Source organism: Chionomys nivalis, chromosome 2 (genome assembly GCF_950005125.1).
Source record: "Chionomys nivalis chromosome 2, mChiNiv1.1, whole genome shotgun sequence".
NCBI classification, from domain to species: domain Eukaryota; kingdom Metazoa; phylum Chordata; class Mammalia; order Rodentia; family Cricetidae; genus Chionomys; species Chionomys nivalis.
The window spans coordinates 77,125,665-77,196,387 of record NC_080087.1 but is presented as its reverse complement, the minus strand read 5'-3'; the positions used below and the strand labels follow the sequence as shown (position 1 = coordinate 77,196,387).

Genomic DNA, 70,723 nt, shown 5'->3' with positions numbered 1-70,723 from the left:
TTCCACACATCAACTGTGGGCTTCTCGATGCACATGCACGCATGCAAACACGTATACCTACCACACACGAATACCTACCACACACGACACAGGAACACGTAACAAACTTGTTGTTAGTATCCTGGTCTGATAGGACCACTTCACAGAAAGATACTTGATTCAAACTGAAAACACAGGCGGGCATTTCCTGGCTTCCTCACTCCCCTCTACCTGAGCTCCAAGTCCTGACCTTGACTTAAAAGCTCCTTGGGCTCACCTTCTGTCTTACCCCTTGCACATTAACTTCCCAGTTGCTCAGGGGCAACAATTGCAGGCAGACTACACGCAAAGAAACCGCTGAACATCTCTCTGCTGCTGTGTGGACTCTGGTAGGGAAATGAACCTCTCTGAATCATATGACTACCTAGCTAAGGGGCCAGTGAGATGGCTCAGCGTATAAAGATGCCTACTCGGCAAACCTGACAACTTGACTTCGATCCGAGAACCCAAGGTAGAAAGAGACTTATGAAGAAAAAAAAAATCTCCACAGCAGCTCTTCAGGTATGACCTTGAGGAAGTCACCAGACTTCTCCAAGTCTTTGGCTTACAGCGGAGAAGTAGTAAGGGCCTCAAACTGTTGACCACAACATCACAAGCTAGTCTTGTACTCCAGAGACATCAGAGCAAGCAATTTGCCTGTACTGCCACACGAGGTTCTCACTGAAACCCTCGGAGGGAAAAACTTACTTTTCACCTGTGTTTGGCTGGAGCAGAAATGAACTCGGACGCCACCACCCAGCGACAACACTGTAATAACACTCAGCCTGGACTCTGCCTCTAGGCAAGTCCCGGTCCCGTCCCCCCCCCCCCCCCGCCCCGCCCCAATCTCTCTCTCCTCTTTATTTTCGGGGCTGGAAATGAACTCTTGAGCCCCATGCATGCTGGCCAAGTGCTCTACCAGCCCTCTTTCTGCTTTTGGTTTGGCACAAAGTCTCCTGAATCCCAGACTGCTACTGAACTCACACTAAAGACCAAGGCAGACACCGAGGTCCCTGATCCTCCTGCCTCAGCATCTACCCGGGCTGGGAGAAGAGACCAGCCCCACCTACTGAAATCCTGCCTGGCTACTGCTGACTTTCCAGCTAAGGACCCCAACTGGGCCTCCTAGGGCTGCTTCCACACCTACCCCTGACAGTTACCAAGTGGCTGCCCAACCACCAAAAAATCCATTTCCTTTACTAAATCATTATTATTTTTAGAGAAACGGAGTCTCACAGGGCTGAGGTTTGCATTTTATCAATGTACCCAAAGATAACCTTGGTCTTCTAGCACAAACTTCAAGGTATTGGGATTACAGTCATGTGCCACCACACAGATCTATGAAGTGCTGGGGGATCCGACCCAGCGCTAGGAAAGCACTCTACCAGTTGGGCATCCCCAAACGGACCTTGCTTGCCCTTCTTTTGAACCAGGTCTGCTGTAGTACATGCTAGCCTTAAACTCATTTTTCTTCTGCCTTCACTTTCCAATGACTAGAATTACAGGCCCATTGCCACCACGTCTAAATCATATCCTTTCTCTGACCTTAACACCCCAGCTCTAAACAACACCCACCTCCCACCGTTTTTAGGAGACTGTGATGAACACGCCTGAAGGATCCGGGCGTGAACTGCGTACAGTAGGCTTTAGAAGTGTTTGCAGTTGTTACAGGAGTGGCTTTGGGACTCACCTGCCCGTCGATCCTGCCTGCGATCCTCGGACAAAACATAGCGTTGCGTACCAGCGGTCGGAGCTTGTGGCCGTGAAGAGGCGGCTGTCGGGGTCTCCTCAGCCCCAGCTCCAGCTCCGGGCCCCGCCACACCCGGCCCCAGGATGGCGAAAATAGTCTCCTCCTCCGCGGAGAAGGAGTCCTCGGCGGCGGGCCCCGCGCCCTGCGTGGAGTGCGGCACTCGGGCGAGCTTCTCCTTGGTGCGGCGCTTGAAATCGTTCCAACGCTTCTGAACCTCCTGGCCCGTGCGCTTCCAGCTGGTGATGCCGTTGATCTTGCTGGCGATGCTGTCCCACACTCGCCGCCGCTCGGCCACGCTCACCCGACGGCTCTGCGCACCGTAGAGCTGAGGGTAGTGGGCGCGCACCTCCCGGATCAGGATCTGGTTCTCCTCGAAAGAGAACCGCGGTTTGCGGAGCCGGGTGGTTTCCTCCGCTTCGCCCGGCGCCGCCGCCGCGGTCGCCGAGGCCATGGCGCCCCCAGACGCCACCGATCGGCTGCTTGGCGCATGGGGGGCGCCGGCTCTGCGGGCAAAGGGTGAACAGCGCTGGCGGGGGCTCGGTGTCCCCGTGTCGCCCCGACACGGGCTTCTCCGGTCCCCTGTGCAAAAGTGGTGGTGGGAGCGGCGAGCTGCTGAGTGCAATCAGAGATGCTTACTCGTAGTTGACACCCGCCCAGTGCCCATCTTGTGCTTCATGCGGCCGCCGAATGCCTCGCGGAGGAGTTGATGGATATCGGGGGACAGTCTGGAAGGATGGAGGGAAATGAGCAAAAGTGGAAAGGAGAAAGGTGTCGCTGCAGGAGTTAGAGGAGAACGGGGGCTCAGGGGAATAGGAAAGGGAAAGAGAATCGGGGATGCCCCGGGGGTCGAACACCCATAAGGCTTTGAAGTGATGCCAACCGAGCAATGCAGTAGACAGGGGGCATCCAGATCAGAAGGGAGCGCTTGGGGGCTCTCAGGGCACAGTGTCTGTTTTTATGGTCCCTGAGAGATGTCCTGGAGTAAAGGTGAGATGAGAGCCTCTGGATAAGACGATAAAATATTAAGGCTGAGGGTCTGCAGGAATTGTGTGGGGGTGCTGGGATTGCCTGGAATAAAGGGGAGCTCCGGAAATAACGGGGGTCCTAGATAAGAGGAGAGACCCCCGAAGCTCTTCGAGACTCCAGGAAGAGTGATGGAGCGCAGAGGATGGGGACCCAGTTGGGTCGTGGGTCACTCACCCGCGCCGCCGCAGCCCCAGCCTGCCGGTGGGTCAGGGCTTCGGCTTCTGCAGCCTCTTCCCTCCCCTCCCCACCTCTCCCTCCCCCTCTGGGCCCCGCCCCCAGTAGCATCGAGAGTCGAGGCGCATGCGCGCTGGACGAACGCTGTCTCCAGACACCCTGATAGCCGGGGCTGCGTTCTCTGCACCTTGCCTCTCTGCATGGCGCAAGCGCAGAGCTGCTCATCGCTTTGCTTCACCAGAAGGACCCGGCTGCGCAGCCGTACACTTAGCATTGCGCTAGGTTCCCTAGGCGTCTTATGCCCAAATGCGCATGTGCAAACCTACAGCGCGCTTGCGTTTCGCGGGCACCTTGCCCGCCGTGGTACCCGGGACCCAATGCGGGTGTAGCTAAGGAAGAAGAGATGCTGGAGAGAGTGCTACGACAGAGAGGAGTTTCCTCTTTTTGGGTAGTCTCTTAGCCTACTTTCTCACTAAGCGAAAAGTCATTTTTGATAGAGATGGGGAGAGCGGTGGGTGGTGTGGAGTAGAGTTTAGTTTCCATGACAACTGCATGGGTGAGGACGGGGGCGTTAGGAAACCTTGCCCACGCCCAATCACGCCCCAGCGCAGGATCGCTTGGGAACTACCTCCTACGGATTGGGGCGGGACACCCTGGCGATATTTCCCGCCCATGCAGAGGCGGTAACCATAGCAACCTAGCAATCTTCCCCAATCACGCCTGGGAGGACCCCTGTTCGCGTTTTGACGTCACTGCTAGGAGAGGGAGTTCAAAGACTGGGGTTTCTTGGAGGGTGGGGAATAGGATCCTGGCCATGGCCTATTTTATTTATTTTTTTATTAATTTTTTTTTTTTTTTTTTTTGGTTTTTCGAGACAGGGTTTCTCTGTGGCTTTGGAACCTGTCCTGGGACTAGCTCTTGTAGATCAGGCTGGTCTCGAACTCACAGAGATTCACCTGCCTCTGCCTCCCAAGTGCTGGGATTAAAGGCGTGCGCCACCACCGCTCGGCTGCATGGCCCATTTTAATCGAAAGCACGAAGCAGAAATAAATCATCAGATGAATTTAATCTGTTAAATTAACAGGCTGATGATTGAGTTTAGCCTTGTGAAATTTTTTTCAGTGCCTGCAGTTGCAAGGTCATTGATTAAACGGTGCTTCTTCATTCATCCGGTTATTTGTGAGCGCCCACTAGTTCAAGGTCCTATCCTTACAAAAGGCAAAACTCCATTTCCTCTTTCTGCTCACTCCCAAAATTTGCTTTTGAGGGCATCTCATTAAGTATCCCAGGCTGGCATTGAACTTGCAACAATAATCTCGCTGCAGCCTCCAGAGTACACTTAAGAGGCAGGCCCACCACACTCAAGGAAAGGTGCCCTGTATTAAGAAGTGAGGCGGGGGAGGGGCTGGAGCTATGGCTCAGCTTAAGAGCTTTCCCTTAAGGACCTGAGTTTGGGTCTCCGCACCCATAACCATCCTTTGCTCTGGTACCAAGCAATCTGATGCCCTCTTCTGGTACCAGGCACACATGTGGTACGTAGACATACAAGCAGACAAAACACCCATACACATAAAAAGGGGGAAGATTTTAGTTTTAATTGTTTATAAATGCATGTGGGTGGGTGGTGGTGCCTTGTCTGCCAGAGAGGGTGAGAGATCTCCTGTAGCTGGATCCACCTGTTTCTGCCTCCTGAGTGCTGGGATTAAAGGTGTGGGTGCCACCACTCCTTGCTGCTGATATCTATTATATGTGTGTGTGATACTTTGGAGACAAATATTATATATATACACACACACATATATATACATACATACATATATATACAACATATATATACACGCACACGTTCTGAAGACAGCATTTCTTTGTTAAACAGCCTTGGCTGTCTTAGAACTCGCTTTGTAGTGTAGACCAGCTTGGCCTCAAACTCACAGAGATCCGCCTGCCTCTGCCTCCCGAGTGCTGGGATTAAAGGGGTGTTTAAGACTGTGTGCCTAGTTTATACTTTTTAAAAAAAGTTTTGTGATGGGGTTCGGGAGGCCAAAGTTTAAAGTCTATCAAAAGTCAGACCTGGCAGTTCCTAGTCTAATAAGGCAGAAGGCTATCAGAGATGTAGATCCCTAGGTTCAACCTCCAGCGAACAGGAAAGAGAAAAGGGAAGAAAGAAAAAGGCTTACCGGGCATGTGAGAGATGACCCAATGGGTGAAAGGTAGTTGCCACCAAGACTGAGACCTGAGTTCAGTCTCCAGGACCCACATGGTAGGAGAGAGTGGACTCCTTTGAATTATCACCTACCCCCTGGATGTTGTACCCCTGCCCCCACCCCCACCCGCTGCAGTTTCTTCTCTCTCTGAGACAGTGAGGACAGGGTTTCTCAACATAGCCCTGGAACTCACTCTGTAGAGCAGGCAGAGATCTGCCTGCCTCTGTCTCTGAGAGCTGGGATTAAAGTCATACACCATTACTGCCTGGCCTTTGCACACAGTTTTTTTTTGTTTTCTTTTTCCTTGAGGCAGGGTTTCTCTGTGTAGTCCTGGAACTCACAGAGATCTTTCTACCTCTGCCTTCTGAGTGCTGGGATTAAAGGCGTGCACCACCACCACCTGGCTCCACTTTTTTTTTTTTTTTTTTTTAAGAATTAAATAAAATCAAGTGTCTAGGTGGAGGCTGAGAAGTATTTGGGAACATGTCCCAGCCAGACAACCTGTGTTGGGAGGACATATGAGGAGGATCCCTTCCTACCTTCCTGTGGCTCCCAAGGTTGTAGGCAAATGTGGCCTCCCGTCTCCTCCTTCATCTCTCTACCCCAGCACCTAAAGGCACAGCCCACTAAGTTGAGCCAACCAAGTTCAAAGACCATAGACACCAGGGTCTCAAATCTAACTCTAAAACTCTTTATTCACTAGAATCCCACCCATATATCCTCATCCCATCTCCAAGCCCAACAACTTCTAAATAACTTAAAATCCTACTGGAGTTCTTTGTTGACTCTAAAATATTAAAATGTAAGCAGTTGCCACATTCCCATAGGTTCTTAGACTCTGGCTGTGGGACTCACATTGACTTAACACACTCAAGTAACAAAATTGGGGGTGGCAAAGAGATAAACCTCTCACTGGGGAGGGATCCATCCATGATTGGGGTTGGGGGCAGGAGAAAGTGAGATGGGACTGGTGATGAAGTCAGGGGAGCTGTGGGCTTCTGCTCACTTGAGGCAGCCTGTGAAGCCACAGGCCCTGCAGCCTTCCAAGAGGGTCCTGACTCTCCTCCAGGTCCTGCTGGATGGCATGTTCAAGGAACCTGAGGGCTGAACTCGAATGGTCCATGGAGAAACCCGAGTCTGGAGATGGTGAAGATAGATGGATGATTTCACAGTCAGTACCAATATCAAGTTCCTAGCAGTGAAGGTCCCAGCCAGTCTCTGGCACTGTCCCCGGGTTCTGAAGACTGGCCTGTCAGAGCACGATGGGGTACTGTAAGGTGGAGAGTCCAAGGGTTTCCCCCAAGGGATATTTACAGGGGATCTGAAAAGTCAACAAAGCTAGCTTAGTGTCATCAGCAGGCCATCAACATCCAGAAGAAGCCACCAGGATGCAGGGTCCATGGAGAACAGCTCTCACAGTGTCGGGAATCTCTGAGACAGGTGAACCCAGTTGCCAGCAACCCCCAATGTTTCAGGATCCTGAAGACACAGAGAACAGTGGGATCCAGGAACCCCTGTGGGGCTGGGTGAGCGGAGAAGAGGGTACTAGGGTGAGAGCCAGGAGGGTTTGGGGGTGTGGGTGATAGGCATCTCATGGGTATTACTTATCGCTTGACTTTGCGTCCAGCCGAGTTTCGTCCACCACGACGGTAGAGAGACTGCTGGTTGCTGTTGAGTGGACAGTACTTGAGCGTGTGAGCCTGGTCCCCGGTGGCCCCGCACAGAGGGCACACATAATGCCTCAGGATGGGACACACCACCACGCCTTCAGGTGTCTTCAGCTGGTGTGAGGCATAGACATGACGAGACTCTCCGTTGTGCTTGCAGAAGTTGCATAGGGCAGCAAGGCTCCCGGAGACCCCTGGCTCCTGCTCCCTCTTCTCCTGAAGCCCGGAGGCGAGCACCTCAGCCCCTTCATCCTCCTGTCTTTGCCTCCGGCCCTGGATTATAGTCAGTATCACCTGGCTCAGGTTAAAGTAGTCCCTCCACATGTCAAAGGGTGGTAGGTCCATGACACCTGGTGGCTGTGGGCACTGGGGAGGGACTGGGGGCCAGGGACTGTGAGGTCAGAGGGCAGGAGGAGCAGGCCTGTTTGTGGAGCAGAGAGGAGGCACACCCTTATAAATACTCCCCTAGAGCCCATTCTAAGCAAAGGTGGAGCTTAGATTTAAAGGGCCCACTTCCAGCCCAGGGTTTTTGGCTGACTCCAATCTCCCAGGGAGACTGAAAGCAGTTTATTTCCAGGTTGCCCCTCCTCCAAGGCATTCCGTGTTTTCTGGAAAGGAATTCCATGGGCCTCAGTTTCCTTCCTGTGCAGTTTAGGGCTTTGCTTATGTATGTTGCTCATTCTCGATTCCTTCTTCCCTCCTTCCTTCCCTTGGGATCATCCAGAACCTTATGATTTGACCCAACTTTTTTGTTTTGTTTTTCAAGATAAAATCTCAATCCCTGGCTGTCCTGGAACTTCCTATGTAGACCAGGCTGGCCTCAAACTCGCAGAATCTACCTCCCTGGGTGCTAGGATTAAAGGTGTGTATTGCCATGTCCAGCTTGATTTTTTATTACATTTATTTACTTAATAGTGGGGGGCATGCCACATCTTACATGTGGAGATTGGAGGAAAGCTTGCAGGAGGCAGCTCCTTCCCCCAAGTGGGGGACCAAACTCAGGTCATCAAGCCTGGTAATAGGCCAAGCTGAGCCACCTCACTGCCGCCAGGTGGGTTTTTGTTGATGTCTGGTATAGTTTGTTTGTTTTTGTTTTTGTTTTGAAACAGACTTACATCTTGTTACATAGTCTTTGACCTCACATCCTTCGATTCAAGGCCTGGGAGTGGGGCTCCTCAGTACCCTTCCCACACAGCTTCTTTTTTAAAAAAGATTTATTTTATAAATATACGAGTGTTCTATCTGCATGCCCACCTTTATCCCAGGAGAGGGCATCAAATCCCATTAGAGACAGCTGTGAGCCACCATGTGGTTGCTGGGAATTGAACTCAGGACCTCTGGAAGAGCAGCCAGTGTTCTTTACCATTGTGCCATCTCTCCAGCCCTACTACAGCTTTTGACTGTGTCCTGCTTCAGTCTCTGGAGTACTGAGAGGACAAACACAGAGGCCTGGGCAGTCAGCTCCGTGGTAGAGCACTTACCTATCGAGCATGCTTGAGTCCCCAGGTGGTTTGCCTTCTTTTGGGAGGTAGAAAAGTGAGGATCAGAAGTTTAAGAGAGATGGATCAGCAGTTAAGAGCACTGGCTGCTCTTCCAGAGGACCTGGGTTCAATTCCCAGCACCCACATGGCAGCTCACAACTGTCTGTTACTCCAGTTCCAGGGATCTGACACCTTCACAGTAATGCACATAAAATAAATTTAGAAAAGAAGATTTAAAAAAAAAGATTTCAAGACCAGTCTTAGGTATTTGTAGCCAGTTTGAGGCCAGCATCGCCTATTTAAGATTCTGCCTCAAATAATAGGGGCCAGAGACTGCTCAGCAGGTAAGAGTGCTTCATGCTCTTTCTTGCATATGATCCGAGTTTGGTTCCGAGCACCAAGGATCAGGCAGCACACAGTTACCTATAATTCCAGCTCCAGGGAAGTCTGATGCTGTTGACCTCTCTGGTACCTGTACTCATGTGCATATAGATATCCATAATTAAAAACAATGAAGGAGGCTGGAGAAATGGCTGAGCTCTTGAGAGCACTTACTGTTTTTTACCAAGAACCTGAGTTCGGCTCCCAGCACCTACACTGGGCAGTTCACAGCCTGTAACTCCCATTCCAGAGGATCTGATGCCCTCTTCTGGCCTCTCTGGGCACCCGCATATATGTGGTATACAAAAATCAAGGAGGCACACACACCCATGCAGACATACATTTAAAAAAATTAGAGGGGCTAGAGAGATGGCTCAGTGGTTGATAGCACTGGTTATTCTTCCAGAGGACCCAGGTTCAATTCCTAGCACCCACATGGCAGCTCATAACTGTCTGTGAACTCCAGTTCTGGGGGATCTGACACCCTCACACAGACATAAAATACATGTAGGCAAAACACCATTGTACGTAAAATAAATTATTTAAAACAAAATTGGAAATTGTAAAGATAAATCTAAAAAAAATTTAAAAACCACAGCAACACTCTAGGATGTATTCCTAGAATTCTCTTTTAAAATTGTTTTTTGTTTTTTGAGATGTAGCCTGGGTTGGCCTGGAACTCCCACCTCGCTTCTTAGCTGTTGAGTGACAGGCATGAGTCACTGGGCTCATGGACCTAGTATTATTTTCCTTTTAGCAATTGTGTGTTGTATATGTATGTTGTATATGTGTGTTTTGTATATGTGTTGTTTGTGTTTCATATGTTTTTGTATTGTATATGTGTGTTGTGTTGTGTGTATGTGATGTATGTTGTGTGTGATGTGTGTGTTATGTTTGTGACGTGTGTTGTATGTGTTTTGTATGTGTGTTATATGTTGTATTGTGATGTGTCTTCTATACATGTGCGTGCATACATGTGTTGTATATGTGATGTGTATTGTATACATGTGTGTTGTATGTGTGTGCTGTATATTTGTGTATGTTGTATGTGTGTGTATTGTGATGTGTATGTGTTTGTATGTCCTATGTGTTTCTGTATATTGTATATGCATGTATTATGTGTTGTATATGCATGTGTGTTATATATGTGTGCTGTATATATGTGGATGCTTGCACTGCAGCACACAGAGGTCAGAGGATAGCTTTTAGAAGTCAAGTCTCTCCTTCTACCATGTGGGTCCTGAGGATTGGACTCAGGTTCTCAGGCTTGGAGTTAAAGCTCCTTTCTCCCCTAGATGGTCTTGCCTGTTCAGCCTTAATCCTCTCAGTAGCCCCAATGAGAGGCAGATACTGCAACACAGCTACCAAATGGTCTGGTTCAATCCTCACAACTCCATAGGGGAGCACAGCTATGACCCTGTATTACAGACTGGTAACTGAGGTTCAGAGAGGGAAATTCGTCAGTTTAGGGTCACACAGCAAGGAAAAGCTGGATCCAAACAAGTGCTGACCAGTACTTAGGGTGCCTGGTGCTTTAAAAGCATGAATCTTTGAAGACCATTGTCAGGCAAGGAAGTGAGGACTCTGTTCCTTCCCTGTCACAGAGGATGTGAGTCTCGAGTCAAGAAGGAACACACCCAAGGTCACAAATTGGGAAGATAGCAGAGTTGGGACTGATAGATACGTGTGTGTGTGTGTGTGTGTGTGTGTGTATGTGTGTGATTTTTTTGTTTCTGCCCTCTCCTACCTCCAGGTAAGGACCAAACCCAGGACCTTGAGCTCGCTAGGCAACAACTCTACCTCTGAGCTAAAACCAACCCTCAGTGTGTTTATTTTTGAGGCAAGATCTTATGTGGCAAGGCTGGTACTGAACTCTGTGTAGCTGAGAATGACCTCGAATTTCTGATCCTCTTGCCTGTACTCACCAAGTACTGGAGTGACAGGTGTGTACCCCACTATGCCTGGTGTTTGTAATGCTTGATACACAATCCACTGTAAGCCAGGCACGGTGGCGCGCGCCTTTAATCCCAGCACTCAGGAGGCAGAGGCCGGCAGATCTCTGTGAGTTCGAGGCCAGCCTGGTCTACAGAGATGGTTCCAGGTTAGCTGGAGATGCACAGAGAAACCTTGTCTCAGAAAACTAAAACAAAAGCAACAGCAACAACATGGCCCTCCATTGTAGGGCCAGGTCGTGGGTTAAGGTGCTGGCCAACAAGCTTGAGGACCTGAGTTCAATCCTCAAGACCCCCTTTCCAAGTTTTCCTCTGACCTCCACATATGCATGCCTTTGCAGATTCACAGACATAAATACACATATTGAAACAAATTCGAAAGTCTCATTGTAGTTAGGCAGGGTGGGTGACATGTTCACAAGCCTAGATCTCAGAAGGATCTTGGTTTTGATGCTTGGGCAACAATTAAGACTCACAGAAAGTAAAAAATACCATTGTGGTCCCATCGTACAGATGAGCAGAAAAAGGCTCCAGAGAGGCTGAGGAGTTGGGCAAAGCTAAATGGATAGCTGGGACCCACACCCAGAGTAATTTTCAGTCCCATGAACCTGCATATGGAACATAGTCAAGATAGATGAGCAACGAGGTGCTGTAATCCTAGCGAAGGCAGGAATATTGCTGCAAGTTCAAACCTACTCTGGGCTACAGAGTGAGGCAGCATCTCAAAACAAGGGAGCCAGAGGAACTGGGTGAGGCTTGCCTAGCGTAGTACACATTGAGGTACAGGAACTGCAATTAGGGATGTCTGAGTCACTGGCTATGCACACAGGATAATGCCACACATACTTCAACCAGGGACAACCTTCCAGGCAGAAGAGACACACTGGCTGCCATATGTATGGGAGAGCAAGGCTTCTAATGAGGGGCCCAGAACAGCTCTGGATGCTACTACATCAGAAGTGGAAGCATGCTGACTCAGGTCTGTAATTCCAGTGTCGGGGAGCCTGAGGCATGAGGGTCGTGAGTTCTAATCCATCTTGGACTACATAGGGAGACATAGATATGAGGGAGAGGCAAGTGGCTGAGTTTGAAGCCAGCTGGTCTGCAAGGCGTCAGGCAGTGTGTGTGTGTGTGTGTGTCTCGAAAAAAGGAAAACTGATCATAGTGATAATTTTTAGGGTGTATGTTGTTGGGGGCTTCTGAGCCCCCTGTGCATGGTAGAGCCCCAACTGCCTGGTCGTTGACCATGATCTCTTTAGTTGAGAGTCTGGTAACAGGGTAAGGAAAGGCAGGTTTGCAGAACCCAGTAGTAACTACTGCTGTTATCTGGCCACTTCACCCCAGGGCCTGTCCTGCCATCCTTATTTATTTTCCCAGTATTTCCCATATTGTTACTTAGCGACGGCTGCCTTTCCTCCTGGGCCTCTGGTTGTGGTTTATTTTTCGGATGTTTACAAGTGCCTCTTTAGGTAAGCCCAGTCTTGGGTGGGATGGGGGGGGGGAACGGAGGTGAAATTGACGAGAAACTGCCCAGCCTGGTGTTTACTATGTAGGGTTATGCTACCCACGCCTGGCCCTGCAGGGGTCCATTGTCCTGTTTACTTTTGCGTTTCCTCTTCACCCTGACCTCCCCACCCCAGGCTGAAAAACAGATCAAGGGGGTTTCAGACAGGTGGACCTGGTAAGTATTACAAACCTTCAAACAGGTCTGCCTAAGGAACTTTAAGGAGATTTATGCTCCACAGAACCACAACTAACGTTTTTTAGTTTATTTTAATCTTTTTCTTTTTTGTTAAACCTGGACCTCATTGTATAGCCCAGGTTGACCTTAATCGGCAATCCTTCTGCTTCAGTTTCTCAAGGTCTTAGACTACAGGTGTGCAACGCGATATCCAGCTATATACATATTTTGGATTTTCAAGATAGGGTTTCTCTGTATATCTCTGGCTGTCTTGGAACTCACTTTGTAGACCAGGCTGGCCTCAAACTCAAAGAGATCCATCTGCCTCTACCTCCCGTGAGTGCTGGGATTAAGGGTGTGTGCTGCCATGCTCAAGCTATATGGGTATTTTAAAAAATATTAAGGCCAGCGAGATGGCTTAGTGGCCATCAAGCCTGAGGACCTGAGTTCAATACCCAGGACCTTTATGGTGGTAGGAGAAAAACAACTTCCTAAAATTGTCCTCTGCCCTCTACAGTACAGTGGCGTGTGTCCCACTCCCAAGGAAATACATAAAGCAATGTGGTTTTAAGTTTTTGAAAAACTGTTGTTAAACCAGATTCAGTGACACAGATTAATAATTCCAGTACTGGGGTGGGAGAAGACAAGAGGATCAGAAGTTCAAGGCCATCCTCGGCTAATGAGCTCAAGGATGCTCTGAGTTACAGGCGATCCTATCTCAAATGGGCAAACAAGCTAACTAGGCTGAGGGTGTAGCTCCATTGGTAGAGTGACTGCCTCGGATGGGGAAAGACAAGCATGCTGACTGTGGCGGCCTGAGTAAGAATGGCCCCCAAGGGCTTATATATGTGAGCCGCCATGTGGGTGCTGGGAACTGGACTCAGGACCTCTGGAAGAGCTGCCAGTGCTCTTAACCTCTGAGCCATCTCTCCAGCCTGGGCTTACATATTTGAACCCGTAGTCATCAGGGAGTAGAACTCCCTTAGTCTGTTCTGTTGCTGTGCAGAGACACCATGACCAACACAACTCTTTACAGGCAGGGGTGGTTCTGGAGAAGTAGCTGAGAGCTGTAGTCTGATCTTCAAGCGGGGTGGGGGGAGACTGACATGACGGGGGGGGGGCATGGGCTTTTGAAACCTGACAGTCCACCCACTGTGACACGCCAACTAATCCTTCTAATTCTGTCAGAGTTCTGCTCCCTGGTGGCTAAGTATTCAAATACACGAGCCTGTAGGGGCCACTCTTCTTTTCTTCCCGAGATAAGGTTTCTCTATGTGTAGCTCTGGATGTCCTGGAATTCACTTTTGTAAACCTGGCTGTAAAGGTGTGTGCCACAGTCATCCGGTTTATGGGGGCCATTCTTTTTCCCCCCTTTGGGTTTTCTAGACAGGGTTTCTCTGTGTAGCAGTCCTAGCTGTCCTGGAATTAGCTCTTGTACACCAGGTTGGCCTCGAACTCATGAAGATCCACCTGCCTCTGCCTCCCGAGTGCTGGGGTTAAAGGCGTGTGCCACCACTGCCTGGTGGCCATTCTTATTTAAACCACCACAGTGGTTATCCTTGGTTACAGAGGGAACAAGGCCAGTTTGGGCTGTAAGAGCCTCAGTCTCTCTCCATCTCCCTCCCCCCTCCCTCTCCTTCCTCCTTCCCTCTCTCCCTGCATCTGTTTGTGTGTGTGTGGTGGTGGGGGGGGGCTTTTAACTGTGTTCCATCTCTTTAGCTTCTTCCCTTTTCTTTCTTGTGACCAGGTTATTTTGACTGGATGCTAGTTCACCTTCAGATTGTATGAGGGTTCCCCAGGTCTGACTGAATATAGAGATCAAGGTTGGTCTTGGCCACATTCTGGGGTTACAGTTCTACTTAGAGATGAATAAAACCTGTTTGATATTTTGTTTCATTTTGAGACGAGGTCTCACTTTATGGCCCAGGTAGCGTCACACTAGTGTCAATGCTCCTGCCTCTGCCTCCTAGTGCTCTCTCTGATCACAGCCATGCACCATCACGCCCTGCTCACAACAGGGAAATCAATTAGGGCTCTTTCTATGAGCACGTGGCGTTTTAACCATCTTATTTTATTCACCCTACTAGATCTCACTGAGCAGTGCAGGTTGGCCTCAGAATTGTTCTGATCTTCCTGTCTCAGCTTCCTGAGTACCGAAGTTACAGTCAGGTGGTATGGTGCCAATGCCTATCTTCCTCCTATCTTCTGGGCTCTCTATCCTTTGAAAACTTCACAGGCACTGGGTGGTAGTGGTGCATGCCTATATAGTTTAGAGGTGAACCAGCATCCAGTCTGAGTCCCAGTACCCAGGAGGCAGAGGCAGCCAGATCTCTTAGAGTTCAATGTCAACCTGATCTATGAAGCAAGTTCCAGGACAGCCAGAGCTGTTACACATAGAAACCCTGTCCAGAAAAACCAGAAAAAATGAAAATATAAGAAAATGCCTCCATAAAATCAGGCTGCAGGCAAGCCTGTAGGGCATTTTTAAATTAGTGATTGATGTGGGAGGGCCCAACCCATTGTGGGTGGGGCCATCGCTGGGCTGGTGGTCCTGGGTTCTATAAGAAAGCAGGCAGACACACCATGGGGAGCAAGCTAGTAAGCAGCACCCCTCCATGGTCTCCGCATCAGCTCCTGCCTCCGGTGGGGGGTGGGGTGGGGGTTTCCTGTCCTGCTTGAGTTCCCATCCTGACTTCCTTCAGTGATGAAGAGTGGAAGTGAAAGCCAAATAAACCCTTTCTCCCCAAGTTGCCTTTGGTCGTGACGTTTCATCACCCTAAGGTGATATTTCTACGAAAGTTAAAATGGGTTTGGTGGGTCAAGCCTGCAATTCTAGCCACACATACGAGCTCAGCAGAAGACTGCATGCTCACAGCCAGCTTCGCTACATGGTGAATTCCAAACCTAGCTGGGTTCCGTAAGCAGAACCCCTTCTCATCAAACTGAGATTAAGATGAGAAAAGTCTGGCATAGTGGTGCATACCTGTTATCCCAGCTCTTAGGAAATAGCTGAAGGAAGATCAGGAGTTCAAGGCCATCCTGTCACCTCACGTCAAGTTCATGGCTGTGCTGGGCTATGTGAGACCTTATCTGATGAATCAGAATAGACTGTAATACTATAACAGAGATCACGAATCATTAAAATACCGGGCTGTCGAGATGGCTCAGCAGGAAAAGGTGCTTGTTGCTAAGCCTGAAGATCTGAATTTCAATCCCTGGGACCCACGTGGTGGAGGGAAAGCCACAAATATGAAACACACACACATATTAACACATACATTTCTGTTATGCCATATTTACATCACACACACACACACACACACACACACACACACACACACACACTCTATAACGGTCTTGCTGTAACCCAGGCTGCTCCCCCGCCTCCTGCTCTGCAGCTCCCCAGCCTCCTGCCCCAGTCTGCTGCGTACTGGGATGACAGTTCGCCTGACCACTTAGGCACAGTTCCCACTAGTACTTATCTCTTATTTCAACTCAGGCCATGTCGCTTTCTCCCACCTCTGCCAGACTCTCCCAAACAAACCCCAGCCACACTGTCATTTCAACCATAAATACAGATGGTCCTGCACGGAAGGATGGTTTGACTCATGATATTTTGACTGTGCGATGGTGGGAAAGAAATACACACTCAGTTGGATCTGTTTCTCCCAGCTAGTGATAGGCAGGAAACTGTGAAGATGCTGGGCGGAGGAGGCGAGCCCATGCTGCAGGCCCTGGGACTTGGTTCTTTTCTTCCACCAGGTAAGTACCAGGGATGGAACTCAGGTCATCGGTATCGGTACCAGAAGCCTTTACCCACTCTGCCGTCTCTCTGGCTGAAAATTTATAAATTTAAAAGGACCAGAAAAGCAAAACCAAAATAAAACAGAACAGAAACCAGGCAAGATAGTTCAATGGGTAAAGCCACTCACTGCACAGCTCTGGGACCCTGAATGCAGTCGTTAGATGACAAAGGTAAGAGGAGGGGACCAGCTCCATGAGATTGTCCTTTAGCCTTCATACACTCTGGGATACACCACCTCCAGTAATAATAATAAATCAAACCAAGAGGTAAGGCGGGGTGTGCTGGCAGATGCCTTCATGTATGCACTTGGGGCAGGGGCAGGTAAGTGGGCACCTGGGAACTTGAGGCCTTCTTGGTTTACATATCAAGTTTCAAATAAGTAAGTAAGTAAATAAATAAAATAAATAGTGACCACCCAGATATCAGATTCTTCTGTTTTCCTGCCTTTCTTCTGGGTCACCATGCACAGCCCTGCCTAGTTGGTGTGTTGTTTCCATGTGGTAGGAGTGGGGCATTCATTCCCCCAGAATTTTCATGGAAAGCTATGGATACACAATCAAGAAGTATTCATGGACAGTATGCCAGGCCATTTCTGCTGCTATAACCAAACACCAGAGACTGACTAAATGATAAGAAACAAAAATTTATTTTTCACAGTGCTGGAGACCAGGATGTCCAAGTTCACTCTGGCAGCTTTCACGGCGAGGGCTCAGTCTCTGTTTCAGAGATGGAGCCTCTGGTGCTGTGTCCTCTCACAGTAGACGGCAGGATGGAAAACAGATACACATATCTCTAGGCATATTTATAGAACTGTCAGGGTAGCCCTCAGGGTGTCTTTTTAAAAATTTATTTTTTTTTATTTTATGTGCATTAGTGTTTTACCAGCATACATGTCTGTGTGAAGGTGTCAGATCTTGCAGTTACAGACAAGTGTGAGCTGCCATGTGGGGACTGGGAATTGAACTTGGGTCCTCTGGAAGAGCAGTCAGTGCTCTTAACCACTGAGCTGTCTCTCCCGTCCCCTCATAGTGTCTCTTAAAGGCCCCACCTCTGCATACTGTTGCATTGAGGATTAAATTCCAACATCAATTTTGGAGAGACACACTTAAACGATAATGGATAACCAAGTTCCGTTTGCTTGTGTTGGGGACTGCAACCCAGGACCTTCTCAATGCTACTCAGATTTGTTTTGTTTTGTTTTGTTTGGAGATAGAGTTGCACCTGAAACTTGCTATGCAGGCCAGGCTGGCCTGTAACTCAGAGATCCCTCTGCTTTTGCCTTCCTGAGGGCTGAGATTAAAAGGCTATGACAACACTGCAGGTTGGGCTAGGACTTTTGTAGACAAGTTCAGGAGAGATTCTGGATTGTCTTGGTTAATTCAGTGATCCCTGGTCTGGGGGGTATGGCCCAGTGGTAGAGCCCCTGCCTAGAATCCCCCAGTGAGGGGCTGTGGCCCTGGCTCGGATGTTGTGTGCTCCTCTAGCATATATTAAGCCCTAGGCTGTATTTCCAATACTAGAGCACAAAGAACTCAACAGAAAAGTAATCAACATGATAATAATTTGAGACCATGGAAAAATCCTGTTGAGGATACATTTGAACAATTTTGAAGTGCTAATGCTATTAGAAGGACAGATTGGCAAGCAGTGGTAGTGTGCACTTTTAATCCCAGCACTCGGGAGGCAGAGGCAGGCAGATCTCTGTGAGTTTGAGGCCAGCCTGGTCTACAAGAGCTAGTTCCAGGATAGGCTCCAAAGCTACAGAGAAAGCCTGTCTTGACAAACAAACAAACAACAACAACAAAAAGGCAGAGATTTTGTGTGCTTTTCACTGCCTTGGGCAGGAAGGAAAACGAGACCATAAAGTGAGCTAGCTTGCGTCTAGAGTGGCACCTGGTCACAGATTCCATGAACGGAAATAGAAATGAATGTGTGGGCAGAATTGAGCTCGAAGATGCTCATGTTGTCATGGGAGTGTGTGTAGGGTCAGGGAGTGCGGCTGGGGGGTGCGTGCTATGGTACAAGTGTCTGAGGATAGTGCCCCAGAGTAGGGAGTCAGCTCTCTCCCACTCTGTGGGGTCTGGGAATTGAACTCAGTTCATTCAAGCCTGTGATCAAGAGTCTTTACCCACTGAATTGGGAAGATTTTCAGTTTGAACCCTTCCTGGGCTATAGAATGAGGTTTTGCCTCAACAGTGTAAAACAAGGCCAGCGGCAAGGCTCAGAGGTAATAGCACTTCCTGTACACGCCTCACAACCTGGGTTTGATCGCTGGGACCAAAAAGGATGGAAGGAAAAAAACAATCTACAAAATTTCTCTGGACTTGCGTATGTGTGTGTGTGTGTGTGTGTGTGTGTGGCATATACACACTATAATAATAAATTAAAAAGAAGTCCCTGTGGTGGAATTACAGGCAGAATCTCTAGTAAATAAAAATTATCTGTGCGTGTGTGTATGTGTGTGTATGTATGCACAAATGCCACGGCTCGTGTGGATGTCAGAGAACAACTTGTTGGTTCTGTGGGTCCCAGAGACTGCACTCAGATCCTTAGGCTGGGTGGCAGGAGCCTCGACTCGGTGAGTCATCTAGCCAGTCCTCACAGCTGACACACATGACTACAAAGGATGAAAGCTTGTGTGGTTGGCCCCATATGGACATGTGTGAGAATGAGGTCTCCACAAGGTCAGGTTGCAGAGCCCGTGTATGATACAGGAATTTGCAGACCACTGTGGATAACTTGGAATTCACACAGAGGCAAGTGGAGGAACTGACGTGATGAGAAGCATTTTCCTCTTGTAGTAGATTGATATGTATTTCTCTCCTTAAAAAAATATTTATTTGACTGGGTGGTGGTGGTGCACTCCTTTAATCCTAGCACTCGGGAGACAAAGACAGGTGGATCTTGAGTTTGAGGTCAGCCTGGTCTACAGAGCGAGTTCCAGGATAGGCTTCAAAGCTACACAGAGAAACTGCGTCTCAAAAAACCTAAATAAATAAATAAAAAATAAAAATGTTTTATTCTATTCACATTTTTGTGTATGTATGCACATTTGTGTGTGCATGATGTGTGCATTGGAAAACTCAGAATTTGGGTTATGGGTGGCTGCAAGCTGCCCAAAATGGGTGCTGGAACCCAACTCAGGTCTTCTGCAAGAACATCTTTCCAACACCCCTCTTTCTTTTAAAGATCTATTCATCTCCATGCAATGTGTATGAATGTTTGCTTGCTTGTATGCATGTGTACCAAGCATATGCCCAGTACCTGAGGAGGCCAGAAGATGGCATCAGATGCCCTGGAAGTAGAGTTACAGAGGTTACCTGATATGGATGCTGGGAACCAACCTAGTCCTCCACAAAAGCAGCCAGTACACCTAACCATCTCTCTAGTGCCTCTCCTGTTTTTCTTTCTCTATTTGAGGCTGGAGTCTTATGTAGTATCATCTGGCCTTGAACTCTCACAGTTGAGGATGACCTTGAACCCCTGATCCTCCTGTTTCTGATTCCAGAGTTCTGGGGTCTCTTTAAAGAGAGAGAAAGTTTCTTTTCCTGTGTTTCTCTCACTATTTGGGGAGCCTATAGAGGACCCTAATAAAAACTGTATATAAACAAATGGACATTCGGATGAACTTAACAATCATGCTGAGGCTCTCTGGAGAGCCTCTGCCTTTCAGGTAAGTGAGTCACGCCTGGTAATAATAATTAGCACCTGGTTTGCGACAGGCTTGCTTCTGAATGCCTTACAAGCAAATACCTCGGGCCTTACAATCTGTGGTGGTTTAAAAGAAAATGGCCCCCAAAGGGAGTAGCACTATTGGGAGGCGTGGCTTTGTTGGAGGAAGTGTGTCACTGTGGAGGAAGGCTTTGAGGTCTTCTATGCTCAAGATACTTCCAGTGTGGACACAGTTCACCTCCTCTTGTCTGCAGATTCTCCAGCACCCTTTCTGCCTGCACGCTGTCAGGTCACCCGCCATGATGGTAATGGTCTGAACCTCTGAAATTATACGCCACTCCATTAAATGTTTTCCTTTATAAGAGTTGCCACAAGGGACTGGAGAGATGGCTCAGAGGTTAAGAGCACTGGCTGCTCTTCCAGGCATCCTGAGTTCAATTCCCAGCAATCACATGGTGGCTCACAACCACTAGAATGAGATCTGGTGCCCTCTTCTGGAGTGCAAGCATACATGCAAGCAGAACACTGTATACATAATAAATAAATCTTAAAAAAAAAAAAAAGAGTTGCCACGATTGGGGCTGGAGAGATGGCTCAGTGATTAGGAGCACTCAATGACTGCTCTTCCAGAGGACCCAGGTTCAGTTCCCAGCACCTATATGGCAGCTGGCAACTGTTACTCCAGTTCCAGGGGACCTGAAACCCATGACAAAACACTAATGCACATAAAATAAAATTGAAAAACACAGAAGAGTTGCTGTGGTTATAGTGTTTCTTCACAGCAATAGAAACTCCAACTAAGACACAATCCAACACAAATCATGAATGAGAGCCGGGGGAATTGTCTTCTCAGAGATCACACAGGAAGCCGGTGATGGAGGCACAGTTTCTGCTCTTAGGTATAATTCAGGCTTGCACCAAGTCAAGCCTGTCTTGGGAGCCAAGTCCTGCGTCCTCCCAGCTGCCACAGACTACTCAGGTTCTGATCCTGGTTGCACAGGATCCTACAGTAAGGGTAGGATCAGGTGAGACCCCATGATGTCTTGGTTGGATTCCCTCAGCTGGTAAGACAGGAGTCAGAAAATTGGGAATGGTTTCTTACACCTGTAATTATTATTATTTTTTTTGAGACAGGGTTTCTCAGTAGCTTTGGAGCCTGTCCTAGAACTTGCTCTGTAGACCAGGCTGTCCTCAAACTCCCAGAGATCCGCCTGCCTCTGCCTCCCGAGTGCTGGGATTAAAGGTGTGTGCCATCATCGCCTGGCTCTCTCTTCTGATGTTTAATTCTGAGACAAGTTTCCAGATAGTTGACCAGGCTGGCCTTGAATTCCCTCTAGAGTCCACATAAGACTGACTAGCTGGGATGAGAGGTTGGGACTCCAGACCCAGATACCCTAAGTTCTAAGCAGTCACTAAATTTTGGAGGAGTGGAGGTCTTGAAGACTTGTTCATAAAAGTCTTGGGGTACGGGTTGATGTTACACATTGTCCCAGGGCCTCCCGGCTCTCCTGGCTGGGAACTGGAGCAGTGAAGCAGAAGCCATGAAGGTAATGTCTCGCGACCACTGAAGACCTGGCCCCATTCTCAGCAATGTCTTTCTTTTTCAGTCAGCCCTCCCTTTCTGTATGAACCGTCATTCTTTGAAAAGCAATTAAAACGTGTTTTTACTCTATTATTTTGTGTGCATGGGTGTTCTACCTGCATGTATGTCTGCGCACATGTATGCGCTTGCGGAATTCAGTAGAAAGTATCAGATTTCCTGGGGCTGGAGTTACAGATGGTTGTGAGTCACCATGTGGGTGCTGGGAATCAAACCCAATTCTTCTGGAAGAGCAGCATTTTTAACGGCTGAGCCATCTCTGTAGCCCTGAACTGTCTTTCTTAAATAGCCCCCCATAAATAACCAACTATATTTACTCTCATGGGTGTGTGTGTGCACGTTCGCGCACATGTGCACTTGTGTGCACACACACCATGTTCCCTGTGTGGAGGTCAGTAAACAACTTTGGGGAGCTGGTTCTTACCTCGTGGTTTCCAGGACTCAAGCTCTGGCCATCATGGTTGGTGACAATTGCCTTTACCCACTTAGCCACCTTGGCAGGCCTTGTAGCGTCTCTTTTGATGGCATCTCTGGTGAGCCACATCCCTGGGGCAGAGTGCTTCTGGGGTGATGTGGGGATCCCCAGCCCTGGGTCTCCTGTGTACTGCTTTACTCTCAGGGTTTACCCAGCGCCTGGGCTCTCTCTCTCTCTGTTTATCTCTGGCTGTCCTGGAACTCACTCTGTAGATCAGGCTGGCCTTAGATCTGCCTGCCTCTGCCTCCCTGAGTGCTGGGATTAAAGGTGGCTGCAACTACCTGGCACTCGCCTGGGATCTCTAGTGAGAGACTGAAGGTTTGAGTTTCCAGCGGTTTGTGGAGTAGACTGTAAGGTTTGGGGAAGTCCTTGGCCGCAAGCTAGGTCTTGTGGGGCACACCTAGTGCTCCTATAATCCTAGCACTCAAGGGGCTGAGGCAGGAGGATTATGAGTCTGAGACCAGTGTGTGAGTTAGGCGACAGCACAAGGTGTCTCAAAAAAAAAAAAAAAAGTTAAGGCTGGGCAGTGGTGGCGCACGCCTTTATAGTTCCAGCACTAAGGAGGCAGAGGCAGATGGACTCCGTGAGTTCAAGGTTAGCCTGGTGTATATAATGAGTCAGGCTAGCCAGGGTTTTATAGTGATATCCTTTAAAAGAAGAAAGGAAAGAAAGAAAACAAAAGAGAGATGTCTCAACCATTAAGAAGTTTGGTTCTCAACGTCTATATGTGTCTTGCAACCATCTGTAATTCTAGTTCCAGGGGGTCCAATGACTTCTGACCTCTTTGGGCATCAGGCACACACATGGAGCGTAGACGTACATGAAGGCAGGCCACTTATACACAGAAATTGAAAATAAACAAAAAAAGAAAAACAGAAAGAAAACAATAAGTCAAGCATGGTGTGGTGCATGCTTTTAATCCCAGCTCTTGAGAGGCAGAGTTAGGTGGATCTCTGTGAGTTCAAGGCCAGCCTGGTCTACATATTGAGTTCTTTCTAGGCCAGCTGGGGCTACACTGTGAGACACCTTTTTTTTTTTTTTTTTTTTTTTTTGGAGAAAAAAATTTTTGAAATCCAGGCAAGCATGTTGATTTGCTCCTACTCTAGGGGGTTGAGGCAGGAGGATTTGCTGTGAGTTTGAGACCAGCTTGGGTTACAGAGTTCTAGGATAGCTTGGGCTACAGAGTAGAGTGAGATTCTAATTAAAAAACTCAAAGGAAGGAATAAGTATGAACTTTTTACACACATCTGTCCCTGTCCTACCTTAGTCCTAACTTCACCATTGTCTGTTAATTAATTTGTTGGGTTTTTTTTCTTTTTTCTTTTTGACACAGGATTTCACTATGCAACCTTGGCTGGCCTGGAACTCACTGTGGAAACCAAACTGACCTTGAACTCATAGAGATCTGCTGCCTCTGCCTCCCTAGCTCTGTTGTTGAAGGTGTGTGCCACCACACCAGGCTACTTCACACAGGAACATGTATCCTGCCTCCACAAGTCAACAGGTGAGCCCTCCCAGCCCACCTCTCCTAACCCCAGTCATAAACCACAGTCTCTTATCTGCTGGTCCTAACCTAGCTATTCCCTAAGCTGAAACCTTAACCCAGGCTCTGACCAGAGTCATCTCGACCTTGATCCCAGCCCTACTCTCAGTTCTGTCCCCAACCAAAATTCAGCCCTGATCTTGGCCGTAATCCCAGCCTCCATCTTGATTCTAAGGCTAGCTGTAGCCAGGGTCTTGACTCTATCTCCCATCTTTTCCCATGAATTTATTATTATTACAGAGTACATGGCGTGTGTGTGTGTGTGCACGTGCGCCACAGTGTACAGGTGCGCCACAGTGTACAGGTGGGGGTCAGAGGGCAGCTCTGTGGAGTCTGTCCTCGTCTTCTTCCTTTACAGGGGTGGGTTTGCAGAATCAGTACCATTAGGGGGAGAGCACCGTTACCCAGTCACCTTGATGGCCTTCCATGTCCCACGTTTACTGTACCTCCACTCTTTAGCCTAATCTTCCCTCCTTCTTCTTCCCTCCTTCCCTTCAGCCTTCGACAACCCCTTTCTTTCTTCCAAACAAAACTAACTGGGTCGTGAGCCTTGTGCCTATAACCCCAGGACCAGAGAGGCTTGAAACTGGGGTGGGGGTGGTGGAAAATTGGGGTGGTGGGGAATGGAGGGGTGGTTATCACCTCCCTTCCCTTCTTCCCTTGCACTCTCCTTTCTCCTTTTCTTTGGTGTTTCTTTTGTATCTGTGTATGTGTATATATGAGTATATATATTTGTATATCTGTGTATGTGTATATATGTGTGCAAGTGTTTAAGCACACCTGTGGTGGTCAGACACTCATGTCAAGTGTCTTTCTGGAGAGTTGGATGAAGCTGGGGTTCACCAATCTGAATACTCTAGCCAGACACTTTACCCCAGGAGTTCTGTCTCAACCTCTTAAGTGGAGGACCACAGACAGATGATTCTCCATTCCTGTCTGAATTTCACATGGGAATCTGGACTGAAGTCTTCACATTTGGTATTGTGGAGGCCACAAGAAGGTGTCAGAACTCCTGGATTTGGAGTTACAGATGGTTGTTAGCCACCATGTAGGTGTTGGGAGTGAGCCCAGGCCCTCTGCAAGAGCAGCAACTACTACTAACCATTGAGCTAGTCCATTTTCACACTTGGTCCTTAAGCCTTGTATCGACTGAGCCATCACTTCAACCACACCTCCTTCTTTTTTGAGACAGGGGCTTACTTTGTAGCCCAGGCTGGCCTTGAACTCACTGGGTAGCCTAGGTTGGTCTTGAGTTCAAGGCAGTCCTTCTGCCTTAGTGTCCCAAGGGTTAGAATTACAGGTGTGAGATGCTACACCCTGCTATTCTGTTGTGTTCCTTACTCTCTGTCTCTGTTGTTCACCAACTGTCTAAACAGGACTAGAATCCAGCAGGTGCTTACTAAATATTTTCAAATGCCTACATACTTTTTCAGAAGGATGAAGCTGTGTTTCCCTGCATGTTTAGGCTTAGTGGGGAAAGGGAACAGGGATGAGGTGTTCACACCTTCATTGGGCAGACTTATTGGTCCCTTACAGTTGGCTGACTGAGGGCCTGGCTCAGACACAAAGCTGTTCACTCCTTTGGTCACTGTATAATGGCTAGGAACTCACTGGGCTCTTCAGTTCCCCTTTTGGGACCCAGTCTTGAGCATCCCCCATGCAGAGGGAGTTCAACTGGGAAACCAAATATTGGTCTTCAGCCCGGGGCACCTCTTGCCAATTCTCTCCCACCTTTCCACTGCCTTCTTCTTTAGGGTTCTCAGATTGAGGGCCAGCTCAAATTGGCTGAAGGTAAAGAGGGAGACTCACTCATTAATGGAGCTGGAGCCAGGGCCTGCTGCAATGGCTGATGCCTGTTACTTCAGCCAGAAATAGAGACTGGAAGAACTCTGCAACTTCCAGACCAGCCTGGTCTACACAGAGAGCTCAAGGCCAACCTGGTCTACACAGAGAGCTCAAGGCCAGTCAGAGATTCAGAAAGAGAACCAAGACCCCATCTCAAAAAGAGCCCTGGTGCTAGAGAGATGGCTCAATAGTAAAAAGCACTTACTATTATTCCTCCAGACTACAGTTCGCCAGGCACCTGCACTCACATACACCTGCTCACACACAGTCGCCTAATTGGAAATGATACAATGTAAATCTTAAGTTATTAAAACCAAGCTTGGGGAAGGGGCTCAGGTCTGTAACTCCAGAGATGGAGGCTGAGACAGGAGGGTGGCTTGAGGCTAGCCTGGGCTATCAAGTGAGAAATATCTTTTTAAAAAAACACAAAATAAAAAGGAGAGGACATGAAGGTAGGAGGGATTTGTTGATGTGTGTTTTGGGAGAGGGAAGAACGAGGTGACAGGTGGGTATGATCAAGATACATTGAAATAAGTGTGTAATTGCCAATGAACAAATAAAATATGTTCTGGAAAAAACCTCAAAACAGATATTCACAGGAAGACTGAAAATGAAAAACAGGTGTAAATAGAAACACGTGCAATAATGTGGAGGAATTGAGGCTCTCAGTCTCTTACAGGGGCTGTGGCTTCCAGTGGCCTGTAGCTGCGGAGGCAAATAGCTAAAACTACATTTCCCAGGAAGCTGTGCGGTCGGAGTTTGGCCCCCACCAATCAGACGCCTTAGCGGGAATCTTAAATTTCTAACGGAGATGCAGCCTGGAGGTCGGCTCTAGCCAGTGTGGACCCTGTCACGTTGTCAGCCAGCACTTCCTGTTACTAGGAAGAGTAGAAGTTCACCTGGGAGGCCCCGGTCTGTCTGTCATTTTCTTCCCACCCCACTCGTGTCCCCTCCGCTCCCTCTCCAGGGTCTTACAGTGTTGCTCGGCATGTCCTGGAACTCACCTTACAGCCCAGGATGGCCTGGCACTATCAATCCCTGGTCTCAGCATCCCGGACTGATGAGATTGCTCATACCCTTGCCTCTCTGAATGGCGTGGCTCTCGTGTGTAACACGCCATGACTTTTGACCGTCACACAGTTACCTGCACAACCCTTCTGTGGCCATCTCAGTTCTCTTTTTTAGAGTGTTCTCCTCACAATTTTCCTTCATCTCTGCTCGGGAACATCACCTGCCTGTGCGGCCTCACTCCTACCAACTAATACCTCACCTTGGTCCTGACCTCATCTTTCCTTTTCCTCTCCTGGGCCAGAAAGATCAGAGTGTACCAAGGTTGGAACAGGAATTAACTCCACAGCTGTGTATCAGAACTGACTGCATGGTTACGACATTTAGTGCTCTCCCCATCCCCCTAGCCAAGGCTTTTGTAGACCAAGTTGGCCTTAGTTGAGGCTGTCCTTGAATTGAAAATCCTCTCTGCTTCACCTGGCAAATGCTGAGATTACAGCATTTATTCCTGCTTATATCTGTTTTTGTTTTGTGTTTGACAATGTAGCTGGGTCTGGCCTGGAACTCTCTACTAGGGTGGCCTCAAACACAGAGGTCCAACTGTGTGGGCCACTGAGCCCACCTCCTATGTCTGTTTTTGTTTTGTTTTGACAGGAATTCTTTGTGTGACCTTGGCCTAGAACTAGCTCCTTGGGCCAGACTGGCCTTGAACTCAGAGCTCCACTCGCCTCTGCCTTCCACGTGCTGGGATTAAAGGTGCACCACCACCACCACCTGGCTTCTTGAAGCTGCACTGGGGATTGAACCTGGGAACTGAAGCAAAATAGTTGAGGGCTCTACCACTGAGCCACACCCCCAGCCCCTCACTGGGGGATTCTAGGCAGGGGCTCTACCACTGAGCCACACCCCAGCCCCTCACTGGGGGATTCTAGGCAGGGGCTCTACCACTGAGCCACACCCCAGCCCCTCACTGGGGGATTCTAGGCAGGGGCTCTACCACTGAGCCACACCTCTAGCCCCTCATTGGAGGATTCTAGGCAGGGGCTCTAATACTGAGCCATACCCCCAGCCCCTCACTGAGGGATTCGAGGCAGGGGCTCTAACGCTGAGTTATATACTAGCCAAATTTATAACTTTGAAACAGGTTCTCACTAAGTTGCTCAAGCCATCCTCAAACTTGCTATGTAGCCCAGACAAGTCATGAATTTTCTCCCAACCTCCTCCCTCAGCCTCCCATCCCAGGTAGTTGAGATTATAGATCAGGACCACTGCACTCTGATAATAAATGTTTGAGGGATGAATGAATAAATGAATGAACCCTCCTCAAGCAGTTGATACTCATATTCAGGTCTGCCCTTCTCGTTAGTCCCATTGAGGTCTCTTGAAATTCCGGCCTCTCTTTCTGCCCATCCTCTCTTCTCCTGGCTTTTCTCTTTTATAGCTGGAGGGTTTTCCAGTGATCACCTCGTGTTACCCACAGTATTGTTAGATGCTGGTGAGTGAACTCACACACAGGTAGTATCCTTACACGATATCCCAGGAGGTAAGTAGAGCTGTGAAGAATGCTTTCCTCTTGTTGGAGACTGTGACCCAGAGAGGATGGGAGGTGTCCTGGGTCCCCCAGGATCAGAGCATGCACCCTACATAACCTCCCTCAATCTGTTTTGACTTCGCATCAGACTTCTCTGCTTGGTACAGCCTCTCCTGCCCAGATTCATGGTTATCTCAAACATGTAGGTCATTAGTGTTAAGCGTTTACCCAGAGGTTGCTTCTGATCCATTCAGGAGAGGCATCATAAGACAAGGAGCAGTGTGGGTTGGGAATGGGCTGTGGCTACCTAATACCCCTCAAGGCTAGCTTGTGATAGCAAAAGAAGCCCTCTTGGCTCTATTGTCTTCTTTTTTCCTTGGCTTTCTGAGACAGGGTCTTGCAACCTAACTCAGCCTGGCTGGGAACTCATTACACAGCTCAGGTTGGCCTCCAGCTCTCAGCAATACTCAAGCTGGCTTCCAGCTCTTGCCTCTCAACCCTCTGGCCTTATCCTCTCAGGGCTGGGATCACAAACATGTACCTCCATGCCTGGTGTCATCTTGGATTTTCTCAAGCCAGAGTTTCCCACACAAAACGCTGTTCAGGAATTGGGAACAGGTTCTGTGTTTGTCAGACTGACCTCCTGTGGCTGCTGACCTGAAGCCCCCAAATTTGTTTTTTGTGTGTTGTGTGCCAGACTTAGGCTAAGAAAGAATTTGGATTCCAGTAGAACACACACTCCCTGAAGGCAGACATGTTTGGGTCTGTTTAGTTCATTTTTTCTAACTCTGGCACTTAGAACAGTGCCTTACACATAGCAGGTGCTTAATAAACTCTTTAGAAAGTGAAGGATGTATTAAATTCAAGCATAAACCATGGATGTAGAAATAACATTTAAAAAATTTTCCATTCTACAGTTGGCAAGGTGGTGGCTCAGATGGGCAAAGTCTCAGGGATCTGAACTGGGGCCTCACAGGACTTCAAGCACCTGGCCCCGGGCTATTCTGGTGCTACTGGACTTGAGGAGCTGCTCCCTGTGTGGACATGGTGTCCAGGAGCTGTCTGTGGGTTCTGTGTATGTGTGGGTGGTGGTGACCCTGGTTCCGAGGACTGGACATTGAAACTGCAAGTTCAACCTTCAAACACTTCCTGTCTTTGGCCACACTTACCCTCTGTCTCATTCACCCAGTTCAGAGAAAACAACACACCCCTCCCTCCTCTGGGACCATCCTTAAGGGTCCCCCCCTCCCCTAAATGCCCAGAGCCCTGGGTGGGGGATGGGGGGAAAGGGGGGGGAGAATTGAGGATGAGGGTGGAGGTGCCAGGGAGGAGGGAGAGGGAAGGGGATGGGTTAAGAAGGCGTGTGTGATGCCAAGCAAAAAAGACAACATTAGACACAGATGCTGAGATGACGTTTATCGCGGCAAAAAAAGGTGGAGTCGCCGAGGGAGAACGGGTGGGGGGAGGGGTGTGGTGGGAGCAGGGAGTGGGTGGGTGGGGTCCATGGAAGCTAATACGTGGTGCACTAGGTCACACAACGGACACTGGGGGTGGGTGAGTGGTTGGGAGAGGTGGGCATGGCCCAGGCATGGCGATGGGGGGAAGGGGAGGAGAGTGCGGTGACCCCAGCCAAGAGCTTCTGGAGGTGGCGGAGAGGAAGTGGGCGGCGGCGCTGGTCGAAGAAGATGGAAGGAAATCAGTTAAGAGGGTTGAATGGAGAAACTGGAGGCATGGCCACTTCACTTCCCACCCTATCTCCAAATTGGAATGTAGCAGAGTGGCCGCAGGCAGGGGCCAGCCGCGGACTCGGACCTTTCCTTTAAGGGTTGGAAAGGGACCCTAGACGTTCATCTGACTACCTCTTTGCAAGATAACACGCCTAGCAGAGGTTAACTTCAGGTCCCATGAAGGATTCAGCAGTCAGTTCTCCAAAGACAGCCTCATCCCCAAAGCCATTCTTTTCGCGCCAGTCTCCAACAGTTGAAGTGGAGGAGAGATTCAATTCTCAACTCCACCGAGGTTCTTCAGGGAGCTTGGAGGATGAACCCATTTCACAGATCTCGAGAACAGAGCCTTACTTTCCTGCCTCCGGTCGGGGGACCTGTGCACCCCAGGCCTGTCGGAGTTAATACTGTTATCTCGAAATCCTTAGCATTTTGGCGGGACACACCTTGGGCTTCTCCCAAATCGACCTGGGATGTGGACCATGCCTCCAGTAGCTGAGATGCCAACACAAATAAAAAAAGAAAAGGGAAAGAGAGAGAAAGAGAGAAAGACTCCCCACGTCGCCTGGCTCAAACCAAGTACAAAAGTGACTATTTACAATGAAGGCGTGGGGAGTGGGTGGGGGCAACGGGGAGGACGGTCGGAGTGAGCGCTCGGCTGGGGAGGCCGCGCCCCCTAGGCCCGCCTTTTAAAGGGTGCAAAGCCAAACAGCAAAGGTATATTTCTAGAGGATCCCTGGGCCCCCAGGGGAGGCGGATCCTAAGGGGTGAGGGATGGGGATGGGGGCATGGGATGGGGAGGCATGGGCGCTGGGAGGAGATGGAGGAAAGGTAGCAACTGCCCCTAGCATCCCCCCTGGCCTCCCTGCCGGACACACAAGTTTTCCGTGGGATGAACACAGAAAGGGTTAATCAAAAGAGTTCGATGAGCGAGTCTGACGGTCGAGTGGGGCGGGCTGGAGCAATGAGGCCGCAGGTTCCAGTGGTGGCCGGTGGTGATGGAGTCACTTAGAAGATGAAAGGTTGGTGGTTTTGGGGAGTGGGAGGAGGGTTGGGGAGAGGGAGGAAGGAGGAGGGTCTCCCTATATTAGTTCTAAGGAGACGGGTGTCCTAGACTGGCTGAAAAGGGGTTAAAAACCAACAGTCTTCACCACAACCACCACCACCCTCCACAGAGACCCTCCCTCCTGCCACTCAGCGAGGGGTCGTCTAGGACACACCAGCTGGGACATCAAGACTGCGCTGACTGTGGTGGAGAGGGTTCCCGACAGCAAGGCTGGGTGTCCAGACTCCACAGAGCGTAAACCAGGCTTCTCTGCCCCCCCGACCTGGGTATTGCAATTCTGTCCTCCCTCATGGTGACAACCAATTCAGCCTTTGACGACGGCCGGCCTCGATTCCGGATGGCGCTTGGGGGCAGATGCATTGGGCACAGAGAAGGCCTGTTTGGCTGTCCGACAAGTGACACGTGTGCAACCTAGTGAAGCATCTTGGACGCCTAGATTGCCACCTTCACCGCTGCTCTGGTGAACGCTTTTGCAAATTAACCTTTTATCTTGGGCTCGAACAGCAAGAATCCATGCAAAGGGGAACCTCCTCTCCTCTGTCAAACAGCTGGAGACCAATCAACCATAAAATAATAAGAATGGCGTGGGGGGGGGGTGGCGGGATGTGACGGGACAGAGGACAGACGGACGGGTAGAAGAAACAGAAAGGAGTGGGATTCCAAGGGATCTGGTTGGCTAAGAGTGGAGAAAAAAAATACCGCGGGAAAACAAGTGGTACCGTAATATTCCGAGTATAGGTTCCCAACCATCTGTAAGACGACTCTTGCCAAGCTCCTATAATTTCCACCTACAAGTCCAGTACAGAGATGGCAAAAATCACTGTCTTCCGATCCCTGCCCAGCTAATTATTGCGGCAAAATTTCCTCCTGACTAGGAGAGGGCAAAGATGATGACTGGGCAGGCTGGCTCAGAGCCTTGCCCGAGACAGGATAGAGAAGGTGAATTTGGCACTTTGGAACCCCTCTTGTCATAAGTGCTTTGAGGTCCCTCCCCAACAGCCACCCCCTTGGGCCAGCAGAAGAGGATGGGGTCTATTTCTCCCCCTCCCCAATTTCCATAGACTTGCCCAGAAAGAGGCAAAAGGGGTTTTCCTTGGCTGGTGGAATTTGGGGGAGGGGAATCCAAAAAAGTAGGGGTTAGTTGAAAATGAGTATTTTTTTTTCTTTTTCTTTTTTTCTTATAAAGATTCTAAGAAAAACTCAGGGTGAGAGGAACGAGGAAGGGGACCCAATTTAGCTCAGCATCCGCAGGTGTTCTCTCTGCCTCTTAAGGGGCCTCCTTTAAGAGAGGTATTTTCCTCCCATGCATCGAAGATCCTCCCCCCCACACCCCAGATCGGCTCAGTTCCAAGGAAGTTTGGCACTTTTTGATTTTAAAGGGGAAATGAAAGCGTTGAGAATTTAGGAGGGGAAGAAAACAGACAGACAAAGAGACAGGACAGAGAACGGTGAGGGGACCACAGGAGGAAAACCCAGTGGGCCATAGGGAGCCAGAGAAGTAGAGAAACGCTGGGGGAAGCTGGAGGGAGGTGAGGAACAGGCTACACTTATTTACTAAGCACCTACTGGGTGCTGAAGAGTGGGGGTGCAAGGAGGCCGCTCAGATTCTTTGAGATCTGACTGGCTAATGGGTAGAGAAGGAGGCAATGGGTTTTGTTACTATTATTTTAAAAGTAATTCCCATCCCTGGTCCGCATCTGTGTCTGTCGGGACAAACCACAGCACAGGAAGACTGAGGTCAGACTGCAGAAGGGCTTTCAAGGGATAGGGAAGAGGACGGATGGAACTCCCCAGGGTAAAATGGGGGGAAGGTGTGTGGCTCCTCACGCAGCAATATGGTAAGTAGACCTCCTTCCTAAGCTAGCAAACTACCTTTCGGATAGCCCGGGCTGGTGGGGTGAGGGATCCCCAAGAAATTAATAGGGACCAGCATGTCACACAGACACCGGAGAGGATGCTTTTCAGAGCTACCTCTGCGCGAGGAGTACTAGGCCCAGACTCCAGCCCACAGGCTCCCAGAAAGCAGGCAGTCTAGGGGAAGATGCAAATGAGTTGCAAATTGCCTTTCTGATCCACCCACCCATCCCAGATCTTGCTTCATTCCCCCCCCCCCAACTCCTTCCCCTCCTCATAGGGCCTGAGGGCTTTACAGGGCGGGGGGGGGGGGATATTCCAGCTAGATACGTTACTACCCACGTGCAGGTGGAGCTACTATGAAATACTGTAAGGTCATTTAAGAGGTGGAGGGGAGCAATGGCCCCGTGGGCCGCCCCCACCTCCAATCCCAACAGCTCCTAGCTGTAGAAGATATGTACAAAGTGGTATCAAGAATTGTTTTGGCACTAAAATCTCCATCTGGGCTCAGTGTGGAGATTAGGGGTAGGGGGCAGCAGCGATAAGAGGTGGGGGATGGGGTGTGTGTAAGGAAAGTGGGGCCTGCCCTTCACTGAGGAGATGAGGACATGGAAAAAGTCACCCCAGTGCCCAAGCTTTAGCCTCCCATTCCGGTGGAAGGGCTGGGGAAGGGGGGAGTCAGTGCGAGGTACCTCGAAGGCTATTGCTTTCTAGGGATTTTTCACATTTTGATTTGGGGGGTGGCTCTCTTGCACAGGGTAGGGGCCTCCCAGGCTTCAGCGGTAGGCATTGTCTGGGTGGCATTTCTCCTCCCGCTCATTTGTAGGGATAGAAATAAGGATGCCAGTTATCCCCAAAGCCATGGAGGAGAGCAGGGTCTGGAAGACCTAGGAGGGCAGATGGAGGAGGGAGTGGGCATAGGGTACCCCTCCCCCAGAGATGCTGATGATGGAGCCAGGGTTCTGAGGACCCTGCTTGGGGTTGGAGGAACTGAAGGTGTTCTCCAACAGGGAAGGGGAGATGGGCGGGAACAGGCATGTCTCAGCAATCCTAGCCTACAGGTTTTTCAGGCCCTGACATCTGTCTTTGGAGTTGATCAGAGCCACCATGCTAAGTGAGCCACTCCCAAACAACTCTCAGGGCAGCCTGGCTTGTCACATTTTGATCAGAATCTTCTAGTTCTTCAGAGCCTAAGGTTGAGCACACTGAACATTTCCGACCTAGCAAACACTGCTAACATCTACCAACTCCCTGGAAGCCACCAAGCCAATTGAATTCATCAGACCACTCAAGGCATTTCAGCCCAAGATACCCTAAGCTTTGCAAGGCTCACTTAACTCTACACCAGATCACACTGGCCTGACAGAGCCACCATACATTTGGCTCATCCATCAATGAAATGAAGCCACGTAGACACAGGCATGCACACAAAAGGCAGGAGTGGGAAAGGGAGGGGATCTTCAGCAGTCAGTTTCACTAGCTTCATCTCCCATGCTTGCCTGTCAAGGCAAGTTCAGGGATGGTAAATGTGGATGGATGCAGATGACCCTGACAGTATTTTTTTTTTCCTCTTCAGAATCCTCCACATTAGATCCAAGTTCCATCCTTCAGTCTCTTTCTAGGATTCCCTTCCCCCAGGGCCAACACCCACTAAAAAGTGTGGAAGGAGGAGGGGGATGAAGGGACTGGCCACTATCCAACTCAGGAAGCGCATGCTTCATCCCGATGATGCCACAGGAAGCGACCTCGAGATTCCATAGGAAGTACATGCCTTTGCCTCTGGCATCACGGAAGTGACTCTTTTAGGGAGGAGTTTTGTTGTGACCTCACGGGATGTGTTTTTTCTCTCACCAGTACAGGAAGCGGCCTCTGAGGAAATACTTCCTATGACATCATAGGGAGTTACTGGAAGCACCCCATAAATACTGGATTCAGTGACATCACAACAGGGACCCTCGTTTCTCTAGGAAAAGCCACGAGAAGCCACAGCGGCTGCTCCTGTGCCTCTCAACACCGCGGCTTACAGAACCTGAGGCATCCCACAGCTGGCATCATTTCCAGCAGGAACACATCTGCTTAAGGAAGAAAGTTCCACTTCCACCCTAAGGAGATAGTGGAGCTCCGGAAATGTGGGACTCCTGGGGCGGGGGGCGGGGCGCTATGTTCCAAACCCCTCATTTCAGATCTGACTCCTGGATGGCTGCCTCTACTTGCGTCACTTTCCCAGGATCTGGAACTGCAATCAGAGAGGCAGGATGTTGTGTCTGGGGGAGGCACCTCATTCCAGGTGATCTGGAGGCTCCCTCCCCTCCTCCCATATGTCAACAAAAATCTTATAAAGGAGGGGGGAATCCTTATCAAAAAAAAAAAAAAGAAAAGAAAAAGTTAAAAAGGAAAAAAAAGGAGGGAAAGAAAGAGAAAATAACGCTTTGTTTTCTATTAAAATCAACAAAATGCAATATATACAGATATCACATAGACCTGGACCCTGGGAGAGGCGGGTCAGGCCCAGTCAAGCACAGGGAGGGAGGGAGGAGGGGTCAGTTCAAGGCTGGAAAGGGGGCTCAAAAGCCCCCTTCCCAGCCGTCACTCAATCCTGCCTATGACTACCAGAACGGAGGGTGCAGCCAGGCCTACCCCAGCCCCATCCCAAGCCAAGCAGGAGTCACACCAAGCTGAAGTCTGGCGGGAGTTGGGAGAGGAGGAGGAGGAGGGAGGAGGAGCGGGAGGGGGTGGGGACGCACACCACAGGCCTCATCCCACTTTCTGTGGGTTTGAGGCCCTCACCCCCTGCTCGTAGGTGACCCGCTGGCTGATGAGGTATTGAGCGGCTTGCGTGGCCGCGGGGCTGCCCGTGATGGTGACCCGCCGGTTCCGCGTGCCGGGCAGGAACTCGCCCTTCTTGGAGATCTGGATGCGCGCACCCGTCAGCTCCTGGTACTCCACCAGCGTCTTGCCCCCTTTGCCCAGGATGGCCCCCACCAGGTTCTCGGGCACCGCGATCTCCACCAGCTCCTTGGCGCTCTCGGCCGCCAGCTTCTCGGCCGTCAGGAAGCCGCCGGCAGCCCCGGCCGCAGCCGCGGCGGCCACCAGGGGCGCGCCCCCCGCTCCAGCCGCGCCCCCCGCGCCTGCACCGAGGTAGCCATTGGCGGCCGCGGCCAGCGCGAAGGAGCCCAGCGCTCCAGGGGGCGGTGGCGGCGGCGGTGCTGCCCCCGCTCCCGGCCCCGCCCCGGCGTCGCCCGCGTAGGACGCCAGGAGGTTGGCAGCGGCGGCGGCGGCGGGGTTGGCGCCCGCGGCCACAGCGGCCAGGACGCCCGAGGCGGCGGCCGAGTTGAGGCCAAGGCTGAGCGAGTTGGTGTTGTAGCCGTAGCTGGCCAGCGTGTTGAGCGCCGTGCTGATGGCCAGCAGGTCGGTGCCCGAGAAGGCGGGCAGCGCGGCGGGGAAGGCGCCCACGCCCGCCAACCCTGCGGGGCCAAGCAGACCCGAGGCGGCAGCGGCAGAGGCGGCGGCCGCGGCGGGTAGCACGTCGGCCGGGCTGGCGTAGGGCGAGCCGGTGGGGTTGGAGTTGGCCACGGGCCCCGCCACGTTGGCGTAGCTGATGTTGAGGCAGCTGCTGCTCTGCGGGTCTTCCTGTACCTTCTGCACGATGGCGCTCACGGCCTTGTGCACCTGCTCGGGCTCGCCGCTCACGGTTACCACGCGCTCCTGTAGGTTGATGCCCTCGGGCTTCTGCGACAGCTGCACCCAGGCGCCGGATTGTTCCATCACCGCCTTCACGGTCGCTCCCCCCTTACCGATGATCAGTCCCGCCGTGCTGTTGGGGACGATGAGCTTAGCCTGCGTTGGGGAGAAAGAGAGAGTCTGCGCGGGGGAGAACGGGGCGCGCAGCCGTCTCAAATCCATTCTTTTTTTTTTTTTTTTTTTTTTTTTATGTTTTATCTTTCTTCCAGGGTCCATCATCAGGCCCACTGCAGTCCCCTGATAAACGTCAGGATAGCCCTACTGGTTCCTAAAGGAAAATTTGGAAATACCCAGCAGCGTGTAGTGCTGCCTGCCTGTAATCGCAGCACTCCAGGGGATGGAGGCAGGAGGATGCTAAGTTTGAAGTCACCCTGAGCTATATATACATAAGCAAGACCCCATCTCAGGGGAAAACAAACAAACAAAAATCCAGAGTTTAGGAGTCCCACAGCCACCCTGCCCCACGTCCCTAGGACCGCTAATGCCATCTCTTCCGTGGCAGGTAAAGGTTTATTACTGGTGTACCCATTGGGAGCCCATCTGTGTCTGCCTCAAGCCTGCACCGCCCCTCCCAACTTCTGTCCTTGTATGCTCTGGCTCCTAGTCTCCCCCAAAGCTTTACAAATTTCTTTCCCCTCCCATTTCCTCTCCTCTCCCCTCTTCAGCTTAGGCTGGCTTGGAACTCATGATCCTCCTGCCTCATCCTCCCTGTCAATTTCCCCCTCAAACTCTTAGATGACAGTCCATACCTCAAAATCCGACCAGTGCCTCAGAATGTGTTTGTGATTGGAGGCACGGTTTTGTTGTTTTTTTTTAAGGTTAGCAAGGCAAATGTGGTTTTGAATATCTGTAGTTGTGGCACACCCAGTATGCTCAAAGGATCAGGAGTTCAAGAATAGCCTGGACTACATGGTGTGTTCTGGGCTAGCCTGGCCTACACTGTGAGACTTTCAAAACAAACCCAAAAAAACCAAAAGAAGTCTGGGGATCCGTCTGTGACTGTGATTGTATTGCTTTCTGGAGTCTGGGTGTGAACTGTGGTGACATAATCATTTTTTTCAGAATGGTCCCATCTGAATATTCACATGTTAAAATTCACCTCACTTACAACAAATTGCCTTCCTTTTATTTCTCTTGTATTTAGTTTCTTCCCCATCTTTATTTTGTTTTGAGATAGAGTCTTACTGATGTCTTTGGACTTGCTGTGTGGACCAGGCTGGCTTTGAATTTACAGAGATCTGTCTGCTTCTGCCACACCAGTGCTCAACTATACACACCTCTTTTACGGTTTAATTGTGTGTGTGTGTGTGTGTGTGTGTGGAGGTCAGTGGGCACTCACACCACTGTGTTCACCTTTCTATGTGGGTTTCACAGCTAGAGCTCCGGCTGTCAGCCTCATAGGGCCAGTGCTTTGACTACTGAGCCCTCTCCTGTATTTTAAAAAGTTGCGTAAGAACAACAAAATGTGAGGTGGATCCATGTGATGGAATAGCACTAGGGATAAATACATACAAAGTACTGACGTAGCACTTCCTATAACATGGATGCTCTTAGAAAACAAAGCAAGTGAAAAAGGCCAGACGTAAAAGGTCGCGTGGTTTCATTTACATGGCTGTCTGGAATATGCAAATCCACACTGACAGAAATTGGTTAGGGAGCTGGAGACTGGCTCAGAGGTTAAGAACACTTGCTGCTCTTTCAGAGGATTGAAGTTTGGCTCTCACATCAGGGGGCTCACAACTGCCTATAACTCCAGCCCCAGGGGCTCCAACACCTCTAGTCCACATAGGCACCTGCATTCATATGCACATATCTACATGCAGAACACAGACCTACATGTAATAAAAAAATAAAAAAATCTTTTTTTGAGACAGCATCTTACTATATAACTCCGGCTATCTTGGAACTCATTATGTATATCGGGCTGGAATTGAATTCAGATATCTGCCTGCCTTTGCCTTCTGAGTGCTGGGATTAAAGGTGTGTGCCATCACTGCCTGGTCTAGAACTGAATTTTTGTAGGCATTATGTCCTGGCATTTATGATTTTTTTATTTTTTATTCTTTTGAGACAGGGTTTTTGCATAGTCCTTGCTGGCCTGGAACTCACAGAAATCCGCCTGCTTTGGTCTCCCGAGTGCTGGGATTCAAGGCGTGCACCACTATACCGGTTATGAAAGATATAGTTTTTTGTTTTATGTGTATGAGTGTTTTTGGATCCTATCTCTAGAAGTCAGTAAAGGACCACAGATCGCTAAGAACAGATCCCTAAGAACTATAGACACTTGTTCGATGCCAGGTGGGTGCTAGGAATTGAACCCAGGTCCTCTAGAAGAGAGACAAGAGCTCTTAACAGCTGAGCCAACTCTCCAGCCCCAAGGACCCAAGTTTGAATCCCCAACACCTATATTTTTCGAGACACAGAGCTTTGGTGTAGCTTTGGAGCCTGTCCTGGAACTTGCTCTGTAGACCAGGCTGGCCTTGAACTCACAGAGATCCACCTCTGCCTCCCGAGTGCTGGGATTAAAGGCGTGTGCCACTACTGCCTGGCTTCCCCAGCACCTATTAAAAAGCCAGACATGGCTCTGCTTGCTGCAGTTCCAGCACTGGGTGGGCAGTTGGACAGACCCCAAGAGCTTGCTGGCCCTTCATCCCATCCAGTGAGCTTCTAGCTTTGGTAATAAACTCTCAAGGGTTTCCTGAGGCAGTGAGCAGTGGAGGAAGACACCCGATTTTCTGCTATGGCCTTTGCTCACATGAAACATAAAAAACCTGGTTAGTGGGTGCCAGAGTTAGGAGACAGGGTTTGGAGTGACAGCTTCAGAAATAGTGGAAATATTCTGGAATTTGATGGTGGCTCTGGCTAGCCACACATTCTTCTACTTAAAAAATACATCTGTGGGTGTTTTGCTTTCATGTGTGTATGTGTGCCATGGTATGTGCCCTGGTGCCTGCAGAGGCCAGAAGAAGGTATCAGATCCCCTTGGACTGGAGTTTACAGATGGCTGTGAACAGCCATGTATGAGTGCTGAGAATCAAACCTAGATCCTCTGTAAGAGCAGCTACTGCTCTTAACTGCTCAGCCATCTCTCCAGCTCCCTAGCTTTTTTTTGTTTTTAAGACATGGTTTCATATAGTCCAGGCTGGCCTGGAATTCACTATGTATCTGAGGACAATCTTGGGTTTCTGATCCTCCTGCCTCCACTTCCTGAGTTCTGGGATTGCAGGCTTACATCACCACACCCTGCTTGATTTTATATTCTGTGACTGTATTTCTACTAGTGTCCAGATCAGGAAGATCTGTAGACACAGAAAGCAGGTTAGTGGAGTTAGGTTAGTGGAGGGAGAAGAAAAAAAATAGTTGGGGAGGGGATCAAGGTTTCTTTAGAGAGCTGGTGAGATGGCTCGGTGAATAAAGGCGTTTGCCGCCAAGCCTGAGGACCTGAGTTCAATCCCTGGGGCCCACATGGTAGAAGGAGAGAGAGAACCAATGATCATAAACACACATGCTCTTTTGTCCAATAAATGAGTAAGTGTAGAAATGTGTTTTGAAGGTTTCATTTGGAAGGCATGATGGCATATGACTGACATTCAGGGACTTCAGTGCTGCGTAGGATCATGAGTTCAAGGGTAGCCTGGGCTACGCAGTGAAACCTCATCTCAAAACAAAGCAAAGCAAAACTAATCAAGTACAAACAAAAACTCAGCAAAATGAAACAAGGGCTGGAGAGATGGCTCCGAGGTTAAGAGCACTGCCTGCTCTTTCAGAGGTCATGAGTTCAATTCTCAGCAACATCTGTAATGTGTTCTGGTTCCTTCTTCTAGCGTGCATTGCAGCCATACATGGAGGCAGAACACTGTATACATAATAAATAAATAAATCTTTAAAAAAACAAAACCAAAAAGAAACAAAATAACACATAAGACAATTTTAACTGGGCATGATGACTTGGGAAGCAGAGGGAAGTGGATCTGCATGATTCCAGTCAGCCCGGTCTACATAGTGATTCCCTGCCTTTAAAAAAGAACTTAAGAAAAAGATCAATTTGGAAGGTGAGAAAGTGTTCTAAAACTGACTGGTGGTAGATGCACATCTCTATGTATATGCTAAATGTCTTTGAGCTGCACACTGCCCTGTTTGGTCTGGTAGTGGACATTCAACCCAGGGTTTCACACATGCTAGGCAGGTGCTCTGACACTGTCTGACACTGACCTACACCCCAGCTTTCCTTTTTACGCTTTTGACAGTCTCCCTGATGCCCAGTCTACCCTTGAACACTCTGTTTAGACCCTCCTGCCTCAGGCTCCTGAGTAACAGGGATTGTAGGCGTGGGCCACCAGCCCTGGCTCACTCCATACTTGACTAAATTGTTAGTATGTAAATTGTGTTTTGATGTTTAGGTTTTTTTTTCTTTCTTTCTTTCTCTTTCTTTCTTCCTTCCTTCCTTCCTTCCTTCCTTCCTTCCTTCCCTTTCCTTTCCTCTTTCTTTCTTTCTTTCTTTCTTTCTTTCTTTCTTTCTTTCTTTCTTTCTTTCTTTCCTTTCTTTCTTTTTCCTTCCTTCCTCCTTCCTTCCTTCCTTCCTTCCTTCCTTCCTTCCTTCCTTCCTTCCTTCCTTCCTTTCCCTTTGGTCTACTTGACAGATGCTAAGAGTTATCTGGAAAGAGGGAACTTCAGTTGAAAAAAATGCCTCTGGCAGACTGGCCTGAAGGCAAGCCTGTGAAACAGTCTTTTGATTAATGATTGATGTGGGAAGGTCCAGCCCACTGTGGGTGGTGCCACCCCTGGGCAGGTTAAGCAAGCCATGGGGAGCAAGCCAGTAAACTGCGTTCCTCCATGGTTTCTGCTTTAATTTCTCCTGTCAAATTCATGCCTTGGCTTCCTCTGATGGTGGACTGAAACTTGTATGCCAAATAAACCCTTCCTTTCCCAAACTGTTTTTGGCCAATTTTTTTTTTTATCACAGCAATAGAATCCTGAGTAAAACACAATGAAACTGCTAAGTCATTTAAAATTATATTTTGACCTTTTATAAGGTTTTTTTTGTTTACTGTGCATCACAGCGCAAGGGCAGTGGTCAGAGGGACTATTTGCAGAAGTCTCATGGCCATCCCGGGTATCCAACTCAGGTGGTCAGACTGGGCAGCAAGAGCCTTTACTGGCTGAGCCATCTTGCCAAACCCAAACTGGCCAAATCTAACACATGTTATAAACAGCTGCCATGTATCTGCACGTCAAAAGACTAGAAGGAAAGATTTGAACATTTTTACTGTAAAGAAAAGAAAGGCAGGCATAGTATCCCATATCTGTAATCCTAGCACTCGGGGAGCTGAGGCAGGAGGATAACTGAGAGTTCCAGGCCAGCCTGGGTTACATAGCAAGCTACAGGCTAGTCCAAGATACAGAGTGAGACTCTACCTCAAGACAAAAACAGACACAAGAAGAAAGAACAGCAGCAAAACTCACACAAGACAAGCCCCCATGAAGCTGGCAGCCGCCTTCAGGACAGGCTCTGGATTAGAGCACCACAGAATTTGACATCCGTAGGGGCAGACTCACAGAGTTCCGAAATACATACTTGAAGAGGCAAAGCTGGGCCAGTGAGATGGTTCCCTGGGAAATGGCGCTTACTGCCAAGGCTGACAAACCTGAGTTAGAACTCCAAAACCCACATGGGGGACGGAGAGAGGGAGCAGGAGAGGGGAAGGGGGACAGAGGGAAAAAGGAGGGAGGGAGATAGAGGGAGGGAGGGAGATAGAGGGAGGGAGGGAGGGAGGGAGAGAACAAGAACTGATACCCTCAAATTGTCTCTTGACCTCCACATGTGGCCACAGCATGAACATTCGCACACACAATAAATGTGAAAAGAATTTAAAAAGGCAGGTACCAAAAGAAAGGGGGGAAAAAAGAAAGAAAAAGGTGCCAAATCTCAGAATAACAATGTATGCTCAGAAAAAGACTTTTTTAAAAAAAAGTTTTCTGGGGCTGGAGAGATGGCTCACAGGTTAAGAGCACTGGCTGCTCTTCCAGAGGTCCTGAGTTCAATTCCCAGCAACCACATGACATCTCATCATGACACCTGGTGCTCTCTTCTGGCCTGCAGGCGTACATGCAGGCAGAACATTGTATACAAAATAAAATCTTTAAAAAATAAAAAATAATAAAAAATAAAAAAAAGTTTTCTGAGTCAGGGGTCTTGCTACTTGAGATCCTCCTGCCTCAGCATCCCAGGTGCTGAGATTACAGGTGGTACTCGACATGTCTAGAATCTTGGAGTCATAGAGCACATGCTGTCCTGGAGGTGGACTGAGAGGCCAGGAGAACTCTTGTTATTTGCCTCTGGGATTTACAAGCTTATGGAAAATTCCAAACAGAACCACCAAAGACAGACATCCCGGCAGTGGCAGCCAACACTTGCCAGGCATTTTCTGAAAAGTTTTGTATGGCAGCTTAGCCTGGTGGCTTATGCCTGCAAGCCAGCACTTTCAAAGCTAAGACAGAAAGATCCACCCTGAGTTTGAGGCCACCTCGAGCAACATAGGGATTCCAGGCCAGCCTGGGCTACAGAGTGAGACCTTGTGTCAAAATAAAGTAATAAAAACATAAAATTAATAAACTAAGAATGGGATCAACCTTTGGCAGCAGCTTCCTGAGAATCACAGCCTCTTTTGAGATGTCTGCAAGATGTGGAAATGGTTTGTGCTCCCCAGGAGAAGAACTGGGGGAGACTGATCATGGGCATTCTTGTCCCTGGTAAGAGGGTTTGCCCTTCAGAGGGACACAGCCCTCAATGCTTTTTAGTCCTTTCCTGAATCTTGAAAACATTTGTATGTGCAGCCCTGGGTGGATGTAGCTGCTGTGTCATAACAGAAGAGAAACGGAGGCCTGCAGAAACAGAGGCAAATATACCTAATGCAGCAAGTCCGAAGTAGCAAAGAGATGGATGGAAGTCCTGATTAAAACACATCCTGAAACAGGTCAGTGAGGAGGCTCACTGGGTTAAAGTGCTTGCTTTGCCTGGCCTGACTACTTGAGTGTTATCCCTGGAACCCACGTGGTGGAAAGAGAAACTAACTTCCACAAGATGCCCTCTGACCTACACACACACACGCACACACACGCATGCACGCACACACGTGCACGCTGTATGGGAGGAACTGCTGTAACAGGATTGGGGCTGTAGATCAGTTGGTAGATTTCATTCTTGGCACGCACAAAGTTCTGGACTGAATTTCTAGCACTATTTAGACAGTATATGGGGGTGCACATCTGTAAGCCCAGCACTCAGGAGGTGGGTGATGGTCGCATTGGCTACCCAGTGAATCTGAGGCCAACCTTAATTTCCAAAAATTGCTCTTAAAAAAAAAAGGGGGGGGGGCTGGAGAGATGGCTCAGAGGTTAAGAGCATTGCCTGCTCTTCCAAAGGTCCTGAGTTCAATTCCCAGCAACCACATGGTGGCTCACAACCATCTGTAATGAGGTCTGGTGCCCTCTTCTGGCCTTCAGGCATACACGCAGACAGAATATTGTATACATAATAAATAAATAAATATTTAAAAAAAAAAGGTTTTGACTCAGTGAAAACATCAAGGATGGAGCCTGAATCTCCAGCACCTCCTAAAAGGCAGACCGAGGGAGACACCGACATAACTTCGGCAGCCCCCCACGCATATGCACATGTGTGTGTACACCTGTACACATGCAAACTAATCCATATACACATGCACATCACACAGTGTGCTAAAAAGCAAAAGGGAAAACAGCCACTTATGGTGTCTTTGGCCTCTAATACTAGCACACAGAAGCCTGAGGCAGGTGGATCATTGTGAGTTCAAGGCTAGTGTTGGCTACAGTATGGGTCTTGTCTCAAAACAAAAGCCAGAGCATCTACCATTTTGTTCTTGAAGGGGAGAGTAGAGTCTTGCTATGTAGCCCAAGATATCCTGAATCTTTCTCCATCCCCCTGCCTCCACCACCCCAATGCCAGATTACAATGTACCACCATGCCCAGTGCATTTTGTTAGAACTCTCTACGCACTAGGCATCCACACTAAATGTTTTTCACACACCAATGTGTTAACCACCATTCACAAATCTATACCATGATAAATCTCATTTTACAAATGTGGAAAACCAGGCAAGGAGCAGTCACAATCTTTTCATCTGCTCAGGGTCACAAAACTAGTACGGAAGAACTGAGGATACATCTTAAATGTGACTCCACAGCCTGGGTCTCCAGCCACGCACTCTTTCATTAAAGCCTCGGGATGACAAGATAAAGGATGGATCCTGGTTCTGAAATCTTCTGACTGTCCTGTGTGGGTGTAAGGCCTAAATTTTACTGATCCCATTTCCCACGCAACATCCACAAACACTCGATGAATCCCCACTCCCTTGTGACCACCACTAAAGTGGAGGAAAGGGGCCATGTCCTGTCTCTCTAAGCTGTGTAGAATTCACCCTCTGTTGGGTGTGAAAGCATTTTGGAGAGACCTGGCGGGGCGCTAGGAGTCCGGCGTCTTCAGCACCAAGGACAGCAGCCGTACGCACTAAGCCTCAAGCCGGCAACATTTTTTTTTTTGGTGGGCAGAGGTCACTAGGAACGTGTTCGTACAGGGCTCTCTGCCCACTATGTCCCCCAGGATTTGAGAGAATTCAGGTTTATGTCTCTTCAATACCGGAGCTGAAGAATCCCAGCATCTTAAAACAAAGCCTTTGCTTTCTAGATGGATTTGAAGGCGTTGGACACTTCTCCTTTGTGTCAAGAGCTCGTGTATACGGGGATGAAGGGAAAACTCGGAGCGCTAGTATCTATTCCTGCGTTCCTCCTCTCATCCCCTCCTCCGACTGGGTCGGGGTCTCAAAAAACAAAAACAAACGAAAAACCCAAGACCGTAAATCAGGAGTTCTAGCCTAAAAGCCCACTGGGTCCCAGGCGCCATATCGTCATGGCAACTGGAGAGACTCAGGAAACCATTGGTCCGCTCTCTGCCACACCCCTTACACCACTGCTTCCTGGTAACTAAGGCAACCAAGAGGCTGCTTTCTCTTCTCCATCCTTTCTAGACGAGTGGGTAGGACGGGGACCGGCTCCTCTCTTTCGCTAAGCAAAGCACTACATCCTCATACTGGGTATTAGGGAGGAGGAAGATAAAGAGGCTGTTTCTAAAATTCTGGAAGGGTTGGGCTGTCACCGAAGTCACTTCCGGTGAACACAGGAAGTAGGAGGCAGGTTGCTTTGAGAGACAAGGGTGGGAAGGAAAGGAGCTGGAGTGTTTCCGGAAGGATGGATGAATGGGAGTGCCAGCCTTGATCTTCAATCCCTCTGAATCCAGCCCACTCCTAAGAGTGGAGAGCCCTTTCTAGACGATTAAAGCTGACTTCCGAATACTAACCACTAGCAGGCAGGCGTTTGACAGACGTTATCAGATCTTTTACAGAACCCACTGTGCAGGCACCTCACCAGCGTTACAGAAACCCACTGTCATTTCCCAGCTGACCTGCTTGGCTCTGTCGGGGTTCATCGTCGTTTGGGGTTGAAGAATGTTGACCACCTCGGGCTTGGTCATCGCTTGAGGGATTTCTCGGACCTTCTCTGCGATAAAGCTGTGAACGGCATTCAAGGCCTCTGCCGTGCCCTGTACTAGGCATACCCGTTCTGTAGTTCCTGTTTAGCAAGGGACAGAGGGGGACACACACATCAGACAGCAATGGAGACATTCCTGACAGACTGGCCCCATTTCATGGAAAGGGAAAGCCAAAGATTGGGGAGTGAGTCTGGGTCAGTTGATGTGGGTGACTGGTCCATCCATGGTGGGTAGCTAGCTGAGAGAATGAATGGAATCCCTGTTTTATAATCTGTACTTACCTCCCTCCCCTAAAACAACCCTGGGGGGATGGAAGAATGATGCTTAAGTGCCCACAGCAGCCCTGGGCACGGGAGGTAGGGCTCAGCTGCCTCTTCCCAGTTCTTGTGGGCTCCCCCTGGTTGCTGTGGCAACCATTCACTCGCCACTCAACCCCCCCACCCTTCCAGAAGTGGAGAGCTTAGGCCCGAAACGGTTGCCACAGTAACTGGAACCCCCTTATCGGTCTGCCTGGCCGGGTCCTCAGCCCACCCCCAGGGGGATGAGGGATGAGGCTCAGTTGCCATGGCAACCGCTGAAAGCCTACAGCGCCTGGCCTCTGGGCTTTTGGAGAGGATGGGGAGAAGGTGGGGGGATGGGAAAGGCAGAAGAGAGGCCAGAGTGCAGCCTAGACCCACCAGATGGAGGTGTGGGGGGTGGGGAAGGGCAGGGGTGTGGCTAGGGGGAAGAGCAGGCGAGGTCAAAGGCAGCTCTTAGAGAATGAGAGACTAGGAATAGAGGGTCGGGTAGCCAGTTTCCTGTTCTGGAGATCCTCCAGGTACTGGCTGCAGGTCTGACCTGGCATTCTCTGTATGTGCATATTGGAAAAGGGGATGAGAGAAGCTGGGTGATGCTGCAATGTATGCATGGGGGAGAAAGACTTTGGGTGACATTGCGATCTGTGTGTGTACCAGTGAGGCTGCTTGTGGGGAGCTATGTGAGCATCTGTATACTTGGGCAGGGTTGGAAAGATGACCGTATTGGGTGTGTATCTAAGCAAAAGACCAGAAGAGATTGCAATAGAAACAAACCGTGCCCGGATTACTCTTAGGAATGATGAGGGAGGGGGACTTTATCGGGGAGGGGGAGGGAAATGGGAGGTGGTGGCGGGGAGAAGGCAGAAATCTTTAATAAATAAATAAAAAAGAAACAAACTGTGTACTGAGGGTATAGTTTAACAGTAGAGCACCTGCCTAGAATTCCCCAGTGAAGGGATGGGGGTGTGACTCAGTGGTAGAGCCCCTGGCTACAGTCCCTAATAGGGTTGTGGTTGTAACTCGGTCAGGTACTTACCTAGTATGCACAAGGTCCTGGATTAAATCCCCAGCGCGCGCGCACACACACACACACACACACACACACCCCAAAACAGGTGATATAACACGACTGGAGTAACAAGGTTTGGAGCTGGAAGACTTTGGCATGCAAGCTACAGAGGCTGTGCAGTGATGAGCCCTGTCCATTGGCAGTGTGCATCTGCAACTGTGGAAGCAAGACAAAACGGCGGCGTACACGCCTCTAGGTGTTCCCAAGCTGTCTGGGTGATGAGCATGTGGTGCAAAAATATCTGTACACACACACACACACACACACACACACACCCATCACCATCCTTTTATTGGCTGTGTGGATATGAGGACACAGGCAGACTTAAGTGACTGTATGAGGCTGTCTGGATGGCAGGTGTACTGGTGTGCCCATCTCCAAGTGTGTGCATCACAGACAAAGAACCCTCGGCCATGCCTGATCCGTGTGAGAATATGAGTGTGTTGCTGTACCTGGGCCTCATTAATGTGGTGTGTGAACGTCTCTGTCCCCAGGAGGGACTCGGTTTGTACAGTCAGCTTCCTGGGTCTGTAAAAGGTTTTTGAATGTGTGCCAGGCTCTGTGCCTATGTGTCTGGGACACTTAGTGCTGAGTGTCATCGTCTCTGGAGCACTTCAGTGCAGTGTGCTCATTGTCCAGGCTTGACCTGTTCCTTGCTACCTCTCCGCCTGGCTCTTCAAATCCGCCATGTGTCTGGGGTGTCTCTGTCTGCTGGCCAATCGTGATGCCGAAAACCCATACCCTTGCCCTTGTCAACACAGTCCTTGCTTTTATGTCCCCCTCCACCCAAGAACAATAGCTTGGTGTGGGCCAAGGGTGAGTCAGCTGTAGGCTGCCTCTGTCTGGGTGTAAATAGGAAAGGGTGTGGGTTGGGCTGGGAATGAGGGTTGTGGGGGGAAGGGAAACCCCAGGGACAGTGTGGGAGAAGTGGCCAGGGTCACCATCTCTGTATGGCTTCCTTCCAACTCAGGAAGTCTGCATGCATCTACCTCCATGTAGTTCTTACACTGGGGTTCACAGGAGTTTGTAAGGGGGACCCTGCTACGTCCTGAAAAAAGTGTCCTATAATAACAGCTGGTGGTTACATAACACTCAGCGCCAGGCCCTGTTCTGAGGACATGCTGCTTGTTCACCTGACATACGAGCCAGGCCATGTCTCGGTTGCCTTGATGTCCTGCTAAGGACACTGAGAGGTCTCTGGTCTTGTCCCAGATCACCCAGGCGGTACAGAATCATCAGAGCTGGTGTGTGTGTGTGTGTGTGTGTGTGTGTGTGTGTGTGTTCATGGTTCAGGGGACAACCTCTGATGTTGGCTGGCCTTCACCTTTCACTGTATTTGAGACGGGGTGTCTTGCAACCCCCACGTATGTAGTACGCAGACTAACTCTCCCACAAGCATTTGGAGATTCTCCTGTCTCTGCACTGGGAGGACAGACATACCCTCCTGCACTCTACTTTCCGTGGGTCCTGGGATTTGAACTCAGGTACCCATATTTGAATGGCCAGTGCTTTGCCAGCTCAGCTGTTTCCCCAGGTCCATCATCGGGTATTTTGAACACAGTTGTCTGGCTTCAGAGTTCAGAGTCTTTTTCCCTTCAGTTTTGAGGCAATGTCTTTCTTTGTAGTCCAGATTGGCCATGAACCTGCCATCCTCCTGCCTCAGTTTACCAAGTACTGAAGTGACACACATATGCCAGTGTTAAATTTGGGATTCTTTGAGTTGTCTTTCAGTTCCAATTTCCCATGTGCTAGAATTACAGATATACACCACCATGCCTGGTGTGTGCGTGTGTGTCTACGTGTGTGTGCACACATGTGAGAATGAGCAATGGGAGGGCATACACAACAAAAGCTTTGCTTCTATTTTTTATTTGTTTGAAAACACTTAGTGTTTGGTTTAGATCCGTGTGTGTGTGTGTGTGTTCTAGAAGAGAGTGCCATATCCTCTGGAACTGGAGTGTTTGTGAGTCACCTGATGTGGGTGTTGGGAATTGAACTCAGGTCCTCTGAAAGAACAGCAAGCACTCTTAACTGCTGAGCCATCTCTCTAGCCCTGGAGATTTGCTTTTAATAATTTATTTATTTTTATTATTTATTTATTATGAATACAGTGTTCTGTCTGCATATATGCCTGCAGGCTATAAGTAGGCACCAGATCTCATTATGGATGCATGTGGTTGCTGGGAATTGAACTCATGACCTTTGGAAGAGCAGTAAGTGCTCTTAACCTCTGAGTCGTCTCTCCAGCACCCCCCCTTTATTTTACGTGTACGAGTGCTGGCCTTCATGTGTGTTTGTTCCTGCAGTGCTCATGGAGGCCAGAAGAGGGCGTCATATGCCAGAGAATGGGAATTACAGATGGTTGTGACCCACCATGTGGGGTGCTGGGAACTAAACCTGGTTCCTCTGGAAAAACAGCCAATGCTCTTAATCAGTCAGCCACCTCTACAGCTTTGAAGCTTTGCTTTTAATGTTAAGGAAGAATAAGAATGACGTCATTTAGTAAACATTTCAGCTTTTACACTTTGGGGCTGGGAATGTTGTTCAGTGTTACAGGACCTGCCTAGCTACCCTGAGGCCCTAGGTTTAATTCTTAGAACTGTAAAAAAATGCTATAAGAAAAAGACTTTAACATTGTACATTTACGCTGGGCGGTGGTGGCGCACGCCTTTAATCCCAGCACTCGAGAGGCAGAGGCAGGTGGATCTCTGTGAGTTCGAGGCCAGCCTGGTCTACAGAGCCAGTTTCCGGATAGTGAGGGCTACACAGAGAAACCCTGTCTCAAAAAACAAACAAACAAAAAACACACTTTGGTGCAGCTATGTTATAAATCAATAATAATTATGAGGATCGCCATATTTGTGTTTGTGCTTTGCTCCTGGGAATGGAATCCAGAGATTTTTACGGACACCCCAACTCTGAAGGGGTTTTAGCTTAATGAGAGAAGTGGTGTGGTCAGGAGTCTTTGAGGCCTTGGGTCAGTATTTATTGCCTTCCCGTTCTTCACTTCATCATGAAAGACCCAAAAGGACTGAACTTGAAATTCTGGGCTCCATTACCAAGATGAGGCACCTTTTGTGTGTTCTGACCCCTTCTCTTTGGGGTTAAAGGCTGGGTAGATTTTAGGTTTAGCTTTGTGATGCAGACAAGTGTGTGTGTGTGTGTGTGTGTGTGTGTGAGAGAGAGAGAGAGAGAGAGAGAGAGAGAGAGAGAGAGAGAGAGAGAGAGAACCTTAGTCCCACACTGGCTTTTGTTTTTTGTTATTGGGGATTGAACCCCTGCAGGACCTTGTATATTCTTGTCAAGTGCCTCTTCCACTGAGCCACACACCCTCAACCCCTCACTGGGGATTCTAGGCAGGGGCTCTACCACTGAGCCATACCCCAGCCCCTCACTGGGGGATTTGAGACAGGCTCTTTGACTTTAAGCCATACCCTAGTCCTCTTTTTTAAAACTTTGACACAGGATCTTGCTAAGTTACCAGTGCAGGCCTTAAACCTGTGATCCTCCTATTCCAGCCTTCTGAGTAGCTGGAAGCGCTGGTCCATGCCACCATGCCTAACCTAATTTCACACTGCCACGCTGTTCTCTCCTGTTTCCTACATGTCGGCCTCATCTTACAGCACACATCTCTCAGCATTTGTCGTGTGGCCCTCCCTTCTGCACTCATCCCTAGCTCACCTGAAGTTGCTATTGCAGACTACTACTCTGAGCAACCCCATCTGGCCTCCCTGGTCTGGGTCAAACACTTCATCTCATTGCCAAGCTCTCTCTGCCCTTCCTAGTCTGGCCCTGGCCACTCTGGGTCATCATCAACTAGGATTCTGTCTCCCTGGCTCGAGATCCAAAAGAACAAGAATTCCCTTATTGTTGTGTCCACACGTCTGTCCATCCTGGTCATAGAGGAGGAGAGTGTGTGTTGAATGACTGAATGAAAGGATGTCAGCCAGGAGGTCTCGGGAATGCACCCCGGACGCACGCAGAAATAACAGTTCTGGGTTCCCAGAGACAGAAGCAGGGTGGGGTTGAAAGGCGCTGAAAGTCCTGGATTGCTCAGGTCAGGAGTTGGTGGTCTGTCTATGAGATGGGACAGACGTGGCTCACATGGGCTTGGTCATGAACAAAGTATGTGGTATCAAGGACTGTCCTATCTTTTGGGGTGTCTCAGCAGTCTGGCCCTGGGCTGAAGGACTGAGTTGGGAGGAGGGAATGTTACCATCTCATAGCACAGAATGTGATGCAGAGGCAAGGAGTCAAATGTCCTCAGCCAGACGTCCCAGGCAGAGAGGTCTCACCCACATGGTGTGGGCTAGAAGGGAAAAGAGGAAAAAACTGGGCCAGGATGATGGAGGAAAGGAGGTGGGGCACCTGGGTCACTAGATTTTTCTCTAAACTCTTGGTCAAAGCAGCTTAGTGAGATGGGAGGCAGGGAGGGAAGGGAGGAAGGCAGGGAAAAGGGGAAGATAGAGGAGATGAGGGAAAGAAAGAGAAGAGAGCGAGACTGAGGGAGGGAAAGAGAGCAAGTACTGATGAAAGGTAGGGGTGGGGGAGAGCTAGCATGGGGGAAAAGAGAAGGAGAGGGAGAAGGGGAAATGGAAGGATGGGAGAAGAGGGGTGGATAGAGAGAAAGGGAGGAGGGGAGAGGATAAAAGTGAGGAGAGAGGGAGGGAAGAAGGCGAAGGGGGAGGAGAGGTAGAGAACTAGGGAGAGGGAGGGTTGGGAAGAGAGAGGGAGAAAGAAAGGGAGGGAAGAAGAGAGACAGAGGAAGAAAGGGGAAGCAGAGAGAGGGGAGAGAGAGAGAGAGAGAGAGAGAGAGAGAGAGAGAGAGAGAGAGAGAGAGAGATCCAGATCCTGTGCTACATCTCTGGCGTCTGACCTAAAAAGATGCAAGAGGATTACGGATGAACTAGAACGGGCGGGCAGTGTGTTAGAGCAACTCTATGGCCTTCCCGGGATTCCTAGAGGCCAAAGCTCAGGCTCTGCCCTTGGGAGGAAGCAATCGAGGGTGAGAGACCTTGAAGGGTCTTAGAGAGGGCAGAGGGTTCTTCAAACACGTGTGGTTGTGGGTTGGGGATGTCGCTCAGTGGTAGAGTCAGTGTCTAGCGTACAGGAAGCCTTGGGTTTGATCCCCAGCACTGCACATGTTTCACACAATGGCAGCAGAGCCTGCAATTCTAGCACGTGGGGTGTGAAAGCAGGAGGACCAGGAGTTCAAGGTCATTCTTGGTTAAGTGGTGTGCGTGAGTGAGGTCTCAGAGCTTCCTAAGACAAACAAAACAAAACAAAACAAAACAAAAACAATGTGGATGAGAGAGACCAAGATGAAGTTTAAGGAGAGGTGGGAATGGGCTGGGCTGAAGTCAGTTAAGAGAAGAAGAGCCATGGGAAGCTGAGGCTCTGTAGGATAGACACCCAAAGGGAGGCAGAGACAAGCAAACAGAGGCAGAAGCCAGGAGCATGGGCCTCACTGAGGGGGCTGTTAAGTGGGCTCAAATAAAGTTCTGAAGCAGGGTGGATGGTGAGATACTTGGAAGGGAAACAGAGGGACATGGGGGGACAGAAAGAGATGGCAGACAGAAGGACAGACAGATGGACCAGAGAAGACAGGAGACGGGGATACCCAGACAGATCCCTAGAGACAAGAGCAGAGAGAGGGGCAGAACGAAGCAGAGAGAGGCAGAAGGGCATAAAAGATGGGACGGGCAGAAACAGCTGTCTGAGAAGCATCAGGCAGGGCACAGTGGTGGGTGTGTCTGTGATCCCAGCACTGGGCCGTAGGGGAAGGACTGGAGGTTACAGGCCAGAATGGGCTACAGGGTGAGACAGTCTCTTTTCAAAATGCCCCAAGAAAACAAACCAGGCACGACGGGGCACACATCTGTAATCCTAGCACTCGGGAGGTGGAGGCTGGATGATGAATTCAAGGTTATTCTTGGCCACATAAGGAAGTTCCAGCACAATATCAATGGGGAAAAAAAGAAGAAAAGAAAAAAATAAAAAAGTGCCCCCTCTTCAAAACAACTCAGAGGAGAGACTAAATTGGATGCAAGTGAGGGTAACAAGTCCAAATGGACAGAGGGGTATGAGTGATTCAGATGGCTGCCCCGCCCAGTTCCTCCCCATCCTGGCTGCTCCAACTGACCGGAGGCGGCAGGTGTGTGGGAAGGGACACAACTGCCTGGCATAATGCAAATGAGGTCATGAATATGCAGCAGCTCATTGTCTGGCCCTGCCCCCACCCCCATCTGCTCAGGCCAGGCCCCTTGGTTTGCAGGCAGCTCAGACTTTTTATGGGGAGGAAAGACAGGCCCCCTCCGTTACTCCAACTATCTCTAACACAACCTTCTTCACACCCAGGGCTCAGGAAAGTGGAGAGGACAGAGGTCTAGCTCAGGTAACTGGTGTGTCTGGGGCTTACCTGGGTAGAAGTCTTTGGACTTAGATAGCTTGATGGTGGCTCCTGTCTCCTTCTGCAGCTGCACGATAGTCTGGCCACCTTTGCCAATGATGGAGCCGGCTGCGTAGCTGGGGATGAGCACCTTCAGGAAGTACTCGCCTTCCTCTGCATACAGGGTGGGAGGAAGGAAGAAAGGGAGGGAGGGAGGGAAGGGTCCCATTTTAGAAAGGCACCTCCAGGAAGACCCCAGCATGGGCCCCACAAAGAAAATCACAACAACCATGAAAACAGCCATTAGAAAGACAGCACAGAACCGTCTTCACTCGTTCACTCATTCAATCTTTTCTTTTCTTCTTTGCAACCAAGTTTTTCTGTGCAGCCCTGGCAGGTCTGGAACACACTCTGCAGACCAGACTGGTCTCAAGATCACAGAGATCCGCTTGCATCTGTCTCCCCAGTGCTGAGATTAAAGGTCACCATACCTGACCCACATTCAATTTATTTTTTTGAGACAGACTCTCACATAGGCCAGGCTAGTCTCAAATTATGTAGTTGAGGATGGCCTTGAATTCCCCAAGTCTATGTCTCCCAAGTACTGTGATCACAAAAGTGCAGCATGACACCTAGTTCAGACGGTGCTGGGGATGGAACTCACGGCCTCACGCCTGCCAGGCAAGCACTCTGTCAACTAAGGCGCGTCCCCAGGACTCATTCATTCATTCAACAATGGCTGAGCACCTGCTTGTGTACATACTTGGCACAAGTGTGTGGAAACAGCCATGAAGGAAACAGCAAAACCTCCCCGCATTTTGTGTGCAAATAAGGCCATGAGAATTTGAGTAATCTAAGCTAGAGCTCAGACAATCATGTTCTTCCAGAGAGCAGAGACTCTATGGTTCGTGCAGGATGGGAGGAAGTAGTGTGAGCAAAAAGAAGCAGGGAAAGGGGTGGGGAGGATAGAGGAGTGCAAGATCAGAGAGGAAGGCCAGGAAAGGCCTTCCCCCAAATGCATATTCTTAACATCATCACACACTTACTGTTTTAGGGTACTGGGTATTGAATTGAGGGTCTCTTGCAAGTACTTTATTACTAAACCTGACTCCCAGCCCCTCACTGGGAGATTCTAGTCAGGGGCTCTACCACTGAGGTGTGCCCCAGTCCCCTTTAAAAATTTTGGGACAGAGTCTCACCAAGTTGCCTAAGGCTGGTTTTGAACTCACTCTGTAACCTATGCAACCACTCGACTTGGGGATTAACTCTCCTGCCTCAGCTTTCTGGGAACTGAGATGACAGCCCTCTGGCCATCAGACCCAGTCTGAGTAGGCATACTTCCTCTTCATTCCTCTGCAGCACCTGCCAAATAATTCCACTGAAAGTACTTCACAAACATCAATTACTTTGATTCTCACACTGGCCCTGTAAAGAAACCCATTCTACAGATAAAGAAATGAGGTTAATAAGGAATCATTCTGGAGTCACTGAGCTGGGTAGGGTACAGAGCTGGAATGTGAACTCGGCCTGGCTCTGGAGTCCATGTCCTGGGCTATTATCACTGAGGTACAATAGAGGAGGTGAGTCACATGGCAAAAGGGAAGAACCTGAGAGGATGGTGTGTGAGTCCTTAGGAAAATCAAGGAGGTGATGGGTCAGGTGGGAGGGAAGAGGGTGCTGGTGCAGTGGGAAGCTGGCTCTTACTCCAAGCAGGATCAAGGGGGTGTGAACTAATTTGGGATCTGAGAACATTTCTCTGGGGCCAGCAAGATGGCTCAGTGGCAAAAGGAGCTTGCTGCCAAGTCTGATGACTTCAGTTCAATTCCCAGGACACACACTGTGGAAGGAGAGACCTGACTCCTACAAGATGTTCTCTGGTGCGTGTGCATGCACGTGCATACACACAGAGGTAAACAAATAAGCAAAAACATGATTTTGAGACAATGTCTCTCTATTACATAGCCCTAGCTGTCCTGGAAACCACTGTGTAGATCAGGCTCATAGACATCCAACTGTACTGCTCTCCTAAATTCTGGGATTAAGGCATGTGCCACCATGCCTGCCTTTGGGCTACGGATTCAGCAGAGTGCTTTGCCTAGCATTCCTGAAGCCTTAGGCTTAACCCCCAGTACCACAGAAATCAAGTGTGGTGGTGCACACCTATGATCCCAGCACCCGGGAGGCAGAGGCACGTAAGGGTTCTCCGCGGCTACACAGTGTGTTTGAGGTCAGCCTGTGCTATATAAGACCCCATCTCAAAAACAAGACAAAACAAGAATGTTCCTGTGATACTGGTGACAGGAGCAGATTGCAAGGGCAGGGGTGAAGGAGGCAGTGTTACCAGAGGTGAGGGACACTGGGCTGACTTAGGGAGCAACGACGGAGGAAATGGATAGGAGCTGGACTGAGGAGTCTTACTTTGTACCTGGTTGGGGGAATGCATACATGTCTGCAGGTGTGTCTGCACATATGCAGTGACAGGAGGCTAGCACAGGATGCTGTCGTTTTTTGAGAGAGGCCTCATTGGTTTGAAACTCGTTGTGTGGGCTAAGCTTACCTTATACAGACCAGAGAACAACTGTGGGTGTCAGTTCTCTCCTCTCACTGTGGGGAACCCTGAACTGAACTAAGGTCATCAGGCTTAACAGCAAGCATCTTTACCTGCTAGGCCATTTCCCCCTCTGTGTAGCCCTGGCTATCTCAATCTCGCTTTGTAGACCAGCCAGGTCTTGAACTCAGAGATCCATCTGTCTCTGCCTCCCAAGTGCTGGGATTAACTGGCTTCTGCTAAATCATCTTGCTGACCTCTGGGCATTCATTCTTAGAGACCAATGTCCTTGGTAATGCAGTCACGCATAAAATACCTAGTTACCACATCCTTAAGGCAAATCTCTAACCTAACTCTCAACTTCTAAACTGTCAGCGCAGGCACTACAGCCTTTGCAGTGGGAGGCCTTTGGTGACACACCCTGCTATTCAACTTTGCTTCCCATCACCCATGGGCACCAGAGTCACTGTTCTTTTACTTCTTCAAATATTACCTGCTCCTTCCCACCCCAAGGCCTTTGTGGGTGTCCTCTGCCTGGCACTTCCTCTCTATCTTGTCATTTGGGGGCTTCACTGCAAAACTGTTTATTCTCACAACCTTTCCTGGAACCCTGAGAATGGAGAGTCCCACCCCCACACACACACACCTTGCTTCATATACCCAGAACCGTCTGTCACACAGGGCCAACATGAACCACATCAACGGAGCGCACCTCTGGGTCCCTTGCACTGTGTAACAGCACACAGCAGGCTGGGGATGAAAGTGGGAAAAGAAAGGAAGCCACTCTGCTTCTCAGGCTTAAGAGCCTTACTTGTTCCCCAGGGATTTCAACTTTCTTTTAAGTATAGGATGTCTAATTTTACCATCAAACACGAAACTTCAACTGGTAGTATCACCAAAGCTGCTGCCTCCCAGAGCAGATAAAAGAACTGTTATTTGTAGTTGGGAGGTGTGGCTCAGTGGTAGAGCCCCTGCCTAGAATCCCCCAGTGAGGGGCTGGGGCATGGCTCAGTGGCTCATGGTTCAGAGACTTGCCTAGAGTACATCAGTGTGGAGCATCTGCCTACCACGTTCCAGGTCCTGAGTTCCACCCCTAGTGTTGCACAAACTATAGAAAGCTGACCTGGATGGGTAGGTGTTAAATTCTTTCCTCTTCAGCATGGGTCCTTCAGAGTGAGGGTTCTGGGTTCCTACTACGTTTTGTATAGTGGTGTAGGGTACAGTGGCTGGACTTAGCCTTCTAAGCATAAGGAGGAAGTCAAGAATAAATGGGTTTTATTGAGCCCAAGGCAATCCTCTTAAAATGGCCTAATCAGACCATTAAGCCTATTAGGTAATTAACCCCCCCCCCCAGCCCAGGGAAACTTCTCATCCATCATTGGACCCCTGCTCAACTCACTTTCTTTCTTTTATCCCCCCTTACTTTTTTTTTTTTTTTTGATGCAGCTTAGTCTCAAATCCATAATCCTCCTGCCTCAGTCACTCAGGTGCTGCATTGACAGGCTACATCATGATGACTTTCTCTCCTAGGTTCCCTTTAGATGCTCTTAAGTGTCTATCTCTGAAAGCTGGCTGTCCACACCTCATTCCCTCTGTCCTGGATTCCCTCAAGCTCCAGCTGGGGACTTCCATACAGAGCAGACAGGCAATCCCAAGTGAACTGTGAATTTTGTTATTGAAAGTCTGAATGGTAGCTGGGTGGTGGTGGTGCACGCCTTTAATTCCAGCACTCAGGAAGCAGACACAGGCAGATCTCTGTGAGTTTGAGGCCAGCCTGGTCTACAAAGCGAGTTTCAGGCTAGGCTCCAAAGCTACACAGAGAAACCTGTCTTTAAAAACCAAACCCTCTCCACAAAAGGAAGTCTGTATGGACTTGGATACTTCATCCCACCTCTTTTCTGGCCTCAGTTTCCTAACAGTAAAATTGGGGACACAGTAGCGCTGACTCTCAGGGGACATAATCATTCACTTAACAATGAACCGGAAAGTAGCTGGAATGTTCTGGGCACACAGCACTTACACACACCACATGCCACCTATCACCACTACCGTTCGTTGTCTATGTGTTGTTTTTGAGACTGGTTGTCTGTCCTGAAACTCACTCTGTAAACCAGCTCTCCAACTCACAGAGATCCTCCTGCCTCTGCCTCGGGAGTGCTGGGTCTCTATCTAGTTCAGAATGGCCTTGAACTCCTGAGCCTCCCGCCTCAACCTTTCAAGAGTTTGTAGTAAAGTTCTGTTCAGTGCTCAGCACAGAATGGGTGCTCTCTGGGTAGAAAACCAATGCTTGAAGTTGGGGGGTTTTGTTGGGAGGTAGGAGAAAGAGGGGGAACTCTTTCCCTTATCATCTTGTCTGCCCAAACTGTGCCCCACTTTTTGGAAGAGAAATGATTTCTTTTAGCCCACCCTCTCTCTGTATGTATGTATGCAGCACACATAGAGATCAGAGAATAATCTGTGGCTGCCAATTCTTTCCCTCTACTTAGGACATCACAGGCAGTAGTACATGCCTTACCAGATGAGTCATCTCACCTGTTCTTTTACTTTCTTTTTGTGGTTCTAATGATTGAATTGAACTTAGGGCTTCCTATATACTAGACAAGTGCTCTACAACTGAGCCACACCTTCAGCCCTCACTGGGGATTCTAGGCAGGGGCTCTACCACTGAGCCATGCCCCTAACCCCCACGTGGGTAGATTTGAAGCAAGTGCTCTACCAGTGAGCTATATTTTCTAGCCTTCTTTTTAGTTTTTTGAGATAGGCTCTAAATTATCCAGAATGACCTTCAACACACAAGCCTCTTCACCTCAATCTCCAGAGCAGCTGGAATTACAAGCCAGTGCTTTCCTACCATGCCTGGGGATGGTCTCTCGATACACGGGAAACTGCACACCTAGTTTCCTGTTTGGAACCTCTCTAGTACCTCCCTTTGTAGAGTGTTGTCATTACAGTTTGTTTGCTTCCCCCACCTGTGTGTGCGTGTGTGCGCACGCACATGTGTGTGTGTCTGCATGTGTGTGTGTGCGTGCGTCTGTATGGGTGCCATGGCAGGAGTACGGAGGTCAGAGAATAACTTTGGGGAGCTGATTGTCTCCCTCCTACCATGTGGGTCCTAGGGAGTGAACTCAGATCATCAAGCTTAGGAGGAAGTTTTGTTTTTAATCCGCTGAGCCCTCTCACCAGCTCTCTAGCTTTCTTCTGCCATATACTTGATTTCTGCCCTCCTATGCACTCCCGAGTCACGACATCTCTCCTTCTCCTCTTCTTTCCCCCACTTTCTGCAAGGAGCTCCCCTTGAATAGCTGCCCAATTCCCATGCTTGCATTAGATCCTGGGGATAGAGCAGGAGGCCCACACAGACAATTCATTTTTCCTTAAACTTTTAAGACACAGAAACACATTTATTTAAAGGGGCAAATTCTGGACCAGCTAGATGGCTCAAGAGATTTCAAGTCAGGTATGGCTGTGCATGTTCTGTATCTTAGTATTCAGGAAGCTGAAGTATTTGAAATGTCCAGCCCAGCCTGGATTGCAGAGGGAGTTTCTGTTAAAAAAAAACCCACCAAAGCCGGGCGGTGGTGGCACACGCCTTTAATCCCAGCACTTGGGAGGCAGAGGCAGAGGCAGGCGGATCTCTGTTAGTTTGAGGCCAGCCTGGTCTACAAGAGCTAGTTCCAGGACAGGAACCAAAAGCTACGGAGGAACCCTGTCTCGAAAAATCAAAAAAAAAAAAAACCACCAAAGAAACCTGGGCTGGCAAGATGGCTCAGTGGGTAAGGGTGCTGACCCCAAACATGACCACTGGGGTTCCATCCCTCAGTTCCACTGTGTGGAAGAAGAGAATCAACTGTTCAGGCTGTTCTTTGAATTCTTTGACCCCCCGCTTGTACATCACCTCATAGGTACACACATGCACATGCGCGTGTACACACACACACATCCTTAGTGAATAACTAATTAACTAAATAAATGTAATGAAAACAAACAACGGTGGTGGAAGGGACACAGACAGCACAACAGGGCATGATGGGACACACCTGTAATCCAAGCACCCAACAAGCATTAACAGGAGAGTCAGGATAACACAAGCCTGGACCACAGAGAGAGCTGCAGGCCCACCTACCCAACATGAGACCCTGTCTCCGAAAAGAAAAACAAGAAAAAAACCCAAATGAAGCAAAATATAGCCAAGTTTCTCTCAGATGCAGAATCCATCTAATTATTGGGATTGTGGATGTACTCAGAGGTAGTTGCTTGTCTAGCATGTATGATGTCCTATGTTCAATCCCCAGCACCATGGAAACTGGGCACAGTGGCACACACCTGTAATGTTAACATTTGGGCGGTGGAAACAGGAGAATCAAGAGTTCAAGATCATGCCGGGCTACTTACAGAGTTTAAGGTGAGCCTGAACTACATAAGACCCTGTCTCAAAAAAGTATGTATGTATTCATGTGTGTGTGTATGTATGTATACATGTATGTATGTATGATCCAGCCATACATCTATCATCCATGTAAGACATGAAGTCAGAAGAACCATTGGTATTGGAGAAGAAAGGGAGGGACAAGCGAGGGTAACTGAGGGTAAGTATTAACAGAGCACAACGGTATACTTATGAAAATATCATAACAAGGGGCCAGTGAGATGCCTCATCAGGTAAAGGCATTTGCCACCGACCCTAACAACTCAAGCTTAATCCCTGGGACCCACATGGTGCAAGGAGAGAACCACTATTCTCAGACCTCCACAAGTGCACAGATACCCACACACATTCTAGTATTCATGTGTGCACATGTGCACACACACAAAATGAATGAATGTATAAATTTAAAATGTTAAAAATTCACAATAAAACTCATTGTTTTACCCACCAAAAAAACCAACCAACCAACAAACAAACAAACAAAAAAAAAACTGAAAGAAAATAATCCACCGAAAGAGTTGGGATGAGATTTTAAAACCCCTGCCAATAATTACAGTTGTGCAGGTAGAAATGGCTTTTCCTCGGGCTGGAGAGATGGCTCAGTGGTTAAGAGCATTGCCTGCTCTTCCAAAGGTCCTGAGTTCAATTCCCAGCAACCACATGGTGGCTCACAACCATCTGTAAAGAGGTCTGGCGCCCTCTTCTGGCCTTCAGGCATACACACAGACAGAATATTGTATACATAATAAATAAATAAATATTTTAAAAAAATGGCTTTTCCTCTTTTCAACATAACTCACAATAGTCAAAAAGAAAATAAAAGCACTCGTGGGTGATGAGCCCTCCTGACTGTAGAAACTCAAAAACATTAACTCCAGGAGTTCCCACTGTGGAACTGTTAGCACCTGTCCTTTCTAGAAACTTCCACCTAGCCTTCCTGCTTAGGGCGTGACACACCATGGAGTCCCACCTCTTTTGGGAAGGAACCAGGCCTCTGTTTGCTACCACAAAGGCAGAGTCCTTGACCTTGGCTGAACCTGGAACCCCCAGACTTCACAGGCCTTTCTTTCCCTGTCTGAACAGTCAACGCTGAACTTTCTGTGCCTGTGAGGAAGCTCTGCCAGAGGCCAGAGCTTGCCCTTGTCCACTCCCAGCCTATTCTAAGTAGCTCCTTTGGGATTCCTGCAGTTCCCAGAGCCCAGTGACTGGGAAGCTGAGGAGGAAAACCTCCATGCCCCTTTTGCACCCGTCTCCTCCAGGGCTGCAATGTCAAGCATGGCCACCTCAAGACAAAGCTGGCTCAGCTGACTCCTGCCTACTATGCCCCTGGCCAACTCTTCCCTTCATGCCCAACCCCCTCATGATCCTTCCAGTCCACTCAACCAGTCCACTGCCTTACAAATACAGTTTGTCTACCCAAGAGATAAGAGTGAACTCACTGTCACAGAGTGAATCCTGTAAGGTGACTTAGCTCCCTAGGGGATCACCAGTGACAAAATTAGAGCCCAGGCTGAGGTAGTGCTACACATTTCTAATCTCAAGACTCAAGAGACAGAGGCAGGAGGATTGCTGCAAGTTCAAAACCAGCTGGGCTACACACCTAGACTATCCAAGGCTACAAAACTCTTGTCTTGATACAAAACAAGAGAAAACACCACACGCACATGTGTACAAGCCAAAAAGCTTTTGAGACTTGAGAGGGACAGCTCAGTGGTTAAAAGTATTTGCTGTGCAACCATGGGAATCCGAGTCTGGATTCTAGCACCTATACAAAAAGTCTCACACTCAAGGATGCCTTCAACCCAGTACTGTGGTGGGTGGAGACGCAAGGCTTGCTGGTGCTTGCCTGCTGTCAGCCTAGCTGAGAAAAGCAAGATCCATGTTCAAGCAGAGACCCCAGCTCAAAAGAATAAGGCAGAAGGTGATAGAGGAGACATTGGAGATCTTCCTCTAATGCACACACACACACACACACACACACATGCGCGCGCGCACAAATGCATGTACATATGCACACAAGCATGCACACATGCACACACACAGCATGCACATGGAATCAAAGAAGCACACATCTTGGAGAGGTGGTTTTGGGTGATACCAGGTCTAGAGGGAAACAAAGTTGGGGTGTTGTTCTCATGGTACCTGTTCTTGGTGGGGGTTGGGAATGTCACTGGAAATATCAGGAGGGGGTGTCACCAGGGAAAGCCAAGTGACATCAAGGTTATGGTGTGGAAGCATGTGCTAGGGAGGGGTTGAACATCAAGGCATTTGGGGTCCCCTTATACACAATCATGTGCCAGTTTGTGCAGAAGAGCAGGTTATCTGGATTGTGCTTGCTCAGAGTGACATCCTGAAGATGTGACACTATCAGAGAGACCAAGAGACCGGTGCACTGGGCCTGGAGACATGGGGTAGGGCACTTGCCTAGCGTATGTGAAGTCCTGGGTCCAATTCTATAGCATACCAAAAGAGAAGAAAAGAGGAGGCGGGGGGGGGGGAAGGGTGGTGCTGGCAGGATGGCTTACCAAATGGAGGTGCCTGCCACCAAAACCAATGACCTGAGTTTGATGCCTGGAACCATACCGTGGAAGGAGAGAACCACGTTTCACAAGCTGACCTGATGTGCCCCATCCACTTGAACGAATAAATATAATAAGATTGTAAACAAAACAAATCAAACAAAAAGCAACAGTAAAGCCCCCTTAGGCGACTTTCCCTTTAATGACAAAAAACAAGACAAAAAATGGTTATTCTGGGACTGAAGAGATGGCAAGCCAGTTAAGAGGGCATACTGTCTTGGCAAACGTCAGGAACGCCATTGCCAGTACCCACATCTGGCAGCTTACAACTGCTCCAGGGGATCTCACACCTCTGGCCTCTGAGGGCACACACACACAAGCATATGCACACACACAATTTAATCCTTTTTTAAAAAAGGATTATCCTTCTACATTCTCGGTAGGTAGAATCACAAGCCACAATAGATGGGGGGGGGGTGCCATTAGTGAAAGCGCGAGACGGCTCTTAGTGACAATATACGCCAGCAAGAAGTCTGGAGTTTGGATACCCAGGACCCAACGAATGTGGGGGCGGTTATCATGTCTGGTCTCACAGGGAATTTCAGTAACTAGACAGAACCGCCCAGTTCAGTCAGTTTATCTAGAGCAGTAAATCCTACTGACCCAATTTTCCAGAGGGGAGACTGAGGCTTGGAGCATGAGAGTCCCATGCCAAATACACTGGCAAAATGCCTTGAACCTTCCAAGGTTTCCTTTCACGACTCTTTTTGTTTAAGTTTTAGATTTATTTATTTATATGTATAAGTGATTTGCTTAAGGGAGCACATGAGAGAAAAACACTCAGAGACATAAATCTTAAAAAAAAAAAAAGTTTGTCGGCACTGTTTGTATGTGGATCACAAGTGTGCCTAGTGCTCTTGGAAGTCAGAAGAGGGCAGTGGGTCCCCAGGAACTGTAGTTACAGTTGGTTGTGTGGGTGCTGAGAATTGAACTAGGGTCTTCTGTGAGAACACAAGTGCTCTTAACTGCTGAGCCACCTTTCCAGTCCACATCTACCCAGAACTCAGAGCTCTTGTTCTGGTGGCGTGTGTGTGCATGCATGTGTGCGTGTGTGTGGTGGGGAGGGATTCTGGGGTTAAGATCTGGGTGAGGAGCTCCTGGGGTATGAGTTATGTCTGTGCCTGCAGATGGTGGGCCAGACGAGATTATCAGGTCACTATAGTTAGCGCTTAAGAATTACAGTCTGCGCTATAAGTGACACTCTGTTAAATTCATTTTTTATTACTGTGTGTGCGCATGATGTATGTGTGGGCTCATGGGCCATGGTGTATGCATGGAGGGCGGAGGGCAGCTCTTTGGAGGTGTGTCTCTCCTTTCACCTTTGCATGGGATACAGGGATCACATCCACATGATTAGGCTTATGCAGCAAGCACCTGTACCAGCTGAGCCACTTGAGGCTCTCTGTGGGGGCACTCAAGTCTATGAGACAGGTCCCCTGCCCCAAACCTCGGTGCCTTGGACGTGCTAGGCAAATATTTGATTGCTGAGTCACACCCCCGCCCCTCTCTGGGGGATTCTAGGCAGGGGCTCTACCACTGAGCCACACCCCAGCCCCTCACTGGGGGATTCCAGGCAGGAGCTCTACCATAGTGGCATGCACCTAGGCTCCTACTAGAGGATTCTAGGCAAAGGCTGCATAGCTGAGCTACATCCCCAGCCCCATTTTTATTTGTTTATTCATTTTTCTGTTTTGTTTTTGTTAAATTTTTGAGACAGGGTCTGGCTATGCAGCTCAGGATGGCCTTGAACTTTCAATCATCCCACCTTAACCTCTTCTCTCTCTACAGCTGGGATCACAGGCAGGTTTTTTTTTTTTTTTTTTTTTTTTTTTTTTTTTTTTTTTTTTTTTTTTGTCTTCAAATAACTCCCGAGGTTGGATTTTCTTCCAATTTCTTCACTGGAATCCTCTTGCCCTGAGTACATCCTTTTCCTCCCAGTGGCATTTGTCACCCAGCCAGGTATCCAGACACCAGCCAGAGGAGCCACTAGCTTCTGTCCCTCCCACCCCCACTGCCCTAACGAGGTTTGTTTGGTCTGCTATCACCTGTGATGCCCTAGTCACTGCTGTGAACCTCAGTGTCTTCTTTAACAGGGCATCCACCATAGACTCTGTCCACACAGCAGAGCCAGCCTCATGAGTTCAAATCACAGTCCTGTTTCTTCTTCTTCTTTTTTTTTTAAAAATATTTATTTATTTATTATGTATACAATATTCTGTCTGTGTGTATGCCTGCAGGCCAGAAGAGTGCACCAGACCCCATTACAGATGGTTGTGAGCCACCATGTGGTTGCTGGGAATTGAACTCAGGACCTTTGGAAGAGCAGGCAATGCTCTTAACCTCTGAGCCATCTCTCCAGCCCCTCCTGTTTCTTCTTAGCTGAGTGTTCTTGCCCAAGTTCCCAAGCCTTTCTGTGCTTCAGCCGTTCATTTGAAAGATGGGTATTGGAATTGGAAGTATCCAATGACCCATGTCCAATAGTTTCCACAATACTTCCTGGCACCATAAATGTTAGCCGTGACTATAATTTATTGATATTTTTGCATCATAGCATGTGGGGAGAATGAGATGGAATTGCATGCCAGGCATTAAGCAATGATATGCTAGCCATTATGACATCAATGTCATTATTGTTAAGTCTGCATTTGGAAGCTGGGGACACAGAAGCTCAGAAAGGGTTAGCCAAGCATCCCACAGTCACCACTGTCCTCCATTGAAAGGAACCAGTGAGCTGGGCGGTGGTGGCGCACACCTTTAATCCCAGGACTCGGGAGGCAGAGACAGGCAGATCTCTGTGAGTTCGAGGCCAGCCTGGTCTACAGAGGGAGTTCAGGATAGGCTCCAAAGCTACAGAGAAACCCTGTCTTGAAAAACAAAAAAGAGAGAGAGAGAGAGAGAAAAAAAAAGAACCAGCAATTTTGAGATCAAAGTCACCAATACTTGCCTTGCTCTAGGGTATTTTTCTCAATAGAGGACTGTTCTTTTGTATTTCCTGGCCTCAGTTTCCCCAAATACACTCTGGAGGTGGAGAAGGGTCTGCAGGCTATAATCCCTAAAGACTCCACTTAGTTTTGCCATTGTAGAAGGAAACATGAAATTCCAAGTCTCCCTGACCTGCAGCCAGTGAGTCCAGAGTTCAATAAATCCTGGATCTGTCACTTAAGAGCCCTGTGACCTTGGATAAGCTGTTTCATCTCACTGAGCCTCAGTTTCCCTCACTGGTTAACACACACACACACACACGCTCGCGCACACACACGTACACACACACACACACACACAGAGAGAGAGAGAGAGAGAGAGAGAGAGAGAGAGAGAGAGAGAGAGAGCCCTTTCAATAATCTCTTCAGGGGTTGTATTGAGAAATCCACCCAGATCTCAGAGCCCGCCTGGTGGGAGTGAGCACCACAAGCAGCACTGGAAGGGACCTTCGTTAGCAGTCACTCATGACAATTGCCGCCTTGCCAAATCTGGGTTCCTGATCCTTTCTGGGACTGGCAACAGCAGCAGGCAGGAAGGAAGAAAGGAAGCCGGCTTTGGACATTTTCATGTGTGTGCTGGGGGTGGGTGCAGGAAGACTGGGCAGGAAATTCTCTCCCACCCTCCCCCAACTTCCCTTTCCTTCAATTTCTGCTGAGCACCCTCCCTGGCATTCAAGGGAACTTGGAATCCTGTCCCACCTGACTTGAGGTGAGGTGGCCTGGATTGAGAGAAAGAAGTGGGAGCTCCCTGTATTCCAAGGGAGGCAGTGGGGAGTCGGCACCTGACTGTCAGTGAGCCAAGCTAGAGGAAGGTTATAGACACTCTTTGCTCAAGACAAGATGAAGAGGGGATTTTAAGATCACGTGAGAGAATCTATTTTGGGGTCTCCTCCCTATCAGAGAGCCGGAGAGTTCTGAGAATCTCCCTTCTCTCATGTCCCATGTTTTCTGAACCCACTAGCATCAAGGGTAGCACCTCGAGTCCCCTGCTTAGCGTGGCCTTTTTTGCTATGCACACACACCTCTCGCAGATGACACACATAGAGGGTCTGTCCGTTCTGCGTTGCCCACACGTCTCTGAGGTATCTAACATTGAGTTGTCTCTCACACACACACACACATGTTGTCACACCCCATATCTTCCCCGCAGCTCTGGTGTAACACATCCAGCTATTCTACACACACCTCCCTGTGTTACATACACATCATCTCCCAGATGCAGGGTGTCTGTCCTAAGCATGCATCCCTAGTCACTTGGAAGTCCATTTTTTGCTTTCCTTATGAACACACCCTCAATGGGTTTCACTGAACCATAAGCCCCAGCTCTCTTTTCATACCCTCAACCACCCCCAGTTACACACCCCTTCTGATGTCACTGTTGCACACCTCCATGTGTCACACCCAACCATAGCCTCTCTGGAGTCACACCCACACCCTTTTCCTTGTCACATCCCCGCATCAGCTTCTCCTGGTCCCACTCCACCCCATACGCATTGGTAACCCACATGTAGCACTCTTTCCCCAATCCACACATATTCCCATGGTTCACACCCCGAGTCCATCCTTTCTGCCTCCCTACACACCCCCTTGCATGTCACACACACCCCTCTCACTCATGTGTCACAGTACAAGAACCCCCTCTGGTGTGACAAGCACATACCTTCCCATGTCACACATCCACGCTGGAGGGTCTCATATCCAGCTGTGTGTTTTACACACCCACTCACACCCACTACCCTGTCATATCCATGGTCTCTTAATGTCGCATATTCAGGCCCCACAGGACCCACACAGATACACACACCTGTCCAGGCCTTTCATCTCTTTCCCCTCCAGTTTTACACACCCACCCTTTCCTGCATGTCACCCAACACACCCACCCAGCTTGTCCCCACGCATGGTCTCGCATACAGTCCACACCCGCCCCTTTCCGGGACAGCCCTTGCTCAGGACATCCCCAGGGAGGGAGGTTCAGAAGCTCCCGGTCCACAGGCCTGTCTCTACTCCTTCCCCTCCCCCAACCGGGATACGCAAACCCGGGGGAACACCCCTGCCCCGAAAGGGTCACATCACACACCCCTCAAGGACACACTGGCTCCAGAAGGGACCCACGCCCCTCATCCTTGACTCCCCCCCACCCCACAAGGACACTTACCACCCCCTCCCCCCCAGTCCCTCTCATCGCAGACAAAGCTCTCAGCCCCAGGGGCCTCGGCGACAAGAGAAAGGGGTCCGTCCTGGTCCCCAGCTCCTCGCGGAGGAGCGCCCCTCCCCTCCCCGGAGGACTTGCACCTGCCAGCCAGGGATGGGGGGGATGATGGAGGACGGCGATGCCCCCTTCGGCGCGCAATTCCCCCACGCCCCACGCCGCGGTCCCGCAGCCCTGCCTCACCTCCCGTGTTGCTGCGCTTTGTGCAGACCACCTCGGGGGGCGTCTCGAGGGGCCTCTTGCGGGAATCCGGGGCCTCGGGCTCCATGGGGGGGGCCTGGGGCGGCGGCTGCTGCTGCTGCTGCGGCGGCTGCGGCGGCGGCGGCGGCTGCTGTGGCGGCGGGGACGGCTGCTGGGGAGGCTGGGGCTGCGGCGGCGGCGGCGGCGGCGGGGGCGGCGGCGGCTGCGGGGCCGCGGAGGCCGTGAAGAGGCCGTGCACCGCGCCGGCGGCCATCATCCTCATGGTGGGGGGGCGGGGGAGGGGGAGGGGAAGAAGGGGGAGGGGAGGGGGCGGTGAGGAGGGGGAGGGGAGCGGCGGGGAGGGAAGCGGGAGGGGGGGAGAGCGCTGACAGAGCTGGGAGGACGGGGAAGAGTAGGTGGAGAGGGTGTGAGGGGGGGATATGGGATGGAGAACTGAGGGGTGGGGTCCTGATCTCTCAAAGATCACCGAAGCCGGCACTTGGCTGAGCCAGTGGAGTGCAGAGGGGACAGGACACCCTCTCTGTGCCCTTTCTTGGTGGTTCCCCACAGATGCGGAGGGCCGAACCCCCCTCCCAAGGCCCTGTTCAGGGCGGGGGGCCGGAGATAAGAAGCGGAGGCGGCCGCTAATGGGGGCCCGGGGGGCTGCGGGCGCGGGCGGCAGCGGCGACGGGGCTGGTGGTGGTGGCTGCTGGCCCGAGCATCTTCTCAGCCTAGGCTCCCACAGCGTCCTGGCCCCTCCCACTCGCGCAAGGTCACGCCCATGCCCAGACAGGGCCACGCCCTTAGGCACCCTCATTGGTCCACTTTTGAAGCCTGGGCCACGGTCCTCCGGGTTGGCCACGCCTATCACTCTTAGAAGCGGGAGACCTGACTCCCCCCCCTGCAGGGTATAATAAGGACCATGAGGCTCCTCCACGCCTTCCTTCCTTACCCTTCACCCTTTTATTTGCCGAGGGGCAGGGCAGGACAGAGTCAAATGTAACCCAAGCTGACTTTGAACTCACTTTGTAGCTCAGGCTACCCTTGAACTCCGGATTCTACCGCCTCCATCCCTCAAGTGCTGGGATTAGGGGGATGTGCGTGACAACCTTAGCTACTTTCCCCTTCTAAAGAGCATTTCTTAATTTTCATTTAATCCTACAGGGAAACAAAGATGGGACGTACTTTTATTTATTAATCTGTCTTACAGCTGAGGGTATTGAGCCTCAAAGACCTGAAACAGCCAAGCGTGAGTGCTCACTCACATAATCCTAGCACTTGAAGGGAGGAGGCAGGAGAATTGCCTTGAGTCTGAGGTCAGACTGGGTTACAGTGTAAGACCTTTTGTTAAGAAACAAACAACAACCCAAGCAACAAGAAATGAAACGAACAAACAAACAAAACAAAAGAAAGAAGAAAAGGGAACAATGGCAAGTGGTCCCTATCACTTGGTCACAACAACAAATGTCCCTTCAAGTGCCATCTGACTGTCAGCAAGAAAATTCCCCTTTGGATTGTCCATCTATCCATGAAGAACGGATATAAGGGTACTGTTGGGCTCACAGGACTGAAATCAAGTTAAAACAAGTAGCTGTCACAGAAGCCAACTGGCACTCAGTTCCATCAACAGTACTGATGGCCCACCCACTGAGTGACAGATACTGCCCTAGACCCTGGGACACAGCACGGAACAAAACAGCCTTACTGCTTTGTAGAGTAAGTATTATCATTCTGGTCACTCGATAGAAATTTTTGATTTTCAGATGACAGAGTGGAGGCCGCTTTCAGAAAGGCTTTCCCAAGGGCACACGGTTAGACAGGAAGAAAACTGGAATTTGGACGGAGGACAAACCTAATTCCAAAGCCTGAAGCCATAGGAGATAGGAGGCGCTTCGTTGGAGTGGGTTGTTGCCAATATTCTGTGTTCTCAGATATATGCGTTTTCTGCTCCCTAGCTGTCTGGTCTCCAGGGCTTTCTTCCTTTCTAGCTTGGTCAGAGGCAAGTCTAGTCACAGAAGGGTCCAGGAAGGGGTAGCTGTGGCAGCTGGGGGGGGGAGGTCTGTGACACTAGGATCTGCTCCACTCCACCTGCCCCTCCCTTGCTGTGCTCTCAGGTCCCCAGGACAGTGGAGGCAGCAGATGGCCTAGGGTGGATGAGGTGGATGCCCATCTGTCCCCTCCCCCCATTGTCCCTTCAGCCAAGGGGGATGGGAGGGGTTGTGGTCCACTGCAGTCTGGATCCTCCCCCTCTATCTTCCTGGAGGG

General features: G+C 49.6%; 3 protein-coding genes across 3 annotated transcripts in view; all 3 read right to left on the bottom strand.

Annotated features, from left to right (window-relative positions):
• The window catches only part of Mypop (Myb related transcription factor, partner of profilin), a 9,654-nt gene extending 6,614 nt beyond the window's left edge, over positions 1 to 3,040 (bottom strand). The window contains exons 1-2 of the mRNA XM_057761903.1: positions 2,969 to 3,040; positions 1,709 to 2,493 (exon numbers count right to left, since the gene is read on the bottom strand). Of these exons, the coding sequence (XP_057617886.1) occupies positions 1,709 to 2,219 (511 nt within the window). The 5' untranslated portion in view covers positions 2,220 to 2,493; positions 2,969 to 3,040. The remainder of the gene's footprint in view (positions 1 to 1,708; positions 2,494 to 2,968) is intronic.
• A 3,736-nt stretch (positions 3,041 to 6,776) lies between these two features.
• Positions 6,777 to 7,184, bottom strand: Nanos2 (nanos C2HC-type zinc finger 2). Its single transcript, XM_057751068.1, has one exon. It carries the CDS (start codon positions 7,182 to 7,184, stop codon positions 6,777 to 6,779), a length of 408 nt encoding a protein of 135 aa, XP_057607051.1.
• Positions 7,185 to 28,538: 21,354 nt separating this feature from the next.
• Positions 28,539 to 69,181, bottom strand: Nova2 (NOVA alternative splicing regulator 2). The gene is made up of 4 exons (XM_057761992.1): positions 68,462 to 69,181; positions 53,566 to 53,709; positions 45,696 to 45,862; positions 28,539 to 36,294 (listed from the first exon to the last, which is right to left on the bottom strand). Exons 1-4 carry the CDS (start codon positions 68,739 to 68,741, stop codon positions 35,212 to 35,214), a joined length of 1,674 nt encoding a protein of 557 aa, XP_057617975.1. The 5' UTR covers positions 68,742 to 69,181; the 3' UTR covers positions 28,539 to 35,211.
• Between the last annotated feature and the right edge of the window lie 1,542 nt (positions 69,182 to 70,723).

Bases quoted from the DNA above. Each gene is read 5' to 3' on its own strand.
- Nanos2 (XM_057751068.1), bottom strand. From the start codon at position 7,184: ATGGACCTACCACCCTTTGACATGTGGAGGGACTACTTTAACCTGAGC.
- Nova2 (XM_057761992.1), bottom strand. From the start codon at position 68,741: ATGAGGATGATGGCCGCCGGCGCGGTGCACGGCCTCTTCACGGCCTCC. The intron at 53,710-68,461 runs GTGAGGCAGGGC...CCCTGTATGCAG, and splicing joins AAAGCGCAGCAACACGGGAG to AGGAAGGCGAGTACTTCCTG. The intron at 36,295-45,695 runs GTCAGCTGGGAA...TCCCCAACGCAG, and splicing joins ACCCCGACAGAGCCAAGCAG to GCTAAGCTCATCGTCCCCAA.